The sequence below is a fragment of the Syngnathus typhle genome, linkage group LG17 (genome assembly GCF_033458585.1).
Source record: "Syngnathus typhle isolate RoL2023-S1 ecotype Sweden linkage group LG17, RoL_Styp_1.0, whole genome shotgun sequence".
NCBI lineage: Eukaryota > Metazoa > Chordata > Actinopteri > Syngnathiformes > Syngnathidae > Syngnathus > Syngnathus typhle.
In genome coordinates, this window is record NC_083754.1 from 10,255,577 (window position 1) to 10,325,539 (window position 69,963).

Here is a 69,963-nt window from a genome sequence, read left to right on the forward strand (position 1 = left end):
TTCAGGATCCTAACAGCCTGGAGTATGAAGCTGTTTGAGAGTCTGGTGGTGCGGGAGCGCAGGCTTCTGTACCTCTTCCCAGAGGGCAGAAGCTCGAACAAAGAGTGAGCGGGGTGACTCACATCACTCACAATCGTGGTCGCCTTGCGGGTGAGATGGGAGGTGTAAATGTCCTTCAAGGAGGGGAGCGAAGCACCAGCAATCTTCCCAGCCGTGTTCACTATGCGCTGCAGGGCCTTCAAGTTGTAGTCAGTGCAGCCGCCACCCCAAACAGCAATACAGCTGGAGAGGACGCTCTCAATGGTGCCGCGGTAAAATGCAGTCATGACGGCCGGAGGAGCGCTCGCTCGCCTGAGTTTCCGCAGGAAGTACAGGCGGCGCTGGGCTTTCTTTGCCAGTGATGCGGTGTTGGTGGACCAGGAGAGATCCTCACTGATGTGCACCCCCAGGAACTTGGCGCTGCTCACTCTCTCCACCACAGCACCGTCGATGGTCAGCGGCAGGTGTTGGGTGTGACCCTTCCGGAAGTCCACAACAATCTCCTTGGTCTTGTCGACGTTCAGCAGGAGGTTGTTGTCCCTGCACCACGTGGTCACAAGGTCAACCTCCAGCCTGTATTGAGTCTCGTCTCCCTTGGTGATGAGACCCACCAGAGTCGTGTCGTCAGCAAACTTCACGATACGGTTGTCGCTGTAGGTTGCAGTGCAGTCATGCGTCAGGAGGGTGAAGAGCAGCGGACTGAGCACGCAGCCTTGGGGGGCCCCCGTGCTCAGCGTGATGCTGGCGGAGATTTTGTCGCCAACACGTACTACCTGTGGCCTCTGACAGAGGAAGTCCAGTAGCCAGTTGCAGAGGTAGGTACTGAGGCCCAGCGCGTCAAGTTTGCTAATGAGGCGTTGTGGCACAATGGTGTTGAAGGGATTGGATTTGGCTACACGCTCACAGGACAGGTGTTTCCCAAATTTCAAGTACAATATTGTTGTCTGGTGCAAAAAGTGAAATACAAAAAAAATGTACCGTAATTTTCGGACTATAAGTCGCGTTTTTTCTACATAGTTTGGGTGGGGGGGGGGGGGGGCGACTTATACTCAGGAGCAACTTATACAAGTATAGTTGACCACTTCACATGTTATTTTTAGTATAGTTGATCACTTCACATGCTTTGATATCTTTATCTTAAACATATTCTAAACATGAAAAATAGAGAGAAAAAAACAAATAAAGTAATTAACACTTTAAAGCGCCATATCCTCTGGACACGTCCTCTGTCACCAGGATGACATAAAGGACGAGAAATTTGATCGATGGATTTAATGATTTAGAGTGACACAAATAGTTTGATAATATTGTTGTTTATGTGATAGTTATTTAAAATATAGTTTATATACCGTTGTATGGGCCTGGGGAATAATTTGAACTGCGGCGCGGCACACGGCATTGTTGACAAAGGACGATCGATGGATTTAATGAATTGGAGTGACAGATGGTTTTATAAACGAGTTATTTATGTAATCGTTTTTTTAAAATAACTGAATGTTACGTCAGGCCCGTTCTCAGCTCCTCGTTTGTGTTTGTCATGTTAGCATACCGTATCGTTTAGCCTGTTGTTGCTCGTTCATGTCTGTTCTTGGTGTTGGATTTTGTCGAATAAATTGCCCCCCCAAAATGCGATTTATACTCCGGAGCGACTTATATATGTTTTTTTTCACATTTTTGGGCATTTTATGGCTGGTGCGATTTATACTCCCGAGCGACTTGTAGTCCGAAAATTACGGTAATTTATTTGTTTCAATTTTTTCCTGAGCTGCAAAAGTGCATGGAAAAGGTGAGCTTGCGTCTTTATTTAAAAATTTGTATTGTTTCAACGAAAAACAAAAAACTCCCATACTTTTGAAAAAATATTGAATACATATCGCCAAATGATTCCCGAGTGCGGCACCGCTGCTCCTCACTGCTCCCCTCTCCCCCAGGGGATGGATCAAAATCACACGGGGATGGGTTAAATGCAGAGGACAAATTTCACTTCACCCAGATGTGTGTGTGACGATCGTTGGGACTTTATTTTTTTTTAAATTTAATTTAATATGAGGAAATCCAGTATTTTTACGGCAGCAATGGGGTTTACGTCCACGTGACTGGTACAGGTTTACGTAATGACGTCATATACCCCCTCCCCTTACAGTTTCGCTGGGAAGAAAAAAAAAACTTTTTGTAGCGTAGGAATCAACAGCCGCCGCCATCTTGACGCGGCTCCGAATCGGGTTTCTGGGGGAGAATTATATGTCCAGAAACCGAGCGCAGCCAGCCCCGGCGGACCACGCACGGCATTTTCCCGGGCCAAATGGAACCGCGAGCCCTTGCGACGAGGATTAATGCAAACATGTAAGGACGACTGGGCATTTTGTCGTGCCCAAAGATCGCCGTGTATTTGATTTCCCTTTTAGAGAGCGGCGCTTCTCGCCGTCCGTCCATCCCCAGACGCGGTATTTTCGAGCGCGACAGCCACCGGAAAAATAAACCGCCTCAAAGGAAATATTTTTAGATTTTTGCTCTTTTTATCGGAGCCTGAGGTGGATTTTAAGCCGGCTCGTTTGGACGGCAAAAAAGAGTGACTCCGCTTGGACGCGTCGCCGGCGAATGTCGCCGAAATGTCCTCGCGTTGGCTTGGTGTAATATTTCCTGATTGCTTTTTATTTATTGCTATGGAGTGGAAATAATTTTGCATGCGGTTTTTGGGGGGAAATTATGTGGGTGCTGGATGTTGGATTGTCATGGGGTGATCTCCGGCGACGAAGAGGGGCGCTGTTGCCTTTCTTTTGAAACCTCTCACCGGGAAGCATTTTGCCACTCAAGGAAAAAAAAAATCAAGCCGGTACCATTGATTCTTTTTTACTCGCTGCCATAAGAGAAGGTTTGCAATTACAATAAAAGAAGCCCGGGACCACCCCAGACTAAGCAGCCAGAATGGCTGACAATCTGCTGGATGTCGGACCTCCCACTGCAAAGCGACCCAAACTCAATTCATCGCTTTCGGCGTCGGACGGACCAGGTGAGTGCTGCTGCTTGTCTTTATTATTGATTTGTCGCCGCTGAGATGGGACGAAGAGGCCACAATCAAGTTGCTAGGCCACCCTAGTCTCTTTCATACTGAGGGCTCTCCAAGCTCTTAACTTGGGTCAGGTACTTTTGACACAGGGAAAGTGACAAGTATACATTCATGAGCATTGGTCATTTCAATCACACAACTGACGGTGCTTGCTTTGCCCACAGCGCGTATTCAAAAGTGATAACCCATGACTCACGTGATAGAAAACTATTTATGCGCTTTTAATTTGGAAATCCACCGATACGCTCTGCAGTTATTTGAAATTTATTCGGGATTGTGATTTTGTCAGCCACGATTGAATACACTGTTGGCGGTACAGTATTTACATTTTAAATGTGAGCTCTGCTGCCTATCCAATCACATTCTCGATTAGTCAGCCAACCACTAGGGAGCAGACACTTGGGTATTTCTTAGCAAGGCTCCCTAAATTACAAGTAGGTGTACGTGGACCCTGCAGCGGAAGCCAAAAGTCACTAGATGACGAGTGATAGTTGATGTGGACGATTTTGCTAGAGAAAATGTAAGCGTCTGCTCTAATTTGGGCTCTCTGCCGCTTCCAGCCAGCACTGGCGTTCGCCCTGTGTGAAAGTGGCCGTAATGGTACATGTGTGGGAAATCAATCCAGCATTTTAGCTCAAATCCAAAAGCAGAATCGTCTTTCCAAACAACTTTCCAACCCCCCACCCCCTTTGGAAAAAGTATGTAAAGATATCCTCGTTGTCCTCGCGCACCTACTACCTGAATGGTGTACAGAGTCTTAACCCCTTCTCCACTTTTCCTCCTTAGATCTCGTCTCCCTGTTTGACCTGGAAAATGACCTTCCGGACGAGCTCATCCCCAACGGAGACCTGTCTCAGATGGGAATGTCGTCGAATGGCGGTGGAGGAGGCCCTGTTCTCAACTCCATCATCCCGGACGCCGCCGCCAAACACAAGCAACTGTCGGAGCTCCTGCGGCCGGGTAGCTCGTCCATCTTGGCAAGTTCTCTCAATTCCACCAGTCCCCAACAGGGCGGCGCGGCGGGAGGCCAGCTCGGAGTCACGCTGGGGAAAGGTCAGCTCGGGCAGGGCTCCCCCAATTGTCGCTCTCCCCAGGGCCAAAAAGTAGCTGCCGCTATAGGGCAAGGCAACGGAGGTGTGGCCTTCAATCAGGCTCTGTTGAACAGCGGCCAAGGACATGGGTTCCCGGGCCCGGCCAGGCAGGTGATGAATGGAGCTCTGGGAGCAGTGGGTCGAGGAAGACCTGGCGTGCAGTACCAGAGCCAAGGTACGGCGGGGGCGCCGGGAGCTGGAGCGCTTGCCGAGACGCTCGCCCAAGGAGAGCCGCTGTTGGCCGGACACAACTCGTTGACTGCTCAGCAAGCGGGACGCGTCAATAAGGTGAGGGTGAAAAGGGCTTGGCCCTTTCCGACACTGAGTGCCGTGCCTTGAAACTTTTGATGCTCGCTCGTTCACACACACACACGCACACACACTTGCAGCCCTTTTTGGTGGTCGAAGATTTGCAGTTTGCTCACTTAAAAGGGAATTCAAGTGTGCCATTTTCTCGATAGTGATGTGAATTGGATGCATTATTGTCATGCTTATTATTGTTAATGATCACAATTGCATCACATTAAAATTGCGTTTGGGGAATATGAATGAAGGAGCATAATGCACTTTGAAAGGGGAAGTCAAGCGCGCCATTTTCTTGACAGTGATGTGAATTGGATGCATTATCGCCATCCTTATTGTTAATTATTGCAATTGCATCACATTAAAATTACTTTTGTGGAATATGAATGAAGTAGCAAAATGCACATTGATTGTACCGTAATTTTCGGACTATAAGTCACGTTTTTTTTTCATAGTTTGGGTGGGGGGGCGACTTATACTCAGGAGCGACTTACATATGTTTTTTTTTCTCTCAAAGATTTTCAAAAAAAAAAAAAAGTGAAACCGCAATGTAGCAAGGGATTACTGTAATTTGAATTTCAAGTGACGACAGCAGCGCAACGTCGCGTCAGCAGCAGCTCGTCGAGTCAATCTTTGTCCTTTATGTAAACAACCACTGTGCTGCTGACGCAGCGTCGCAACAACACGTGAGCAACAACAGGCTAAACTATAGGTATGCTAACGTGACATAAACACAAACTAAGAGCTGAGAACGGCCCCGACGTAAAATCCAGAGTTATTGAAAAAACTATTACCATATTTTCCGCCCTATTAGGCGCACCGGGGTATAAGGCGTACCTTCAATGAACGGCCCATTTTAAAACTTTGTCCATATATAAGGCGCACCGGCCTATAAGGCGCATAAAATAGAAGCTTTACCGCAACAAACTGAGGTTGACTAGGGTTGCGGTATGCACCCACTAGCCAATAACCAACGAGCCCTCTGTAAACAATCGCGTTTCTCAAACGATCTCCTATAAAATGATTGGAACTGACTAAAGTTCAATCTAACGCATTGGTACTACTTACCTATGTTTCCCTTCCATATCGATCCATAGATTTACTCGAAACATTAACAGAGCAGCCTATTTTGACATGAAATAGCCTCGCGCGTATAGCAGCTATCGTTATAGCATTAGCCATCCGCAATTTCCTATGAGCCTCAGCTTGCAATCTCCCATGAGCCTCAGCAAAGTGTAAACAATCGCGTTTCTCAAACGAGCTCCTATAAAATGATCAAAACTGACTAAAGTTCGATCTAACGCATTGGTACTACTTACCTATGTTTCCCTTCCATATCGATCCGTAGATTTACTCGAAACATGAACAGAGCAGCCTATTTTGACATGAAATAGCCTCGCGCGTATAGCAGCTATCGTTATAGCATTAGCCATCCGCAAAAACCCATGACCCTCAGCTCGCAATCTCCCATGAGCCTCAGCAAAGTGTAAACAATCGCGTTTCTCAAACGAGCTCCTATAAAATGATCAGAACTGACTAAAGTTCGATCTAACGCATTGGTACTACTTACCTATGTTTCCCTTCCATATCGATCCGTAGATTTACTCGAAACATGAACAGAGCAGCCTATTTTGACATGAAATAGCCTCGCGCGTATAGCAGCTATCGTTATAGCATTAGCCATCCGCAATTTCCTATGAGCCTCAGCTCGCAATCTCCCATGAGCCTCAGCAAAGTGTAAACAATCGCGTTTCTCAAACGATCTATAAAATGATCAGAACTGACTAAAGTTCGATCTAACGCATTGGTACTACTTACCTATGTTTCCCTTCCATATCGATCCGTAGATTTACTCGAAACATTAACAGAGCAGCCTATTTTGACATGAAATAGCTTTGCGCGTATAGCAGCTATCGTTATAGCATTAGCCATCCGCAATTTCCTATGAGCCTCAGCTCGCAATCTCCCATGAGCCTCAGCAAAGTGTAAACAATCGCGTTTCTCAAACGATCTCCTATAAAATGATCAGAACTGACTAAAGTTCGATCTAACACATGGGTACTACTTACCTATGTTTCCCTTCCATATCGATCCGTAGATTTACTCGAAACATGAACAGAGAAGCCTATTTTGACATGAAATAGCCTCGCGCGTATAGCAGCTATCGTTATAGCATTAGCCATCCGCAATTTCCCATGAGCCTCAGCAAAGTGTAAACAATCGCGTTTCTCAAACGATCTATAAAATGATCAGAACTGACTAAAGTTCGATCTAACGCATTGGTACTACTTACCTATGTTTCCCTTCCATATCGATCCGTAGATTTACTCGAAACATTAACGGAGCAGCCTATTTTGAAATGAAATAGCCTCGCTGGTACAACAGCTATTCGGTGAGGCCCCCTGACTACAGTTACCGTAATGTTGGGAAGCGATGCAACCTTGTAATTTACTAGTCGTACTAAAACATTTTGGCAGAGCACTGTGTACAACCAGTATGGATCAACAAATTCATCAATTGATCCATATATAAGGCGCACCGGACTATAAGGCGCACTGTCGACTTTTGATAAAAATTTAGGTTTTTAGGTGCGCCTTATAGGGCGGAAAATACGGTAACTTATATAAATAACATAAATGCTTTTACGCACGCCCGGTCCTACTCTACCGAGCTGTCTTTCACCACACGCCTGTAAGTTTGTTTTGTTAAATAAAGAGCCGTTTACCAAACCCACATCTTTCCTTGAACTTTGTTAATATAGTTATTTAGTAGATCTGTGGAATAACGACGAGGCTGACGTCAGGGCGCACGCGCGGCGATGTTGACAAAAAACGAGGAATTTGATCGATGGATTTAATGATTTAGAGTGCACAGATGGTTTGATAACATTATTGCTTATATAATAGTTATTTGATATATAATTTATATATCGTTATATGGGCCTGTGGAATATTTTGAAGTGCAAGAGCCGTCAGCGGCGCGCACGCATTGTTGACAAAGGACGATTGATGGATTTAATGAATTGGAGTGACGCAGATGGTTTTATTAACGTGTTATTTATGTAATAGTTTTTTTAATAACTCTGAATTTTACGTCAGGGCCGTTCTCAGCTCTTAGTTTGTGTTTGTCACGTTAGCATAGCTGTCGTTTAGCTTGTTGTTGCTCGTTCATGACTGTTCTTGGTGTTGGATTTTGTCGAATAAATTGCCCCCCAAAATGCGACTTACACTCCGGAGCGACTTATATATGTTTTTTTTTTCGCTTTTTTGGGCATTTTATGGCTTAAACTCCAGTGCGAGTTTTAGTCAGAAAATTACGGTAATCATATCAGGGATGGTCCTTTTGCTCACCTGTGTTCTGCCTTTGGGCAAGTGACGCAGGCCGGCATTTTGCATCAGCTCACGGAACATTCGTTGAGAGAATAAGAACCTTTCGACGGGCGGAGGCTTATGGTCACCCACGAAGCTGCGAGCATGTGGCGCATGGTCGCGTCATCAAATGCCATTAGGAAGTCAAGTGAATTTGAAAGCAAGAGCGGCGTACCGGGAACAATCGACACTCAGGCTTTTTCTTTTTTTTGCTTCTCTTCCATTTGTCTCCTTCCGGTATAAGCTTCTCTTGCGCCTTTTGGTCTTAAGATAATAGAGCTGTAAATCAAGTTTATTGGGTTTGGTTGGGCACTTGCTGAAGAGGGGAGATGTACTAGAAAACACAAGAGATTGGAAGAGAAATCCAAGTAGCAGCGTCTCCTTGCATATCAGTTTTGCCGCATCAACGTGGCTGGGTGACACCCTAGTAAACGAGGATCGTTAAACTGACAGCGAGATGGAGTGAAAGTTGTGCTACATGTGAATGGGAGCGAGGGATCAGGGTTCAGGGCGCAGCCCAAAGGTCTGCTCGGCTGTCTTGTGAGCCAGTCCTTGTCCGCTCCGGGTCTCCCCTTCCTCTTCTCTGTTCGAAATGGCACGGGCTTGCTTCTTCTGCGTCTGGCGGCTAGGTCGATGCATCGTAGCACACGGTGCCCGAAGGCTAGCAAAGATGTCGGCGCCGTCAAATGGGAGCGGTAATGATTGCCTTTTTACCTTGATCGCAAAATCTGTGTGTTGCTCTTCTGTATGAATGGCATCGGCACAGAGCGCTCGACGTTGGTGCCGTTCACGTTTGGACCCTATCAATGATGCACATCTAACAATCCGTAAACACCACAGGGGGACTTTGCAAGGCTCGGCGTCACTGGCTTGGAAGAGAGAACACGGCAGACCGATGTTCTGAGATGCGTTTTTTTGTACCATCTACCTCTTCCAGATGGGGATGTCCACAGCTCCGTTTGGCCAGCAGTACGCTCAGCAGATCGGGCCCGTGGCTGTCAATGCCCAACAACTCCAGCGCAAGACAGCCCTTCCCAACAGTCTACCCCAGTTTCCATCGGAGCTAAAAGGAGCCGGCGGTGTGGCCAACATGGTGAGACTGTCCCGTTCACCCGGTTACCCGACTGCTCTGGCCGTATTTGATGGATTGTGTCGCTCGTCCGGATTGTCCACGCTGACTGAGACGAGTGTCGCTCTGTCCTGATCTCAGATGCAGCAGCAAGTCACGTCAGCGGGGATCTTACCCGGCGGTGGCATGGGTGGCGGCATTAGTGGCGGCAGCAGCGGAGCGTCAGCTGGTCCGACAGCCGATCCCGAGAAGCGCAAACTTATTCAGCAACAGCTGGTTCTGCTGCTCCACGCGCACAAATGCCAGCGGTGGGAGCAGGCCAACGGCGAGGTGAGGGCCTGCACTCTGCCCCACTGCCGCACCATGAAGAACGTCCTCAACCACATGACCCACTGCCAGGCGGGCAAGTCTTGCCAGGGTGAGTCTTTTGCACGATGTTGTGCTGTTGCTTTTCAAAGCGTGGACAGGGAGCCAGTCTTGCCACCAGTTGCCAAACCTGCAAGTATCTTATGCCCACTCAAAAAGGCTCAGAATTGTCTCGAGATGCCAAAATGATAACGCTAAAGCATTTCTTTGTGCTCTGGTCATGAGGATGATGACAAGCAATTCAGTGATGTTCAAGTTGCTGTGTGTAGCCATTCATAAAGGCTCCTGTTTATATGCAACACGCACTTTGCGAAAGCCGGCAAAATCCCTACGTTTGGTCTTTGAGGCTTTGTTTACTGCTTGTCCTCGTCTTAACTGTCAAATTCAAATTGGGAGGAGGGCAAAAGTTTGTTGTCTGCTTGCCAGAGCCACGGGTCATCCGATCTCTCTTCCCGTAGTGACCCACTGCGCGTCGTCCAGACAGATCATCTCCCATTGGAAGAACTGCACGCGGCACGACTGTCCCGTCTGCCTGCCTCTGAAGAATGCAAGTGACAAGAGGAATCAGCAACGTGAGTGCTGGATTTTTGGACATTTAAATGTTGAAACAAACAACAAAAAGCTATCAACTGAAGGTGCTCTGTGCTTTCTTATTGAGGTACAAAATGCTCAGTGTCAGCTTCAAGTGAATGTGAAAATATGAGGTGGCGTCACCTGCAGGTGGCACAGTACTCAACGTGAGGGCCGCAACTCATTCCAGGTTTCCTCAGGAAAGGCAGGGCCTGTAATGGGATACGCAGGGGAGAGGCTTTGCTGTTTCTTTCTGGTGAGGGGGCGGGGCTTTGAAGGTGAACCGCTCTCTGATTGGTTCAAAAGAGCCAATGACGGATTTAAACCCCCCCATCGAGACTGCATGCTGCCGGGAGCGCTGCTGGGCCGAGCGCTCGTCAACAACTGTTATTCAACACAAATGGATGTTTTGGTTGACGAATCCAAAGTTTGACCTGGTGTTCTTTTGGAGAATGATTTTAACCTTAAAACCCTCCTCCCCTCACACTTAAGCCATGCTAGGTTCCCTTGGGGGCAGCCTGCAGACTGCTATCGGCACAACAGGGGCCGCCCAGCCAAACGCCCCGCCCATCAACAGCTCGGCAACACACATTGACCCCAGCTCCATGCAGAGGGCCTACGCCGCTCTGGGGCTCCCCTACGGCAACCAGTCTCCTGCTCAGAACCAGGGCCAGGTTCCTGCTCACCACAACCCCCAGGGGCACCAGCAGCTGCAAAATATCAACGTGCTCGGTAGATGAGGAAGACCAACGTTTCTTGTCATCAACAACAAGCACGTGCCTCATTTCTGTCTCCTGTTTATCAGGGTGTCATCACATGAAGCAAATGGCAGCAGGCACGGGGGTCCCCTCTTTGGACCAGACCGGCTTGCACGGCGACTCCTTGCCCTCCTCACTCAACAAGTGAGGCGGGGATCCACCATGTTTCCTCTTCTCTTCTGGGTTCTCTTTGTTTGAATCCTGCTGACTTTCTTCTGTTTGTCCTCCAGTCCACTGTTGCCAGACGGGTCGACGGCAGGGGGCGTGGAAAACTTGCCTGCCGCCGCCCCGCTCTCCGCTTCGGGAGTCAGGAAGGCCTGGCATGAGCACGTCACTCAGGACCTGCGCACCCACCTGGTGCACAAACTGTATGTCGTGCGTGCGTGTGTGTGTGAGAGACTGCGTCTACTGACACGAGGACATGTGATCAAAAAGAGTGTCTAAACACACACACCTTACCCCACCCCAGAGTACAAGCCATATTCCCAACCCCAGACCCTGCAGCACTGAAGGACCGCAGAATGGACAACCTGGTTGCGTACGCGCGCAAAGTTGAGGGCGACATGTACGAGTCAGCCAACAGTAGGGTAAATAATTTACTTGTCGTCTTGGTGACGGCCGTGGGAACCTACTTAAGGCTTAAGTCTCTTCTCTCCCTCTGACTAGGACGAGTATTACCACTTCCTGGCGGAGAAGATCTACAAGATCCAGAAGGAGCTGGAGGAGAAGCGGCGCCTGCGGATCCAGAGGCAGCCTGGCACGGTGCCTTCAGTGACTCAGGCCACGGGCCCGCTGGGACAGCCCGTCCGACTTCCCAGTCAGTCGTTGCATTCAGCACTTTTTCTTTCTGAGGTGCGGCAATCATTTTTGAGTGATTGATTGTGTTCCACTTCAGATGGACCTGCACCTATGCCAAATCAGATCATGAACCGTCTGCACGTGACTCAAGGTATTGGGATTTCTTTTTATGGAAATACACTCAGTTCAAATACCATGTCACGTCTTGAACTCGTGGCAATGTCATTGACCGACATATCCTTGTTTTCTTTCTTAAGCACTTAACGCGTACAACGCGATGCAAAACGCGCAGACGTCGCAGGCGGTCTTGGGGCCACGAGCTCCCTCGCACATGAATCATCCCTCGCAGCTGAACGTGAACTCCATCCCGGCAGTGAGTTTGAGCTCTTTCATATTCATTAAGACTTTAAAACCGACTGCTTGAAACAGCAAATGGTCCAAGTTTGAGTCAAAGCAACATTTGCTTAAAACTAAACCTCAGCCACTGAAATTTCTTTTTTTTTTTTAATAACTTCAAAAGTGTGGGCTGTTCGTTGGCTTTTTTCTTGTGACGCTGCCATAATATCAGTGGTGACCATGGAGAAAAGTCTGTCGATACTCGCGAACATCAACCCCAGCTCGGCTTTTTTCTTGTGACGCCGGCGTAATACCAGTGGTGACCAAGGAGAAATGTCTGTCGATACCTGCGAACATGAACCAGCTCAGTGCAGTATGCGGAATACAATGTCTTGGAAAACAATTATCATTCAGCACAGTATGCAAGTTGACGTGCTGGTAGTGAAACTGTGACGTACTGAAGCCAGAATAGGTCGGACCCGCACTGCAGTCTGTGGCATGCAAGTAACGCTGCTTCAAAGGGTGAACTCAAGACTGTCGTGTCATTGTACTTTATTATGCGGCGCTTTACATCTCTTTCTACTGAAATGTTAAAATTCTTCTGAAAACGTTGCCTGTTCAGTCACTTAGTTTTATGTTGGCAACAGTTTAAGCCCGCAGAGAATGACATACCAACAACAACAACTTGGAAGTCAGTCGGCATGGCATTCCACTCTAACCAAACTTGGAAGGAAATGAGATGCCTACCAGTACCGCAGTGATGCGTTCTCCTGCTTTCCTAGATGGCCATGTCCCCTTCCAGAACAGCACAGAATCCTGGAATGATAGCTAATCACGCAGGCAACATGCTTCCTCAGCCAGCCAACCAGACTCAGTTCTTGCCACAGGCACAGTTTGCCGCCGCCGGAGCCATGAATGTGAACGTTGGTGTGGGTCAGCCAGCAACACAACCGGGTACACAGGTGAGATGTCGTCTCTTCTTTGCAATTTCACTCAACGGCAATGCCAGGCTTCCATTGTTGTTCCATTGAGTCGATATCTGTGGCGGAAGCTCGCTTTACAAACCGTTGGGCGTACGGCCAAAATTTGGGAGCAAGAATCTTCAGGGCTCGAAGCTTATTTTTTGCCCAAGTTGCCCTCGGGCAAGTTGGAGAAAATTTTACTTGCCCGAAACAAAATTTTACTTGCCCGAATTTTTTTGGAGTGGATTTTTACTTGCCCGACACATTTTTGCAATAAAAAAGACAACACTATAAGTTTTGCCTTCATATGCCTTCGTATCCGCCAACCGGAAACAAGCTCTGCTGGTGCGCAGGCGCAGAAGAGCCAGGGACGGGTGAGAGAGCATGCATTTAATTACGAAGCGCTTTGCCGTTATCAATGTATTGCAGACTTACACGAGAAACTAACCGCTCCCTAGAAAACAAAATGTCGGACCAGAAGCGGAAGAAGTTGCGAGAAATTATGCACAAAATCGTCTTTTTAAAGCTTGAAAACATGGTATTATGGCAGGGCAAGTTCGGGCAAGTGAGGAAAAAATTCTACTTGCCCGTCTGCCATCGCTACTTGCCCCGGGCAATCGGGCAATCGTTAGTTTCGAGCCCTGAAGAATGACCATCGTCAGTCACTACTTTCTGTCTTGGGATTGCGGCAGAAGGCTCAGCTGTGCGTTTGCTGCCTTGGTTTGATTTCATTTAATATTTAGAACTTCCAAAGATCCCACCCAGCACGGACAGAGGTGAAAGTTACGCCTTTGAGCAAGCTATTAGAGTTCCCTGGTGATAGTGTCTGCGAAGCTTTTTATGCCACCATCAACGAATCGGCCTTGTTTGCATTTTGCATGGTTACCGTTCGCCCAAAATGGCTGCCACATCCCAAAATGCAATGCAATGTATAGAATGCAATGCAAAATAATGCTATGCAAAATATTATATAATATAATATACCGTAAATTCCGGACTATAAGCCGCACCGGACTATAAGCCGCACCAGCTAAAATTGGGGGATATTTTCGGTTTTTCTTATATAAGCCGCACCGGACTATAAGCCTCACGTGCACACGTGTTTTTTTACAAAGAAAGACCGTTCACACTTCACAGAAAGCCTTTTTAAAGTTTTTATAACATACTTTAACATGTCTTTCTAAACATTGCCTGTGATGAAGGGTTTAGAGCCCTTTGACGCAGGTCACCTAGCGTGCATTCCTACTAAAGCTCATAATAGTCACAAGCAACACAGCCAGAATAAGCAGCAGCCATAGTAGTGTTTCAAAATAGTATTTTTGTTGTTGTTTTTTTCTTCAAGATACAGCAGTGTATAAAAGTGATCAAGTCATCACAAAAATCACGAAATAAATCCTTATATAAGCCGCACCTGACTATAAACCGAAGGGTTCAAAATTTTGGAAAGAAGTCGCGGCTTATAGTCCGGAATTTACGGTATATAATATTTTCTAATTCTAAAGAATAGCGTCAATGGTCTCTGATACAAGCGGTGAATATTTGGATACAAAAGTCACAGTAACACACGTAGACAGAGAATATAACTACTCGTCAGTGAATTTTTCTCATCCTTTAGAAAAAATAACTGCAGTTTATTGCGTCATATTAATTGAAAGTCTTGCATTCATGAATGTGTCAGGTGTTATCACCCACATACCCTCCTCCAGTGGCCAAGTGACACATACCAGACTCAATGGGCATGAAATGTCTCATGTCCATTGTAATTTTGTTCATTTCGTCCCAAACAGCACCAGAACTCCAGCCTGCCTCTGAATGAGCCGGGCACGCTGGGCACCCAGGTGCCCCAGGTGCCGGGCACGCCTCCGCCCAACTCTTGCGCCAGCCTCCCAATGCAACAGCATCACCCGCCCTTTCAGGCCCCGCTGCCGCAGCAATCTTCCACTCCCGGCTCGACGGGGGGACCAGCCTCCAAGCCGGGCCACCTCACCGGCGGCCACCCGAGTCCACCGTCTGTCATCGGTACGCCGCCCGAGCCTTCCCGGCCACTCACGCCACTACGGCCGCAGCCCGAGCCCCCCAACCAAACGCACCAGCCAACATTGATGCGGGCGCAGTATCCTGGCACACCGGTGAGGCTTTTGACTGCGAATGAAAAAAGGCTTTGATGATCTGCCGTCACAATGTGCTCTTTCCTCCTTCAGATGTCACAGGCCGCTGCCAGCGCCAACAGCAGAGCGCCCATCCCGGCCTCTGTGGCCGAGGTCGACTCACAACAGAACCTGCCAGACGTGACCGCCAATTCGGAAGAGAAAGATGATGATGAAGATGATGAAGATGACAGTCATTCGGGGGGCAAGCAAACTGGAATCAAAGTGGAGGTATGTCCTTGAGTTGAAGGACTAAGACTGTGTTACATTGATCTCAGTTCCGTGCATGGTCAAGACTTCAAAAAAAAGAATCAAAGGCAAACTAGTTCAGTTCGTGACAAATTGCTGAAAATATTTTTAACCTGACTTATCTGGTTTTCTTGTGTTCTTGTAGCAAGCTGATGAAGCCAAGCCCTCTCTGGTGAAGAAGGAGCCGGATGCAGCTGAGCCAAAGCAGGAACCGATGGACACCGAAGAAAACAAGCCAGCGGGGAAGACGAAACCCATAGAAGAGGCGGAAAGTGGGGGCAATGCCGCCGCTATTCAGAGCCGCAAAAAAAGTGAGTTAGGGTGGGGGGGCTTGCGTTAGAAGCCGTCATATTGTCAAAGTATTTTTGTTTGCTTTTTGGTCAGAAACAGTTTGGTGTTTTGGGGAAAGCAACTCATGCTTTATAACAGATAAAGCTTGAAAGTTTTTTTTGTTTGTTTTTAAAGCAGCGCATCGACTCTTTCTTTCGCTCGGCTGGGTGTTTATTTTGCCGCAGAACGCAGTTGTTGAAAGATCCGTCGACATGCTCTCAAAACAGCAGCCTTTGAAATTGGCTGGCAGTGAATGAGTTCAAACGTAGGCAAAAAATATGGTTTGGGGCAGATGAATGGCATTTGACTCCATTTTAATCAGGAACTTTTTTCATTGGATTCAATTTGCGAGCTTGGCGGCAGTCTGTAGTGAACCGAGGTAGCATTGTGTTCCAGGGGTCTCTGTCACTGACGCAACCCAAATGTTTTCTTTTTTTGCGCGCTTACGCCTGCTGTCGCTGTCTGTGCAGTTTTCAGACCCGAAGAGCTCAGACAAGCTCTAATGCCGACGCTCGAGGCCCTCTACAGGCAAGACCCTGAGTCTCTGCCTTTCAGACAGCCCGTGGACCCCCTGCTGCTCGACATTCCGGTCAGTGTCCGGGCACACGTACTAAACGCCCGCGACTTGACCTTTCTTTTCTTAATTTGTCGCTGAATCTCTGCCTACTTTTCAGGACTATTTTGACATTGTGAAGAACCCCATCGACCTGTCTACTATCAAGCGCAAACTTGACACGGGCCAGTACCAGGAGCCGTGGCAGTACGTGGACGACGTGTGGCTCATGTTCAGCAACGCCTGGCTGTACAACCGCAAGACTTCACGCGTTTACAAAAACTGCAGCAAGCTGGCCGAGGTCTTTGAAATGGAGATCGAGCCCGTCATGAAGTCGCTAGGCTACTGCTGCAGCCGCAAGGTGAGAGCAAGTGACAGTACGTGAGCACTTGCTATAGGGCTGACTCTCTTCTCTTCTTGCGAGAGAGCGGGCTCTCAGCCGTTTCGGAATGTCCAATGGCTCCACGCCTATTGGGCCCTCGCACGGGCCACGTCTTAGCAGCCTCACATGAGCGCCACGCCCTTTGTCTTTGCTCGGCAGTACGAGTTCTCCCCGCAAACGCTGTGCTGCTACGGCAAACAACTGTGCACCATCTCAAGGGACGGCGTCTACTACAGCTATCAGAACAGGTGAAGCCGCATCCTGACTGACTGCACGTCACGGTGCCACTGCATTTCCAACCATTTCTTCCCACGCTTTCCCCAATTGTGGCCACCAGGTATCACTTCTGTGAGAAGTGCTTCAATGAGATCCAGGGCAACAGTGTGACGCTCGGGGACGACCCGGCCCAGTCGCAGACGTAAGTTTCACTTTCAAATTGCTGTTCGGATCAATCACTGAAGCAACTTGAGCACGCACCTCCTTTGGGTTTTAGCATGATATCCAAAGAGCAGTTTGAGAAGAAGAAAAATGACATGTTGGACTCTGAACCGTGAGTACGGGCCGCTCTTTGGCCACGCTGCATCTGAATGTGATTGGCGTCAAACGTCCGTCCGTCTGTCTTCTCAGGTTTGTAGAATGTCAAGATTGCGGACGCAAGATGCATCAGATCTGCGTACTGCATTACGAGGTCATTTGGCCGTCTGGGTGAGTCTGGGCCATTGGCGTCACGTCACCGTTGGAGAGTTTCTCTTGACGTGCTTGCTTTTGTCCCCTAGCTTCATCTGTGACCACTGTTTGAAGAGGTCTGGCAAAACAAAAAAGGAGAACAAGTTTTCAGCTAAAAGTAAGCCAAACGAATGTCAACATGAAACGTGCGCGGTGTTTTCCAAGGGAGTCTGTTTGTGCGCAAAGGGTTGCAGTCAACGAGGTTGGGGACGTACATCGAGGACCGGGTCAATAAGTACTTGAAAAGGCAGAACCACCCAGAGGCCGGCGAAGTGTTTGTACGAGTGGTGGCCAGCTCTGACAAAAGTGTGGAGGTGAAGCCCGGAATGAAATCCAGGTAAGTGTGGCTGCCGCTGCGGCTGCGACCGCTGTGACTGCGACCGCTTTGGGACGTCCAATGGCTCCACGCATCAGCTTTTGTGCTGCTCAGGTTTGTGGACTCGGGCGAGATGGTGGAGAACTTCCCTTACAGAACCAAAGCGCTTTTTGCATTTGAAGAAATTGACGGCGTGGACGTTTGTTTCTTTGGCATGCACGTCCAGGAATATGGCTCGGATTGCCCTTTTCCAAATACCAGGTGCGCAAAGCATCCGAGAAGTTTAAGCTTGTCCTGTTTCTGTTTGAGCGTGCAGCCAAGAGCTTTTCTTACTTCCCAGGCGGGTTTATATATCGTACCTGGACAGTATTCACTTCTTCAAACCACGCATGCTCAGGACTGCCGTTTACCACGAGATCCTCATCGGATACCTGGAGTATGTCAAGAAACTGGGGTACGTGACGTGAGCAAGAACTTGACACTGGAAGTTTTCTCTCATTTGTCGTGCTTGAAAGTAAAGCTAAGTAAAACAACAAAAACATGTGGACTTCGTGCAGGTATGTGATGGGTCACATCTGGGCCTGCCCACCCAGCGAAGGAGACGACTACATTTTCCACTGCCACCCTCCCGACCAAAAGATCCCCAAGCCCAAGCGGCTGCAAGAGTGGTACAAGAAGATGCTGGAGAAGGCTTTTGCCGAGAGAATCCTCCATGATTTCAAGGTGGCCGTCTTGTGCTTTTGCAGTCTTCAACCTCGATCGCAAAGACGACGTTTAATAGAAAGATACACATGAGTGGACTGAATGTTAGTTGACTCACAGATGCTCCCTTGCACTTTATTGCTTTTGCTTTTTTTTCATATTTGTGTTTGGCTTTCTCAAAGGCAACAATGACCATTTATAGAACGCATTTCAACTTCAGGCATTGATTGCTTCCTCCTTGACAAATGTGTCTCAAATTTCAGTTGGGTGAAAAAGTTGAATTTCACGAGTTCAGTTCAAAACTTGAAACGAGTAGATTTTCAATTCATTACGTGCAGGGAAATATTTCATTTGTCCTATTTTTCCCCATCCCTTACCGCAAAGACAAACCCAATCAAATGAAGTACAAACTTTAATCAATTTCCATTGTTAATGTTCTGATGTGAGTTTCTTTCCAAAGAGAAAAACTAAAGTAAAGGTGGAGCTTCTCGACCATATTGGAATTTATCGATACGCACCCGTGTGATCAGTTTAGTTCTTTGTGATATTTTTGCATGCATTTCGTATTGTCCTTGGGACATTTTTAAAACCAACATGGTTGGTCCCCGATTATGTAAGCTGCTTTGTTGTCGTTGCAGCTTACATCAGAATGATCAGGTGAAATGTTAGTTCACGCATTAAGATGACAATCAAGATGAAAAACAAAGTTTTGAGTTGCTATGTGGCGTCAGAACATAAGCATAAAAATAAGTCGCCCTCCTTGCATTTGATGTGTCTGGCCGCACAGTTGTAATGCTTTATTTCCTCGTTGATGTTTCTGTGAAGCGTTGTTCAACTTGCCAACGCTAAAAGGGAAGTCACTGTTTTGACTTGGTGTCTTCTTCATTCAGGACATTTTCAAGCAAGCTACAGAAGATAGGCTGACCAGCGCCAACGAGCTGCCGTACTTCGAGGGCGACTTTTGGCCCAACGTGCTGGAGGAGAGCATCAAAGAATTGGAGCAGGAGGAGGAGGAGAGGAAGAAGGAGAACACTGTCTCCTGTGGGACACCAGAGGTGAGCAAGTGAGATTGGAAGGTATTGTTTGAAAACCTCCACCAGCTAACGAGGCATCTTTCTTAATCGATTTGGGTCAATCCCCTCCGTGAGTCGTCACCTTATTGTGGTGGAGGGGTTTGCGTGCCCCTATAATCCTAGGCGCCATGTTGTCTGGGGCTTCATGCCCCTGGTAGGGTCACCCATGGCAAACAGGTCCTAGGTGAGGGGCCAGACAAAGCACGGCTCACACTAGCCCCTTATGACGAACAAAATAAACGGATTTCGTTTTCCCTCGCCCGGACGCGGGTCACCAGGGCCCCCCTCTGGAGCCAGGCCTGGAGGCGGGGCTCGAAGGCGAGCGCCTGGTGGACGGGCCTTCGCCCATGGGGCCCGGCCGGGCCCAGCCCGAAAAGGAAACGTGGGTCCCCCTTCCCATGGGCTCACCACCTGTGGGAGAGGCCAAAGGGGTCGGGTGCACTGTAAGTTGGGCGGCGGCCAAAGGCATTCTGACTTTGGCGGTCTGATCCTCGGCTGCAGAAGCTGGCTGTTGGGACATGGAATGTCACCTCTCTGGCTGGAAAGGAGCCCAAGCTGGTGTGCGAGGCAGAAAAGTTCCGACTAGACATAGTCGGACTTGCCTCCATGCACAGTTTGGGTTCCGGTACAAGCCCTCTCAAGAGGGGCTTGACTCTCTTCCACTCTGGAGTTGCCCACGGTGAGAGACGTCGAGCAGGTGAGGGTATACTTATTGCCCTCCGGCTGGGCGCCTGCACATTAGGGTTCACCCCGATGAACGAGAAGGTAGCCTCCCTCCGTCTTCGGGTGGGGGGACGGGTCCTGATTGTTGTCTGTGTCTATGCACCAAACGGTAGCTCAGAGTACCCACCCCTCTTGGAGTCCCTGGAGGAAGTGCTGGAGAGCGCTCCTTCTGGGGACTCCATCGTTCTACTGGGTGACTTATATGCTTACGTGGGCAATGACAGTGAGACCTGGAAGGGCGTGATTGGGAGGAACGGACCCCCCGATCTGAACCCGAGCGGTGTTCTATTATTGGACTTCTGTGCTCGACACGGATTTTCTATAATGAACACCATGTTCAAACATAAGGGTGTCCATGTGTGCACTTGGCACCAGGACACCCTAGGCCGCAGTTTGATGATCGACTTATTAGTCGTGTCATCGGATTTGCGGCCGCATGTTTTGGACACTCGGGCGAAGAGAGGGGCGGAGCTGTCAACTGATCACCACCTGGTGGTGGGTTGGCTCCAGGGCTGTGGACTCTATTTTTGCTCCGAGTCCGAGTCCGGCCTCTTGGCCATGAGTCCGAGTCCGGCTGTCCATCTTTTCTGTTAATTCATGCGACTGCTTAGTCTTTATTCAAGGCTAATTTAGATCAAAATCTAAATAATTACAATAGTTTTGTGATGGCTTTGTCTTTATTAAACATATAAACAAATACAATAAACAGATACTTACAAGTTTTAATCATTAATTACACCATTATAGCTCAGACATTTATCTAAACACAAATAATTAGTGACAACCCCTTATTTGGAAAGCGAAAAACCCATGTCGTACGGCGTCAGCACTATGTTGTTTTCAATAAAACCATGAAGAACTCACGTTTGCGTCAGGCAATTTTAATTTTTATAAAGGATTATTCTCATTTGATGCCATCCGCGTTCTGCCATTGAAGCGGGGTGCATTCAAAGACCAGTCGTACAGACGGAACACTCATTCACTTCACCAAAACGCAACAATATAATTACGTGAGCTCTTTGCATAAACCTCGATGCAAAGAAACTCCTCTTTTTGGGTACAGGCTACAAGGAGTATATATTACAAAGGAGACTTTATACTTAATTGTGATCATCATTCATTCATCCATCCATCCATTTTATTTTATTACTCAGGATAATTTCAAAGCAAATTAATATTGTTGCATTTATTAATTTGCTTTAACATGAATATAATATATAAATATAATTAAAAGCTGACACGATAGCAATGTCAAACGTGTTCATTTAAGAAAAAGCCACACACGTTTTGTGATCAAATCTTTCATAACGAGAATGATTTGAGTGAATTGATTTTACAATTTTTATCCCCCCTCCCCACCATCTGTCACTTTGCTTGGGACAAAAGGAGAATAATAATAATAATAATTCATTAAATTTGTATAGCGCTTTTCAAGAACCCAAAGACGCTTACAGGGAACAAGGCAAAGACATACATGATCGGGGAGGAAACAATCGGATAAACTTAAGAAGAGGAAACCAGTTATGGATAGGGGAGGTCATAAGCTTGAGAGAAGAGCTAAGTTTTTAGACGGGACTTAAATATGGGGAGTGTGGGTGAGTCACAGACAGACTGGGGGAGAGAGTTCCAGAGTCGGGGTGATGTGCAGGAGAAGGCTCTGTCACCGAAGGATTTGAGTTTGGATTTTGGGACTGTCAGACGTGAAGTATTGGAGGATCGGAGGGGACGGTTGGGACAGTAGGGGACAAGCAGGTCGGATAGGTAAGTGGGAGCCAGGTGGTGAAGGGCTTTGAAGGTGAGGAGGAGTATCTTGAAGATGATACGCTCCTTCATGGGGAGCCAGTGAAGAGAGTGGAGAACAGGAGTGATGTGTTCACGGGACCGGGTGTGGGTAAGGAGGTGGGCAGCAGAGTTTTGGACTAGTTGAAGTCTATGGAGTGAGTGAGCAGTGATTCCAGTGAGAAGGGAGTTGCAGTAGTCAAGCCGGGATGAGATGAAGGCGTGGATGAGAGATTCAGCGGCAGGGAGAGAAAGGCAGTGCCTTCAGAACTGAAATTTCGTCTCAATTATTCATTCAAATCAATTCACTCAAATCATTCTCGTTATGAAAGATTTGATCCCAAAACGTTTCCGTCTGTACGACTGGTTTTTGAATGCACCCCGCTTCAATGGCAGAACGCGGATGAATTTAAAGACATCAAATGAGAATAATCCTTTATAAAAATTAAAATTGACTGACGCAAACGTGAGTTCTTCATGTTTTTATTGAAAACAACACAGTGCTGACGCCGTACGACATCAGTTTTTCGCTATAATTCGGTATAATTCGACGTAGTCCACACTCACCCAAAGTTAAGGTTTCATGGGAATATTATTGTCATAATTGTCTGGACCATATATGATAATTGTTTAATGGTAGTTATTGATAGATCTTGAAGATGTCAAGTGATAGGTGCATATAGCACGTTCATTGTAAGAGGGGAAGAGATGTTGTGTATTTTGGGCTAACTCAAATTCCGTAGTAGAAAAACCCCGGAAGTGGGATGGGCGCGTTCTGTGTTGTTGTGGTACGCCCTGTGAACGCACTTTGAGTAAGGAATAAAGCAGTTATCATTCACGTCGTTGTCCGACCTATTCTTGGTATCTAAGAACTTGGAAAATAGTAAGGATATAGCATATATCACGGGTAATTACGACGAGTTTGGTGGAGTTTTTACTGCTTCTTCCAACTCCTACCGCGCTGACTGTAACCTGACACTCTCTGGCTGCGTCTTGCCTCTTTTTTTTTTTTATTGTCGGACTCGGTGGACTCGGTCAAAATCAGCACTGAGTCAGAGTCCGGCAAAAATGACCGAGTCCGACCGAGTCCCCGAGTCCGAACCGAGTCCACAGCCCTGGTTGGCTCCGATGGTGGGGGAAGATGCCCGTCCGACCTAGCAGACCCTAACGCTCTGTGAGGGTCTGCTGGGAATGTCTGGCAGAATCCCCTGTCAGGAAGAGCTTCAACTCCCACCTCCGGCAGAGCTTTTCCCACGTCCCGGGGGAGGCGGGTGACATTGAGTCTGAATGGACCTTGTTCCGCGCCTCCATTGTTGAGGCGGCCGACCGGAGCTGTGGCCGTAAGGTTATTGGTGCCTGTCATGGCGGCAATCCCCGAACCCGCTGGTGGACACCGGCGGTAAGGGATGCCGTCAAGCTGAAGAAGGAGTCTTATCGGGCCGTTTTGGCCTGCGGGACTCCGGAGGCAGCTGACAGGTACCGGATGGCCAAGCGGAACGCGGCTTCGGCGGTTGCTGAGGTAAAAACCCGGGCATGGGAGGAGTTTGGCGAGGCCATGGAAAATGACTTCCGGACGGCTTCGAGGAAATTCTGATCCACCATCCGGCGTCGCAGGAGGGGGAAGCAGTGCAACGCCAACACTGTTTACAGTGGGGATGGCGTGCTGCTGACCTCGACTTGGGACGTCGTGGGTCGGTGGGGGGAATACTTCGAAGACCTCCTCCATTCCACCTACACGCCTTCCATTGTGGAAGCAGGGCCTGGGAACTCTGAGGCGGACTCTCCAATCTCTGGAGTCGAAGTCACTGAGGTAGTTAAAAAAACTCCTCGGTGGCAAGGCCGATGAAGAGATCCGCCCAGAGTTCTTAAGGGCTCTGGATGTTGTGGGGCTGTCATGGCTGACACGCCTCTACAACATTGCGTGGACATCGGGGACAGTGCCTATGGATTGGCAGACTGGGGTGGTGGTTCCCCTCTTTAAGAAGGGGGACCGGAGGGTGTGTTCCAATTACAGGGGAATTACACTCCTCAGCCTCCCTGGTAAGGTCTATTCAGGGGTGCTGGAGAGGAGGGTTCGTCGGGAGGTGGAACCTCGGATTCAGGAGGAGCAGTGTGGCTTTCGTCCTGGCCGTGGAACAGTGGACCAGCTCTTCACCCTCAGCAGGATCCGCGAGGGTGCATGGGAGTTCGCCCAACCAGTCCACATGTGTTTTGTGGACTTGGAGAAGGCGTTCGACCGTGTCCCTCGGGAGGTTCTGTGGGGGGTGTTTCGGGAGTACGGGGTACCGAGCCAACTGATAAGGGCGGTTCGGTCCCTGTATCACCGATGCCAGAGTTTGGTCCGCGTTTCCGGCAGTAAGTCGGATTCGTTCCCAGTGAGGGTTGGACTCTGCCAAGGCTGCCCTTTGTCACCGATTCTGTTCATAATTTTTATGGACAGAATTTCTAGGCGCAGCCGAGGCGTTGAGGGGGTCCGGTTTGGGGACCTCAGCATTGCGTCTCTGCTTTTTGCAGACGACGTGGTGCTGTTGGCTTCTTCAGGCCGTGATCTCCAGCTCTCACTGGAGCGGTTCGCAGCCGAGTGTGAAGCGGTCGGGATGACGGTCAGCACCTCCAAATCAGAGTCCATGGTCCTCGATCGGAAAAGGGTGCAATGCCCTCTCCGGATCGGGGATGAGATCCTGCTCCAAGTGGAGGAGTTTAAGTATCTTGGGGTCTTGTTCACGAGTGAGGGGAGGGTGGAGCGTGAGATCGACAGACGGATTGGTGCAGCGTCGGCAGTAATGCCAACTCTGTACCGATCTGTCGTGGTGAAGAGAGAGCTGAGCCAAAAGGCAAAGCTCTCAATTTACCGGTCGATTTACGCTCCTACCCTCACCTATGGTCACGAGCTATAGGTCGTGACCGAAAGAACAAGATCCTGGATACAAGCGACCGAAAAGAGTTTTCTCCGCAGGATGTCCGGGCTCTCCCTTAGAGATAGGGTGAGAAGCTCGGTCATCCGGAGACTCGGAGTCGAGTCGCTACTCCTCCACGTTGAGAGGAGACAGATGAGGTGGATCGGGCATCTCATCAGGATGCCTCCTGAATGTCCCACTGGTAGGAGACCCCGGGGACGACCCAGGACGCGCTGGAGAGACTATGTCTCTCAGCTGGCCTGGGAACGCCTTGGGATCCCCCGGGATGAGCTGGATGAAGTGGCTGGGGAGAGGGAAGTCTGGGAGTCCCTCCTGAAGCTGCTGCCCCCGCGACCCGACCCCGGATAAGCGGAAGAAGATGGATGGATGGATGGAGTTGGGTCAATTGTCACATTCTCATTTGCCTTTTAATCCAAAGGGATCCCACGCCGACAGTAAGAATGCTAAGAAGAAGAACAACAAGAAAACCAACAAAAATAAGAGCAGCGTCAGCCGAGCCAACAAGAAGAAGCCCGGGATGCCAAATGTGGCCAACGATCTGTCCCAAAAGCTCTATGCCACCATGGAGAAGCACAAAGAGGTAAGTCGTCTCACTCTCATCTGCCTCTTCACTCAAAAGCTTGGCACTTGGCACATTTTAGCCGGCTCTCCATTTCTCATTTGCGCTTCACAATTTTTGTTCATTTTGGACTGTATGTTGTTGAGATTGAATGACTCATTTTTCTTGGGCAGCTGATCAGCTGTTTTGCCTTTCTTTTCTTTGCAGGTGTTTTTTGTCATCCACCTTCACTCTGGGCCTGTCATCAACACATTGCCTCCCATCATGGACCCCGACCCTCTGTTGGCATGCGACCTGATGGACGGCCGCGATTCCTTCCTGACCTTGGCCCGAGACAAGCACTGGGAGTTCAGCTCTTTGCGGCGGTGCAAGTGGAGCACCATGTGCATGCTGGTAGAGCTGCACAACCAGGGCCAGGACCGCTTTGTGTACACCTGCAACGAATGCAAGCGCCACGTGGAGACTCGCTGGCACTGCACCGTCTGTGAGGTAGGCCACAAAAAAGATGCACATTTGAATTCGTATCGGGTTGAACGCTTATATTTTTTTTGGTTGCGGTGTGTCTGTCCCGATCGGCCGTGGATGACCATCAAAGTCTGCTTTATTGTCAATCTCTTCACGTGCCAAGACACACAAATACACCATATGACCACAACGTCTTTTTTTCCCTTTTCTGTCGCAGGACTACGACCTATGTGCTAACTGCTACAAGACAAAGGGCCATGAACACCAGATGGTGAAGTGGGGATTGGACTTGGATGACGACAGCAACTCCCAGGGCACAGAGTCCTCCAAGAGCCCCCAGGAAAGCCGACGTCTCAGCATCCAGCGCTGCATTCAGTCCCTGGTCCACGCCTGCCAGTGCCGCAACGCCAACTGCTCCCTGCCGTCCTGTCAGAAGATGAAGCGGGTGGTTCAGCACACCAAAGGCTGCAAGCGCAAGACCAACGGTGGCTGCCCCGTCTGCAAGCAGCTCATCGCCCTGTGCTGCTACCACGCCAAACACTGTCAGGAGAACAAGTGCCCCGTGCCCTTCTGCCTCAACATCAAGCATAAACTCTGTCAGCAGCAAATCCAGCACCGCCTCCAGCAGGCTCAGCTGATGCGCCGCCGAATGGCCACCATGGCCGGAAGGGGCGCACCAGTGCCGTCCCCGCCTCCCTCCGCTCCTGGCACGCCCAACTCTGTGCAGCAGCCTCACACGCCGCAGACCCCGCAGCAGCCGCTGCAGCCACCCCCCAACACGGTTCAAGGCTTCCCCAACAACGGCCGCGGCAGCAGCCAACCCCTGATGCCTGTCCCACAGGGCAAACAGGGCCCCCAGTCGTCCCCACTCCACCAGCAGCAGTCACCTCTGCCCACCTTGCCGCAGCAACCTCAGCCACAGATGCTGCCGCAGCTGCAACAGCAGCAGCAACAGCAGCTGACGGCCTTAAAAGTGGCCCAACAGATGGAGATGGCCGAGATGGCCACCAAGGCAAAGCAACAGCAGCAACAAAGTTACGCCATGAACGGGATGCCCATGAACCACCCACGCATGATGGGACCCATGCAGGGGATGCAGATGATGCGAGGCCCGCCCCAACGGATGCAGACTATGCAGCAGAGCCAGTGGGGTCCCGGAATGCAGAAAGCCCCTGGCCAGCTGCAACAAGGCATTGTGGCCCCCCAGCAAGCTCAGGGAGCCACCATGGTGCAGCAAGGTCAGCTCATGCATAGAGCCATGATGACCCAGCCGCAGGGGCTTCAAATGCAGCAGGGCATGACAACTACGCTGCAGCAGCAGCCGCAGCAGAACGTACCACGAGGGATGCCCAGTAACATTGCGCCCAACGCTTTGCAGGAGCTACTGCGAACTCTCAAGTCTCCTAGCTCGCCGCAGCAGCAGCAGCAGGTCCTGAACATCCTCAAGTCCAACCCGCAGCTCATGGCCGCCTTCATCAAGCAGCGGACAGCCAAGTACCAAGCCAGCCAGCCATCGCAGCCACAGCAGCAGCAGAACCCCCAAAGCATGGCGGCCATGCAGGCCATGATGCAGGTGCAGAGGCCCGGGACCCTGCCTCAGCAGCAGCAGCAGCCTACACAACAGGTGGCTCTGGCCCCCATGGGACCCCAAGGCCAGATAATCAATGTGGCTCAGAATGGGAACCCTCAGCTTTACCACAGACAGCAATTGTTGAGGATGCAACAGCATCAGGCAGGCATGCCTCAGACGCACGCTCAGTACCAGCAGCAGCAGCCACCGCCGGCGGCAAGTTACTCGCACCTCTGCTTGCAGCAGCATCAAATGGCTATGCAAGGAGGTGTCAAGCCGATGGGCCAGCTCCCTCCCTCGTCCCAAATGTCCATGGACGGAGCCCAGAAACTCCTACAGCAGCGCATGCTCCAGCAGCAGCAGATGTTGAAGCAGCAGATGGGATCGCCGGCCCAGGCCATGAGCCCCCAGCCACACATGCTTCAAGGCCAGGCGATAGCGGCGGCAGCTCACCTGCCCGGTGCCCCAGTTATGGGCAACCCTTTGAGCAGCCAGGTGCGCTCGCCAGCCCCAGTCCAGTCTCCTCGGCCGCCCTCGCAGCAGCCCCAGCATTCCAGTCCTTCCCCGCGGATACATCCGCAGCCTTCGCCCCAGCATGGCGCCCTTCTCTCCAGCTCCCCTCATCCCATCATCGGGGTCTCCATGGAGCAGGGACATATGGGGACTCAGGAACAGAGCGCCATGCTGCCGCAGCTTAACGCACCCAACCGAGGGGGCTTGAGTACTGACATGGGCATGGTGGGGGACACCACGGGAGACACGCTGGAAAGATTTGTTGAAGGATTGTAGCAGAAAGTTGGGAAACTCAAGTTACATGTTTTGTGACCTTTCGGCGTTTTGTTCCAACCCCGGGCCATTTTCTCCGTCACTGCTGCAAAGGACATATTTTGGGTTCAGAGCAGCCATGCAAGAATCAATGCTGTGGTCTTTGTGTTGTTAAAAGTATATTTTCATTTGTTTATGCTCTTCTATTTTTTTTAACAAAGCCTCTCAAAACAAAAATCCCCTCCCTTTTATTTTTCATTTCAATCCATTTTGTACCTTTGCAAATAATTATTGTGTTTGTGTTGAGTAAGGCTGCAAAGTTAATGTGGGATTTTTTTTCCCTTTTTTTTTTGTTGCCAGGTTTCACTTCTCAGTTCCAGACTAATTTATTCTAAGATGCCATTTTTCAAAAAGGACTGCCTTTTGGGAAAGCCTTAATTTTCTTCCTGCTTGCAGATCCAATGGAGGATTACCATGTTTGTATAGATTTAGGAACTATTGCACAGCAACAAACACAACAGGCAGGTGTTCGAAAGCCAGAAATTTTTTTTCTACTCTCCTTGGCTCAGTATTTGTCTTGCATATGTGCAAATAATCACTTTGTCTCTTTTTCAGTCCTAATGGTTTCTCTGAGTCCTGCTCTTCTTTTGCCTGTGGTGAGAAATGAACATGTTGAAACTGCTGATTTGTGTTCGGAGTTCTGTGCATCATTTTCTATCTTCCATTAAACTTGAATCCACGATGACCTGTCTAATGTAAATCAGGCAGCTCGACAGCACTGTAAATATGCAGATAATAAGAAGATATCACTGTACAAACCAGTTCAGGATGGTTCATTTCCTACTTATATACCATATTGTTTAATAAACCTGTGAGCCACAGACTCTTGGTCACTTCTCTTTAGACTGACAGTTTTCCTCTAGAATTTATCTGACCATTTCTTGATCTGTCTTTCTGACAGTTTTTTCTGTTCTTTTTTTTTTTTAATTTCCTGAGATGATTGAACTTTCCCCTCAAAAGCTGAATAATTCATACGAACTTAAATGTTGACACGTTAGCACAGTTTTTGTAACCCTAACCCAGTCTTCAAACCATGATTTCAAACCTTAACCAAAGTGCTAAACTTGGTCTTGAAATCCTTCGACTTAATTTTTTTTTCAATCTTGTTTAAGAAATTAAATCCATACATTTAAATGTAATAGTACCGTAATTTTCGGACTATAAGTCGCTCCGGAGTAGAAGTCGCATCAGCCATAAAATGCCCAAAAATGTGAAAAAAACCATGTCGCTCCGGAGTATAAATCGCATTTTGGGGGGCAATTTATTCGACAAAATCCAACACCAAGAACAGACATGAACGAGCAATAACAGGCTAAACGATACGGTATGCTAACGTGACGAACACAAACGAGGAGCTGAGAACGGGCCTGACGTAACATTCAGTTATTTAAAAAAAACTATTACATAAATAACACGTTTATAAAACCATCTGTGTCACTCCAATTCATTAAATCCATCTGTCGTCCTTTGTCAACAATGCCGTATGCCGCGCCGCAGTTCAAATTATTCCACAGGCCCATACAACGATATATAAACTACCGTTTTTTTCCATGTATAATGCGCCCCCATGTATAATACGCACCCTAAAAATGGCATGTTGATGCTGGAAAAAAGCCTGTACCCATGTATAATACGCACCCAAATTTGGACTCCTACATAAGTCTGTGAACGTAAAATTATTTCAGAAAAAAGATCATCTTTGGGAACAACCGGATGTTATTCTGCCGGTCAGTATCACTGCGCATTAGGGGTGTAACGATTCATCGATACACATCGATTAATCGATATAATGCTCTACGACAGTGGTCCCCAACCTTTGAAATATTTCCGCGGACCGGCATTTATATAAATAAATAATACATTTATATAAATAAATAAATAATACATTTATAATAAATATATAGTAAATACGATGAAATAAAATGATACGACTGATACGCTAGCATACTCAATAGCGAAGAAATGTTTCGGGTTTGTGTAGGGTACATTGTGACAGCAAACGAGCAGGTGATCTAGCAAGCGTCTGATACGAGAGCATTGTGTTCGTATGGAGTGTGTTTGAAGTGAACAGCAAAGAAGAAAGCGCATCTGTAATGGCGGCATCCGTATGATATCCGGATTAAAAAAAAAAATATATATATATATATATATATTATTTTTTTGTACCCATGTATAATGCGCACCCCAGATTTTAGGACAATAAATTAGTTAAATTTTGCGCATTATACATGGAAAAAAACGGTATATCTTAAATAACTATCACATAAACAACAATATTATCAAACTATTTGTGTCACTCTAAAGCATTAAATCCATTGATCAAATTTCTCGTCCTTTATGTCATCCTGGTGACAGAGGACATGTCCAGAGGATATGGCGCTTTAAAGTGTTAATTACTTTATTTGATTTTTCTCTCTCTATTTTTCATGTTTTGAATATGTTCAAGATAAAGATATCAAAGCATGTGAAGTGATCAACTATACTAAAAATAACATGTGAAGTGGTCAACTATACTTGTATGTGATGTGTTAATGATCAAGTAAAGATTTGTGAAAAAAAAACATATATAGGTCGCTCCTGAGTATAAATCGCCCCCCACCCACCCAAACTATGAAAAAAAAAAACGCGATTCATAGTCCGAAATTTACGGTAATTTAAAAGTTTACATGGTCACATTGACCACTTTGACCTTGAGATGAATGAGGTTAGTCTTTATAATGCGTTTCAAATGCTGTATAAGAATGTGTGAATGAATCGGTACAGCTAATAGAATTATCAACATTTGAGTAACAAAAAAGAACGGCTTAATGTTTTCATATTACAATTTTTGGATTGTTTTGCATTTTGTGATCAGGCGGTTTGGTGGACACCTCCCATTAGGACCCGAGGGTCTTTCCGCTGCTGTTGCACGTCAGAGTCCCCCGGTGTTTTGACAGCTGTTATACAGTTTCGTCCTCGCCGTCACCATGTCCCACTTCCTCACTTTAACCCGGTTCGGTATCACATCTTTGTCCGCTCGAACCATTCGGAGGTTTCCACCCTGCCAACGAGCCCTGAGCAGTTGTGTCTCGCGCTCTTTGACGCGGGGTAAGCGTGTGCTAACCTAGCCTAGTCCAGTCGTACTATCGTCTCAGATCCACATGCCATTTCATAACCTTGACATATTTGACAGCCAGATTATGCACACATCAATGTACTGTTAAGAGTAAGCCCCCATGAGTTCATTTTTTTTTTTGGAAGAAGAATTGTTTGTTGAGCTTCACTCTGTCCATCCTGTGCTTGATAGACTCCCAGGTTGAACCGAAGCAGAGGTGGAGCAGTCGGCCCAATCTGTGGCGTCCTCAGCAGGCGTTCCCTCGGCTCAAGCAGCAGTCTTACTACAGTACGCATGAGGCTGAGAAGGAGCCCGAGGAGGAGCCTTTGCACACCATCATCAGCGATGCAGAGACTGTGCAAGGTGCTGAAACGTCATTGGATTGTTCGAATTTATTCAACACTTTTTAAAAAATCAACAAAATAACATCTTCTGATCTATCTAGGCAGCTTCTCCAAACATGAATTTAAAGCTGAGACCAAGAAGCTTCTGGACATTGTTGCCAGGTCTCTGTACTCAGAGAAGGAGGTAAAGATAACTTTTCGCAATGAACACCCCCAAAGTAAAATGGTTTACCTGCCCACACAAAATGTCTGCATGTGTCTCTTTACTCCTTTCTAGGTGTTCATCAGGGAGCTTATCTCCAACAGCAGCGATGCTCTGGAAAAGCTGCGCCACCAACTGATGACCTCGGGCAACCAGATGGCTCCCATGGAGATCCACCTGCAGACGGACGCTGCCAAAGGCACCTTCACCATACAGGTGTCAGCACGACGAATATTTAGCCAACTAACAAATGCCACGTCCAACAAATAACAATGGAGTTTAGCAGGGAAATGTTGCATAAATGTTCCAAAAAAACTTAAGATGGAGGGAAAAGCCTTAAGATGGAAAGATGGAGTGGGTTCTTTGCTGGGCAGTACTGCCACTTAATGGATGAACGTCATACAACGTTTTTAGAATTTGATTTTTTCAATTTTCCACAGGACACAGGAGTGGGGATGAACCAAGCAGAGCTTGTTGCAAACTTGGGAACCATTGCTCGCTCTGGTTCAAAGGTCGGGAGCTGCTCTTTCTGTTTTCTTTTAGTAAGAGAGTTGCACCCGTAGCATTTGACACATCTTAAAGAATTGGCATGTGTTCTCGCTCGCTGCTCTTAATACTGCGGTATGCTTGAGATGATGAAAATGCAAAGAAGAGGACAGAAGTTAGACTGACGCATGCTAATCACTCGGGATCGATCATCTGTTTGAGACTTGAGATTGATGAGAAGGGAAAGATTTTTCTGATTTGGCCCGCTTTATGTGTGCGTCAGCCGAGTCATCTGTGCTCTCTGCAGGCCTTCTTGGACGTGCTGCAGAACCGGGTGGAGGCCAGCAGCACCATCATTGGGCAGTTTGGCGTCGGCTTCTACTCGGCCTTCATGGTGGCCGACCGTGTGGATGTGTACTCGCACTCCGCCGACCCCGACTCACCCGGATACAAGTGGTCCTCAGACGGGTGAGGACCGCACCCTGTGGACAGTACCGACCGGTCAGCCTTGGCGTCCGACCCGGGGCCACACGGCTTGCCAAGTCATTCAAGTTTTGAGCTACTAATGGATTTGCTCTTTTTGTTTCATTTACAAAATCACCTGAACCGCCAAATTAGAACGTATCCCCTTTTGCCCATGTACTCTGGGATTCTTTCTGATGTTTTGATTTCGGACGAAGCGCATTGCCACTCATCCAACATTTCTCCTGATGACACGGCACTTTAGCTCGGGGGTCTTCGAGGTGGCCGAAGCCAGCGGCGTCCAGCCAGGAACGAAAATTGTACTGCGCCTCAAAGACGACTGCAAGGAGTTTGCCTCCGAGGACAGGGTGAAAGGTGCACGCCTCCTCCGTTTATGCGTCTCTACCGCCGTCTGTTTGCATGGCAAACCAAGAAGTCTCTCCTTCCAGATGTGGTGACCAAGTACAGCAACTTTGTCAGTTTCCCCATCTTCCTCAACGGTCGCCGGCTCAACACTTTGCAGGTGGGTTGTTGGCTCATAAGCTGCAAAAATGGAAGACGGCGTTTGTACAAGCGCTCACATACCGCCTTTTTGATTTTGGCCTTCAAAACATCACGACGAGTCAATGAATCGGATTCTACCTGTTGTTGAACCAAACCCTTCATTACAAAGTCAAAGTCAGCTTTATTGACTCATTTACTCAATGTATATTAGAATTATGTTTATTACATCATGGTTCTTATGATGATGATAACTTCTCTGTTAGAGCAAAAACAAGCGCAAATCCTGAATCGGTGCCAACCCTCCAGAAAAGGTTACTTGCATCTCTGATGAAACAAAATGTCGTACACGCGCTTTCGCTTGATCCAAAAGACCCCAATTGGACTTGCATGATGAACCAATGTTCTGTACTCAGGCCCTGTGGATGATTGAGCCCAAAGAGATCAGCGAGTGGCAGCATGAGGAGTTTTACCGCTACGTGGCGCAGGCGTACGACAAGCCGCGCTACATGCTGCACTACCGCGCCGACGCCCCGCTCAACATTCGCAGCATCTTCTACGTCCCAGAAACGGTGAGGGCTTTCGCTTCAGATCTCGGTGCCGGCACGGCTCACCCACGTGGCTCGCTTGCGCTTTGTCCCAACGGCCTCTTGATGCCAACAGAAGCCGTCCATGTTTGACGTAAGTAGGGAGATGGGCTCCAGCGTGGCGCTCTACAGCAGGAAGGTCCTTATCCAGACCAAAGCTGCCGACATCCTGCCCAAGTGGCTGCGCTTCCTCCGCGGTGCGTCACCGCCACCTGGAGCTACCCGCTCCTCCCGTCCTAATTCGGAATCTCATCTCATTTTACCGTTGCACAGGCGTGGTGGACAGCGAAGACATCCCGCTCAATCTGAGCAGAGAGCTGCTGCAGGAGAGTGTCCTCATCAGGTACCAGACAGTCTTTGCGCTCACGCACATCGCTATCCGGGCGCGGAGCTACGCCAGCAGCCCGCTGACACGCTCACGTCAGCTTTTCATTGGCAATGTTTATATTTGGAATGAATGTGAGTTGACTGTAAATTTCTCCACGTTTGTGCCCCACTTGCACGTCGCCTTCCATATGTATCTTCCAGGAAGCTACGTGATGTCCTGCAGCAGAGGGTGATACGCTTCCTGCTGGAGCAGAGCAGGAAGGAGCCGGAGAAGTACAGCAGATTCTTTGAGGACTTCGGGCTCTTTGTGCGCGAGGGCATCGTCACCGCGCCTGAGCAGGATGTCAAGGTGACTTGGACGTTGCATTAGCGAGCGTCTGCCTAGCGCTCACCGCCCCCTCCGCGCTTGTGCTCACTTGCGCAGGAGAACATCGGCGAGTTACTTCGCTACGAGTCGTCGGCGCTGCCCGCTGGTCAACACACCAACCTGAGCGAGTACGCCTCCCGCATGAAGGCGGGCACGCGCAACATCTACTACCTGTGCGCCCCCAACCGCCATCTGGCAGAGTGTTCGCCCTACTTTGAGGCCATGAAGCGGAAAGACATGGAGGTCACTCGCCGGTCGCCATGCTGAAATCACTTTTTCAATGTGTACTCTTATCTTCACACAAGAACACTCCAGTGGGAGTGGGAAACACTCCAGGGCAAAAAGCGACGTATTAATAACCCACACTGATTCAGGCCCAAAATGAATAAGTCACATTCGTCAGGCCAGACGTGTGGGTATTACTTTAGCAAATGATTGACCGTCCAGCGTAGCGTGTTGAAAATTGGCTCTTTTTTCCCCAATGCAATGATAACCCCTCCTCCCCCACCGTCTGTTGTCTTCCGGGTTAGAGCAACGCTGGCGTCAGATCTGTTGACTGCCGGTTCTGTCCCGGACCGTGTCCGTTACTTGTTTTTTGTTTTCCCGTTCTCAGTGCACCCGTCTCTTCTTTTATTTTTTCTGTGTTGTCTTCCGTCCACCTCGCATTCCCACAGCTCCGCTCTCACCTATCTGTTTCCTCTCCCTCGGACTACCAGCTACGTTAGCCAACAGCCAACTGGCCAAAACCACCACCGGACCCTCCTGCCTCCCGACTCTGAGCATGCGTGGACTCGACGGCAGCTCTGGCCCGGCTCTCTGGCCTTCCGTCCGGCGTCCTCGGGCGACGGGCTCCACTCCCTGCGGGCTCGCCAACCGTGGCTCTGCTGTGTGCTGCCGTGGTGCGTTGGGGCCTGCCGTTTGAGCGGGTGCAGTCGAGGTCGACCGGCATCACCACCTGGTCCACTGCTGCTTCCACACGAGGCTGAGATCCTTCGCCGTCGCCGCTACACCTGGACCGGCACTTCCCCGATGGCTCACCCATCTCCTCTTTTTGGACTACCAACCCCCGTAACCCCCACCTCCCGTACAGCCAACCTCAATAACCCCCGCTCCCGCCCCTCCTGCTCTTCCATCCATCTCCTTCGCACTGCTGACCGGTGTCCTGTTATTAACTACATCCTATTGTACACCCCCCCCGCCCCCCAATACGTCCAGACCCTTTTTGTTCCCTGTACAGCGTCTTTGGGTCATTGAAAAGCGCTACATAAATGGAATGAATTATTATTAATTATTATTATTATAATGGTTGAGCAAAGCTGCCATTTTGAACAGCGATGATTTTGGAGATGCGAGGCTTCCGCCCAACGCCGGCGACATGGAGGTTTTAGATGAGCTCCTCATGATGGCAATTCCTTTGTCAAGGAGCTTTTATCAAAGCTTCACAGTAAGCGTCCTTGTGACATTTGCCTTGAAAATGTCTGCGTATCCACCTCAGGTGCTGTTCTGCTACGAGCAGTTTGACGAGCTGACCTTGCTCCACCTGAGAGAGTTTGACAAGAAGAAGCTGATCTCGGTGGAGACGGACATTGTGGTGGACCACTACAAGGAGGAGATGTTTGAGGACGGCAAATCTGGTGCGCTACGCTTCGTTTTCTGTTTGTTGTCTGGCATTCCATGGGATGCCCACCTTGACAGTCATTCTCTTTTTTTTTCTAATCCCCCTTTATCGGCCAGCATCGGAGCGCCTGACTCAGGAGCATGCCGACAACCTGATGGCGTGGATGAAGAATGTCCTGGGCCCTCGTGTCACCAATGTCAAGGTAAACAAAAAAAAATTGTGGTTTTCAGGACTACGCCACCTCCATTAAAGAAATATGTGATTCAGTTGACTCCCCGCCTGGACACGCACCCCGCCATGATCACGGTGCTGGAAATGGGAGCCGCGCGCCACTTCCTGCGTACGCAGCAGCTGGCGCGCAGTGCTGAAGAAAGAGCCCAGATACTGCAGCCCACTCTGGAGATCAACTCAGGGTAAGACAAAAAAGCAATTTCACCACTAAACATTTGGTTTTCATTCTATCAAGATGGCTGCTGTGAAATGTTTCTAGTTTGGATGCTCCAAAGTCATGTTTCATGTTACAAATCTCAGTTTGGCGCCATCTGGTGGCCAAGCGCGTCTATTGAGCTGAGCAGAGGAGCTCCATTTACTTGCATTGATTTTAAACCGCTCCAGGAGGATGTAGTCCATAGCACACTTTTTGGTCCGGTATTGATGGTCTCTTGAATTTTGACATATAGTAAGACCCAGATCAGAGAACTCCCCCTCTAACAGTGCGCAACTTTGGTGTCTTTGTGTAGACACAATCTCATCCAGAAGTTACATGCGCTTAAGGACTCTGACGCGGAACTGGCCGCACTGCTGCTTGAACAGGTAACACTCCCTGCACAATATTCAACAGGAAATGCTCAATGCCGGATGCCTCAAAGATGACACGCTGAGCTATTTGATCTTTACATACAGTCAAACCTTCGGTTTTCGACCACAATCTTTTCCAGAAGGCGGTTTGAGAAATGAATCGTTCGAATTCCGAATCTATTTTTCCCATTACAAATAATGGAAAAATGTTAATCCGTTCCAAGACAAAAATAACCCCCGCCTTTTTTAAGCATTTTTTCCTTTGTGCATTTTTGTCCGATCGCGCAATTGCAGCGCACCGCCGAACGCGCAACTGTAGCACGCCGCCGGCCGCGCAACTGCACCGCGCTGGTTGCATTATTGTGACAGATTTTGAAAATATTTTTAAAGTCCTGATGTACTTTCCAAAATTTAAGTGGACCTCAGAGTGCAGGGAGCTTAATTTGGTCCGATCGCGCAACCGCTGGGCGCTCACTGTCCCATTTCTTTAAGAGCGTCTTTGTGTTTTAGGATGGCTTTACTGCTCCCACTTGCTTTCTTTGGAGGCATGATTAGGGGTTAATACAATCCTGAAAGTAACGAAAATACAATAACAACGGTCAGTCAGCATCCGGGCCGCGCAATCGGGTTTTCTCGGGTCCTCCCGGCTCGTCTCGCGAGGTTCGACCTCCGAATTTTGTTCGACAACCGAAGCAAAAAAATCTCGAATTTTTTATTTGAATTCCGATTACTTCGAGAACCGGGACGTTCAAAAACCGAGGTTTGACTGTATATGTGTTTGTTTGTGTGTGTGTGTGTGTGTGTGTGTGTGTGTGTGTGTGTGTGTGTGTGTGTGTGTGTGTGTGTGTGTGTGTGTGTGTGTGTGTGTGGGTGTGGGTGTGGGTGTGGGTGTGGGTGGGTGTGTGTGTGTGTGTGTCTATATATACACAGTGCCTTGCGAAAGTATTCGGCCCCCTTGAACCTTTCAAAATTTTGTCACATTTCAGGCTTCAAACAAAGATATAAAAGTTTAATTTTTTTTCAAGAATCAACAACAAGTGGGACACACTCGTAAAGTGGAACAAAATTTATTGAACAATTTAAACTTTTTTAACAAATAAAAAAACTGAAAAATGGGGCGTGCAATATTATTCGGCCCCCTTGCGCTAATACTTTGTAGCGCCACCTTTTGCTGCAATTACAGCTGCAAGTCGCTTGGGGTATGTCTCTATCAGTTTTGCACATCGAGAGACTGGAATTCTTGCCCATTCTTCCTTGCAAAACAGCTCGAGCTCAGTGAGGTTGGATGGAGAACGTTTGTGAACAGCAGTCCAGCTCTTTTCACAGATTCTTGATTGGATTCAGGTCTGGACTTTGACTTGGCCATTCTAACACCTAGATACGTTTATTTGTGAACCATTGCATTGTAGATTTGGCTTCATGTTTTGGATCATTGTCCTGTTGGAAGATAAATCTCTGTCCCAGTCTCAGGTCTTTTGCAGACTCCAACATGTTTTCTTCCAGAATGGTCCTGTATTTGGCTTTATCCATCATACCATCAATCTTAGCCATCTTCCCTGTCCCTGCTGAAGAAAAGCAGGCCCAAACCATGATGCTGCCACCACCATGTTTGACAGTGCTTTTACGCCAAACATATCGTTTTGGATTGTGGCCAAAAAGTTCGATTTTGGTTTCATCTGATTAGAGCACCTTCTTCCACATGTTTGGTGTCTCCCAGGTGGTTTGTGGCAAACTTTAAATTAGTTTTTTATGGATATCTTTGAGAAATGGCTTTCTTTTTGCCACTCTTCCATAAAGGCCAGATTTGTGTAGTGCACGACTAATTGTTGTCCTATGGACAGACTCTCCCACCTCAGCTGTAGTTATCTGCAGTTCATCCAGAGTGATCATGGGCCTCTTGGCTGCATCTCTGATCAGTCTTCTCCTTGTTTGAGATGAAAGTTTGGAGGGACGGCCGGGTCTTGGTAGATTTGCAGTGGTCTGATACTCCTTCCATTTCAATATAATTGCTTGCACAGTGCTCCTTGAGATGTTTAAAGCTTGGGAAATCTTTTTGTACAACAGTATCTCGGACCTGCCTGGTGTGTTCCTTTGTCTTCATGGTTCTCTCTGCGCTTTAAATAGAACCCTGAGACTATCAAAGAGCAGGTGCATTTATACGGAGACTTGATTACACACAGGTGCATTCTATTTATCATCAGTCATTTAGGAAAACATTGGATCATTCAAAGATCCTCACTGAACTTCTGGAGTGAGTTTGCTGCACTGAAAGTAAAGGGGCCGAATAATATTGCACGCCCCACTTTTCAGTTTTTTATTTGTTAAAAAAGTTTAAATAATGCAATAAATTTCGTTCCACTTCAAGATTGTGTCCACTTGTTGATTCTTGACAAAAAATTAAAATTTTAAATCTTTATGTTTGAAGCCTGAAATGTGTCGAAATGTTGAAAGGTTCAAGGGGGCCGAATACTTTCGCAAGGCACTGTGTATATATATATATATATATATATATATATATATACACACACACACACACACACACACACACACACACACACACACACACACACACACACACACACACACACACACAGCCTGAAATCACATCCAAAAACCTCTGAAAAGGTTATTTTAAAAAAATAGTACAGACAACAAATGTGGAACAATTAGACAGTCTACACCAGGAGTCTCAAACTCCAGTCCTTGGGGGCCGTATTCCTACATGTTTTCCAAGTTTCCCTCGTTAAACACACCTGATTCAATTATCAGGCTCCTGCAGAACGTGAGGATGAACTGATCGTTTGAATCAGGTGTGTTTAACGAGGGAAACTTGGAAAACATGTAGGAATGCGGCCCCCGAGGACTGGAGTTCGAGACCCCTGGCAAAAATTTCAAGGACTGTATGGTCCTAAAGTAGAAAAAGTCTAAATTTGACTTGACGTTTGAAAGCAAGATTGACCACTTTGATCTGACTTCTGTTTAGATTTACGACAACGCCATGATCACGGCAGGCTTGAATGACGATCCCCGGCCGATGATTTCCCGCCTCAACGACCTGCTGACAAAAGCACTGCAGAAGCATTGAGGGTCCAAGTATACTTTACGTTACTTTTACCCTTTGAGGCTCTAAAATGCAAGTGGGACATTCACGCTTTTCCATAAGCCCTTTTTGTATTTTGTTTTTTTATTAACTAATTTGGAAACTCCCATCGCATTTTCGAGGATGCCAAACTGAAGACGAATGGAAAATAAGCTGGCAGTTTCTGGAGAACATGACATATCCTGTATGTTAGACTTCATGTCTAAAGATCGAGTCAAAATGGCCACGGGAAAGTGAGCCTCTGTACTTTAGGGCTCCAGCGTCCCGACTTCCCCTTTCTGTCGCATTTCTGACCTCGTCCCAAATGACTCTTCCTGCGTTTCGAGGATCCGGAAACTCTCTCCGAACCCTCGGGAGAAACGTCAGGAAAGTTTGTCTATGTTGGCGAGGAAGCGCTGCGCCCACCACTCGTCCAGATCTATAGGCACAAAGTCTGAGGAAAAGACAGGAAGCACCAGCATCATCGCAAACAGTTTATATATGAACTTCAGGAAAGAAATTCAAAGTCTCCAAGTTGAGTTTGTGATTGAATAGTTTTCATTGTCGGGCTTGACTGTCATTTTGTCTGCTGCAAACGAGCGTACTGACCATTCATATGAGTGCTTGGAGTGTCGTCTATATAGTGGACTGCTGCCGTAGCCGGCACGCTTCTTGTCGTCCGGCTGTTTCCTTGCTCGTGCCGAATTGCCTCCTGCCAGGCTGTATATAAGACTACGTCACAAATCCCATCAACCATAATAATAAAGTATACCTTTGATCTTGCTAAATTAGTAGGAGTAGTATTCTTCTTCACCACCAACCCCACTAATCATCTTCTTGCATAAATGCTGTCAATATGGCCATCGTATGATGCAATGATCAAAAACCATTGTTTAAAAATGTCCCCAAAACATAAGTTTGCAAATTAAATGTGCAGCAAAACAGAGTCACACCTCACGCCGATGAGGGTGTGCGTTGTTACAGTCAGGTTGGTTACATAATAACCAAAATGTCTTTTTGTTTTCAAATGTCACCCACATATTTCAAAAATCAATGTGTGACGCATCATACCTCCAAGCCATGCTCTTGATGAGGACTTTGCAGTCATTTCGTCAGAACACCCAAAAATAAGGAAATAATCACTCCAGATTCGCAAATGATAATGAACGAAGATAAAGACGTGGTTTTCCTCCAAATATACATGATTGGTTTTCTATCGCATCGGTTTGGTCAAACAATTTTCATGGTCCAAACAAGTAGAAGGTGCCTGATGAAATACGACCGTGTGTTTTGTCCAAAGTTTATTATTTTGAAAGAGGTAGAACACATAAGTGTTTGAGGGGGTTGCCTATCAGAGTAGGAGCAGCTGTGAGGGTGTCGCCCTGTAGTGAGGCAAAGTTGTGCTGATACAAAACATGAGCGTGTGTGTGTAGATACCGTGTAGCTCTTGTTACGAGGTCTGACTTGAAAGATGAGTGCGTGCGTGTGGCCGGCCGCCTGCCTTACCCTCATACACAAACTTTACGTTGTCCTCGTGGGCCGCCGGTGACTCCCACTCCTTCCGGGGGTCCATGGGCAGACTCAGGGAGGGCTGGTGGTATTTTTTGCCATTAGGCCGGTTAAAAACAATCTTGGGTGCCGGAAGACTGAAAGAAAGAGCCATGATGGCAAATATGTTGATTTGGTAGGGAGAAAAAGTCAAAGCAACTTGGTCAACAACAGCAGAGTGGAGGACCATGTGTCACCTTTGCTTTTGCACAAGGTCACACACGTTTAAGGCAGGGTGTCAAAGGTTGTGCAACACGCACATACACAAATATAAATATAATTAATAATCAGAAGACGCCCCCTCTCCCCAAAAAATGCAATATACCTTAATACTGGATACTGACCATTTTTTTTCTCTGCTGATAAAAGTTTTTTTTTTTTTTTGTATTTGGGAGTTATGTTGTCTGTAGTTTGTAAGATGAAACAAATGTTGTTTTTGCTGTAAGATAGTATATACCACCAAAAGCATGGATAATTTATTTAGCAGTGGTTTCTTATGTTTTTGTTTGTATGAGATGAGTGAATAAGCTGCCAAAGGTTCGTCCAGTGCGAACACCACTTGTTAGTGATTCATTGATAGCCCCAGAAGCACACCAAAAACATTGTGGTGTTATTGGCTTTGTTTGTTCCCTAATGTCCAGGAACGCAACACTCACTCGGGCAAACTCCAGGTCGTCTGCTTGTGCTTGAAGTCGTTTGTTTTGCTTTCGAGCGGCTGCGTGGGCCCTAAAAGACCAAAAATTATTGGTATTTATTATTATTTAAATAATATGTTTGTTGCGCTAACCTGTGCGCCGCTGGGTCACCAATTTGCTTGGACCTCTGGTGATAGTGTACATCATTCAAAAAGTCACACGATTTTCTAACGGGGTTAAAACTCACGCTTTGGTGCTCACGCTAGAGCTCCGTCGGGTGAAAAAGTTGCTTAACAAACCAACATAAAAAAACATTACAACACTGGAGAGTTGAAAATGTGTCTCTTCGAGACGCACAATGTCATGCATGTTGCATTCGTAAGAGTTGAGGCGCATGAGTCGTCAAACGCAACATTGACCCATGTGCCTCTCACGCCCCTTCGCGCTTCTTAAAGGCACAGTGCTTCTGAAATTGGAAGTCCAATGTACAGTAAAGTCGTTTATTGTCATGGCTTTTTAAATCTGTTCGACTCAAGATTTGTAACTTATAACAACGTCGTTGTTTTAATCAGCGAACCCGCAGAAAGCACTTGTGGTGAATTCTCTCCGATGGTCAGCTGGTCTTCCAAACAAAATGGTGAAAAAGTGGCTGGCTTGGGGAAGGAAAACTTCAGTCACACACGGCTGATTGGGGAAAGATTTTATTCAACCGATGTCAGAGAGAAGTGTCTCGCGCCCTAGCCAAGATGTCGAGTCCCTTTGTCTACTCTCGCCCTAAACCTTATACTCTTGCGCTTCCCTCCACGCGGGAGCGCGCACATGGGGCTGTTGACTGACCCATGACCGCGCAGCCTGCCTCCCTACCTCTACATGGTGGTATCTTAGCAGTTGTTAATGGAAGCCAGATGTGTCTGGCGCCAATGAGTCTACCTTCCTGGACCAAGCCCCAAACAAGCCCACACGAACCTGACCCGAACATGACCCGGTCACACTTAGGCTTACTAGTGAGATAAACATTGCATGATACCAGAATAAAAATTCACCACATTCCCCCCTGACGGGGCACAACAAGTGCCCTGGCAACAACTCGACACGAAATGACATCGGTACATCCAAAAACCTTCCCCCAACCATTTTATGGTTTTCGTCTACAAATTGGACCTATTTGTCTCATCCTAAATCATGCTCAAGGCATGCTACTTACGGTTACATTAACTAGGAAAGCTCAACCTAATTTAATAGCAAATTCCTCCCCTACAGCAATCTGAGGCCTCTCAGGAACCACATTTGACCAAGATCGAATCCGCCAACCCCATTAACTGATTGACGCCGTCCGCACACCCCCCTTCGGTAATATATCACCAACGCCATCAATTTGGAGAGGAAAAGTTTGCTGTGGCCCGTTAGAAGCCCCAAAAAGTTGCCGGACCGCCGTCGAAAAAACCTCGCCAATCTAATGACGAGGAAAAAGAGGGAGGCCCATTCTACACCCCCGGAGGCGCCTCTCACCTGGCGAGAGTCAGGTGAAGGGAGCTCCGGCACACACCACATTTCACAAAGCGTAGCATGAGCCCCAAACACAGCAACGAACAGAACCATGACCCTCAAATACAAATCGCTCAACATGCAATGTTGTGTCGTAAACATGCCACGGGGTAAGCAAATGAGGTCACATCACAAAGTAAATAACATGGCAAAAAACAACGAGGTAACACAGTGAGGTATATAAAAACGAATCGTCAAAGCATGCAAGAACATTAAACCCCTTGTTGCGCTGCCCCCCTTGCATGCACAAGTGCGTGCAGATATGAAATCCAGTCCACTGAGCCGTCAGTGGGGAATAGCACTAGTAGTAGACGGCACTGTCCCGGGCCGGCTGTCCGCACAATGTCCTCCTGTTGCTTATGGCCGTTGAATCCCGTGCAAGGCCCCGGTCAGCAGCCAGGCAACCTATGACAAGCTAAAGCTACTGTCTGAGCAGCTCCTTCAGTCAGAGACTCAGACTCCCCCCGTGTAAGAAGGAACGCTACCGCTGCTCCTTCATCCCCACCGCAATCAGGCTGTACAATGACAACCTGTAAACACATCCTTCCGTGCAATACTTTCCCCATAACGTGCAATTCTTAATCCCAATGTGCAATTTAAGCCCAATGTGCAATATCCTCTGCCACATAATGCCTAGATCTATTTCACTTCCATAACCCGTGCACTATTTCTTTCATTTCTTTTATTAGCATTACTAAACTCATACACTTCATACACTTTACGACACTTTACCACTACTTTTTTATCTTCTTCTTTTTGTAAATATTCATAGCTTATATTTTTAGTTTTACTACAATTGTTGTTATTTATTTTTTTCTTTTTATATTGTATTCTATTTTTTATGCCGGCGGACTACGGTCCAGAAGTCTCTTTTTGCACCTTTATCCCCCTACTTGTACCTTCCTGTAAATCGGGCTGTTGTTACATGCAGTTTCTCACACGTGAGATTAATAAAGTTCCTCTCTTATCTCTTATCTCTTATCAAGTGACGTCAACAGTGCAAACATGTGAAGTCATAATGGCAAAGGCTGCAGCCCAGGCCGGACGGTGATGGGGCAACGAGGAAAAAGTTGTGTCAATCGTCATCATCAGAACGCCCGAGGGCTCCCGACACCTACCCCTCGTTTCCAGAGGCCCACGCGGTCCCTGAAACAAACAAACAAACAAACAAACAAACAAACAAGCAAACACTCCAGGACTCATTCCCCTCATTTCTCGTCGTGCCGACAGCGTTGCTAGATCCCCCAGTCACCATGTAAATTCTACCTGTTCCTGGTAGCCTTTCCTGCCGCAGGTGTCACTGTCTCAATCACACTGTCATCTTTCTGAAGTCCCGTCAGTCATGTCACTTCAACCGCTCTTTCTTTTCCCGTCCAAATACTATTTTCACCCCCAAATTCCTTCTTCGGTTTAAAGATGCGTAGCATTCTCAAACCGGTACCCCTCACAACACTGTAGTTCCCTAGATCTGTACATTTATGTATCCGTGCCTTATGTTTGAGCCACCTCACTGTTCAAACCAGTCATCATTCTCAAACGCCGCTCACGTAATCTTTCCAAAACGGTACAGCCACTCAAATCCTTTCCTTATTCGTTATGCAAACTACAGCTTTAATGCAGTTACGCGTTCAGAAATGTCCCCATTCCTTGTCTCTGGCCCCGTCTTCCTCCGACATTCAATGACCTTCCAAACTTTCGTTGTGTATTGTGCCACTGTCCATTCCCAAATCACTGTATGATTTGTCCTTCGCACTTTGTCATTGAAAAACCTTAAACCTTATTGTCACTAAATTGTTACCACGCTTCGCATCCATTCCAGGTTGTCTCCCGTTAACTCCCTTTCTTTCAAGATGCTTCTTCTGCTCCTTCCATCACTGCTAGTTGAATTCTGGCGTGTCCTGTTAAAGCTTAAAAACAAGTGAATTTGGAAAGAAACTTTGTATATCACAATTACAAATTGCAACCTACTCACCCATTTCTGTTTTATCACTCCCCCTTTTGACACATTCACCCAATGTGTCATTACGTATCAAAAGGAACCTGCAAAGCGTCCCCTCTCATCACCACACTCATTGTAGCCAGGTCCGCGGAACCTCTAGTTCCAATCTGGGCCCCGGGACCGTCACCCCAAGTCCTTGAAACTTGACTGTCCACCACACACTCGGCAACACAAACAAAAATCAGCGCACTCCTGTCAGTGAGCTTATAGCCCTGCTGACAGCGGACATTTGTACACACAAAAACAGACATCAAGTATCAAAACAAAAAGTCATAAAATGAATCCTGGCGCTCGGGGATCCTGTCCTGAAAACCATGTAATCAACAAGTTCATTATAAAAACCAAAAGGGCAAGGGTTAACATATTCTTGTAAATTCAACACAAACGTTCCACGAACGCAATCGACAACCTGCAAGAACGAAAACAAGTTACGCAAGCAACGCGCAATCCGCTCCTTGGCTGGTGGCCGTTGCTGCTGCTGCAAAAAAGTCAAGTCACACAGAAAAACAAAGCAGAGCTCGCTCATGTCGCAAGCAAGCTCAAGCGTCAAACTTTTGGTCACTGTTCACCTATTCCGTCACCCCGTCGGGTGAGCTCAAAGTCGTCACACGTCAAATCGTCCAAAGTCTTGATGTTCAATACTAGTTCTGTCTTGTCTGACCATATCACTGAAACGCGCCTTCTCCATCGAACCGTTTTGTTGTCGATGGTGCCCCTGATTGATCATTGAACACTGGTTCCGGTCAGAACTCATCACTTACCAGTTCCAGTCCCTCCGATCTGTACCACCCCTTCAGGTGAGAGGAATTTTATCCTCGATTGCAAACACATCACCCCAAATTCAGACCTCTCTGGCCAATCATACTGCGCACACACAGTCATAGACGATCACACGCGCACTCATCCATCCACACACTCACAGACACACTTGTCCATCTCTATCACTCAGCTCTCTCTCCAAACCAAGCAAAGTTAGTATGTTAGTGTGCAGGCAAACATTGACTCCTAATAGTGACTCTTCACTATCTGACATACTTGCCAACATGACCTATTGTAAAATCTCCAATTAAATTTTCCATAAACTCGCCCATCAGATTCATCGCAAATTGTCATATATGTCTATCTGAGGGGTTAACTGTGGGACCCGCATTTTGAGGGAGCCTCCATTCCCTCATATTGCTCCTACAATCTCGATCTCTATCACTTATCCTAATTAAATTCAATAAAGATGGGTCAGACTATTCTCTCTGGTTTTTTACGTCATCATTTGGCTCTCCCCCTTTTTTTCCCCGTTGTCTTGTTCAAAACTGTTTCTCAGGCTGCTTCTCTTTATTGCCCCTCTTGGCGAGTCTCACTCCCCCCCCTTTTTTTTTATTTTTTTTTCTTCTTCCTAAAACTCCTGCCTGTCACACCATCCAGCACCTCTCCCTACTTCCTTAAGTCGTCGCCTATTTCCACTCCTTTCATCCACTCACTCACGCGGTCTGCCCCCCTTCTACAAAGCTGCAGCTCCACACAGGGAGCGCCAAGCCTTCTCCCTCGAATGAGCAGTTTGTAATGTAATTTACGTCATTGCTGTCCAGATCTTCTATCCTCAATCTCCCTTGCTGTCAATCCCTGTTAAAATGCCAAAATACCCCCGTTCCTACTTGCTCTAATTCGATCTTTGACAATGGAGTTTGCCCTTATCAAACCTTCGAATATCTATGTCCTCCTGTTATCTTCGCCTCCACCTCTTAGTAGTTCTTTTGACAGAATCTCCTATTGGTAACCCTACAGCGGACTGTTTAGCATATAATCCCTTACTCCGCTCTCTTGCTTCTACTTTGCCATGTCGTGCAGTTGAAATTGAGCCCTATCTCAGTCATTATCTTTTTGCCTGTGGCCTTGTCAAAGTCAAAGTCAAAGTCAGCTTTATTGTCAATCTCTCCACATGTCACAACACACAAAGAGACCGAAATTACGTTTTTCTCTATCCCACGGTGACGAGACACATAACACGATAGACATACATGTACGCGACACAATATAAAAACAAGAAGGCAAAAATTCTAACAATCAATAGTAAGAGTGATGAATAAATAATAAATAAACAGATAACACAATAAATAACGGAGCCAGCAAGCATAGCGCAAAAGTAAAAAACATCATAAACAAAAAGGCACAAACAATAAATAAGAGTAATAACAAATAATAAATAATAAGAGCCAGTGTGCATTCAGACAGTTCAGACAGTGAAAGTACAGGACGCTACGCAGAACGGGGGAGCGAGTTCAGGATCCTAACAGCCTGGAGTATGAAGCTGTTTGAGAGTCTGGAGGTGCGGGAGCGCAGGCTTCTGTACCTCTTCCCAGAGGGCAGAAGCTCGAACAAAGAGTGAGCGGGGTGACTCGCATCACTCACAATCGTGGTCGCCTTGCGGGTGAGATGGGAGGTGTAAATGTCCTTCAAGGAGGGGAGCGAAGCACCAGCAATCTTACCAGCCGTGTTCACTATGCGCTGCAGGGCCTTCAAGTTGTAGTCAGTGCAGCCGCCACCCCAAACAGCAATACAGCTGGAGAGGACGCTCTCAATGGTGCCGCGGTAAAATGCAGTCATGACGGCCGGAGGAGCGCTCGCTCGCCTAAGTTTCCGCAGGAAGTACAGGCGGCGCTGGGCTTTCTTTGCCAGTGATGCGGTGTTGGTGGACCAGGAGAGATCCTCACTGATGTGCACCCCCAGGAACTTGGCGCTGCTCACTCGCTCCACCACAGCACCGTCGATGGTCAGCGGCAGGTGTTGGGTGTGACCCTTCCGGAAGTCCACAACAATCTCCTTGGTCTTGTCGACGTTCAGCAGGAGGTTGTTGTCCCTGCACCACGTGGTCAGAAGGTCAACCTCCAGCCTGTATTGAGTCTCGTCTCCCTTGGTGATGAGACCCACCAGAGTCGTGTCGTCAGCAAACTTCACGATACGGTTGTCGCTGTAGGTTGCAGTGCAGTCATGCGTCAGGAGGGTGAAGAGCAGCGGACTGAGCACGCAGCCTTGGGGGGCCCCCGTGCTCAGCGTGATGCTGGCGGAGATTTTGTCGCCAACACGTACTACCTGTTGCCTCTGACAGAGGAAGTCCAGTAGCCAGTTGCAGAGGTAGGTACTGAGGCCCAGCGCGTCAAGTTTGCTGATGAGGCGTTGTGGCACAATGGTGTTGAAGGCAGAACTGAAGTCCACAAACAGCAATCTCACATACGAGTCCCTCCTCTCCAGGTGGGTGAGGGCCGAGTGGAGGGCAGAGCAGATGGCATCCTCCGAAGACCGCTTGGCTCGGTACGCAAACTGGAAGGGGTCAATGGTGGGCGGGAGAACGGATCGGATGTGCTCCATGACAAGCCGCTCAAAGCACTTCATGATGATGGGCGTAAGTGCCACGGGGCGGTAGTCATTGAAGCAGGACGGAGCGGGTTTCTTCGGCACAGGTACGATGGTGGCAGCTTTGAAACACGACGGGACGATGGCCTGCTGCAGGGAAGTGTTAAAGATGTCCGTGAAGACATCCGTCAGCTCACCAGCGCAGTCCTTCAGCGCCCGACCCGGGATGTTGTCAGGGCCCGCCGCCTTACGGATGTTGATGGCGGCAAGCGCCCTCCTCACGCTGTCGGCGGAGAGGCACAGGGGGAGCTCGTGTGAAGGGGGAGTGGCCTTCAGCGGGCAAGTGCTGTTCTGAGCGTCGAAGCGAGCAAAGAAGCGGTTGAGGTCATTGAGCAGACGGACGTCGCCTTCACAGCTCTGCGGCGCGGGCTTGTAATCCGTGATGGTCTGAATGCCCTGCCAAAGGCTCCGTGCGTCCCTGCTGTCCTTGAAGTGGGCGGTAATTTTGCACGAGAACGCCCTCTTTGCTTCTTTGATGCCCCGGGACAGGTCGGCCCTCGCAGTCCTCAAGCCAGCCTCATCCCCTGCTCTAAAGGCTTTGTCCCTGACCCTCAGCAGCCTGAAGACAGCCCCTGTCAGCCATGGCTTCCGATTAGCCCGAGTGACGATGGATTTTGAGAGAGTCACATCATCAATACACTTCCTGATGTAGGAGGAAACAGAGTCAGTATACTCCTCAATGTCTGTCCGATCGTCGCAAGTGGCAGCCCTCCTAAACATGTTGCAGTCAGTACAGCCAAAGCAGTCACGCAGTGCATCAGAGGCACCCTCAGGCCACACCCGTACCTGCTTGCGAACCGGCCTGGACGCTCTCACCATTTGTCTGTATGCGGGCAAAAGCATAACAGTGATATGGTCAGAAAGTCCAAGATGGGGGAGGGGGGTGGCTTTGAAAGCTCCTTTATGCGAAGAGTAGACCCGGTCCAGGAAGCTGTCGCCACGCGTAGGAAAATTAACATGCTGGTGAAGCCTCGGAAAAACAGACTTCAGGTTAGCATGATTAAAATCCCCAGCGAAGATGGTGAAACCGTCAGGGTGCGCTGTCTCTTGTTCACTGACAGCCTGGTACAGTTCACTAAGAGCCGCGACCCTGTCGCCTTCGATGTTGGAAGGCGGGATGTAAACCGCGACTAGCAGAATCGCGGTAAATTCCCTTGGCAGGTAAAAAGGACGGCACTTAATGATCACGAACTCCGCCAGTGGCGAGCAGTGCTTGCATACCACTACAGAGTCCCGGCACCATTCGTCACGGATGTAGACGCATATTCCACCTCCACGAGATTTCCCCCCTTGTACAATGGCCCGATCCGCCCGATAGCACGCTAGCCGCTCCAGATGTACGGCAGAGTCCGGAATGTTGACAGTCAACCAAGTCTCAGTGAACACGAGCACACAGCAGTCCCGCACTGTCCGGTTTGTAGATTGCAGCAGGCGAATGTAATCCATTTTGTTGTCCAGCGATCGAACATTCGCCAGAAGAATGGAAGGCACGGCCGGGCGAGCAGGGCTGGCCGCCAGCCTGGCCCGGACGCCCCCGCGTTTGCCCCTCTTCAGCCTCCTCGCACACCGCTTTCGACGCTTCCCAACCGGGGGAGGAATAGCAGACGAGCCCGGCGACGCTTCAGGACGTAGCAGTCCGAGCTCCTTTGATGTTCCCGCATCAAAGTCCAAAAACCGACAAAACTCGCTTTTGCCGATGTCAAGCAGAACCTGCCTGCCGTACTTGTAGCACGACTCAGTACGACGAGACGAACAAAAAAAACTGCCGGACAAACACTCATTAGACGGACAAAACACCGTTTGGGCGGGACAGAGAGAGGTCGCTGCGTATGCACGCGCCGCCATCTTGATTATTGTGCGACTCCTATCCATGATCGTGTGAAAGTCAAAAATTTAACGGATCCAACTTTCTGACTACCCAACCTCCACTATGGCGCAACAAACTTCTATCGTATTGAGTAGGTACATCGAGCGTCCTAGCTTCCTCTTGACTGAATCCACTTTAGTCCAGATGTCCTATTCTAAAATTGATCTAACTCGACTACTACTTCTTATGCCTGATGAGCCAAAACATCAGATCTCGCTCTTGTTTCTCACCGTTTTGGCCTATTTGTTTTATTCAAATCTGTTCAGTCTCTGACCATGATGCTTCTCTCTGCAGCTCTACGCATTATTCAATTTCTTATCAAATCTCCTCAGTTCTGTCAAACCCAGTGCACAATGAAGATCCTGTCCACTTTAACCCAAGCCCCACGAAGTTTAGCACCGCCACAGCAAGGAGTGCGATTTGGCCGTCGAACATTTCAAGTCCATATCTTTTGCCGCACCTCACCCTCTCAAGATGGTGTTCTTTTGTTGTTGCTTCAGAGCCAACCCATCCATTACTCTCGAATGAGTCCATTGTTCAAATGTCCTTTTTTTTTCAACATCCTTTTAGCCTGCAATTGTTCAAATCAAAAATGTTATTTTCTTTTAACTGTCTTTCTGTTGAACCTCTAAATCTCTCGTGTTGCTAACCTATCTACTCCAGGAAATGATTTAAAGGGTCTTAAAGAAAGGACCAACAGATTACTCCAAATATCTTCTCATTATTTACGAGTTAGCCCCCCTTTCTTCTCTCACTCCCTCTTTCTATCTGTCTCTGGCCGCATTTGTGGCGTCCTGACGTAAATTAGTGAAGAATTTGAGGGCAGCGCTCCACGAAGCTTTTCCTCAGACGACCTGGGAGTTCTGTCCGTGTCTCTTTGTCCTCTGGGAGGAGACGTGCGCGTCCACCGTCTCATATTTGTTATGCAAACAGGAGAAATAGCAATCTTGTTCAAGTTAACGTAATCACTCACTTTCTCATTAGTTGTCAGATGGACTAGGGGCGCTGGCCGCCCTCAACAGGCTCCCTCTTAATTTACGAGCGAACCCCCACTTTCTCCCCCCACCCATCGGTCTTGGGCCGAATGTGTGGCATCCTGCCATAAATCACTGCTGCCACGGCCCAACTCTTTTCTTAAGACGCACAGGTACACAAACATTAGTATTGTAGTGAGTATTGCAAGCACGTCTCTCTCTCGCCTATTTGCAAACTGTTAAACATTAGTGCCAGTGATTTTTCAATTTCAATCATGCACGTTCGCTGTTGGTCATGCAACCTTTGCTCATCAACATTTGATCTCCCCTCGTCTTGTCTCGGTTCTCATCGACATTGACCTCTACCGGGGGGACCCAGCCCCGCCTTTGCGGGCTCCTCGGCACAGCGCCCCCGGACAAGGGGGGGGTCAGCGTATCAATGTTGACGCCACGGTCTGGCCAGGCCCGCGCGTCTCGCCGGCCCCCACCTTTGCCGATATAGCACCATTCCGCGCCTCGGAGCACACAGGGCCCCCTCCTTTCTTGAACATTCTCTGATGCATGCCGTCCTCCTTCCCCCATGCGTGTGCACATAAACGCACACACACCGAGCGTGCACACAACCGCACGTGCACACACCCATCCGCGCGCACGCACGCCCGCTCAATACACAAAGCGCGCACGCAGAGCTCACACACTCACATGCAAACGCACGCGCGCGCACCCCATACAGTGTATGGCATACACCAAGCACGCACACAGCGTAGACGAACGACGACGACTGACAGAAACTTTACAGACATCACGCACAAACATAGAACACAGACAAAGGGATTCGAATCCATCTCTCATGTAGCTTCTCACTAACCGCTTCCATGCGGTTTGGTAATTCTTTGGCTTCTTACCGTGCGCAGGTGCACTAACAAACATGCCCTTTGCACTTCTTGTCTTCGTTTCCCCTAAGAGCGCTTTGCATTTCCCCTTATACTGCAGATTTTTAACTTCAGTGTGCACACCAATTACTTTGCTTACATGGTATACCTAAATTAAACCTCCTGAGGCCTCCTGAGGGGAATTGTGCCTCCGGTGGCTTGGTGGTGCACGTCTCTTGTCGCACACAGTGTTCAATCGTACCTGTGTTTGGGCCTCAATCACACAGCTAAAATTTCCATCCTCCATCGGATCTGTCGCCAAAATAAAGTCCACGTTTTATGGGACTTTCTATTATTCTCTCGTGACAGCCGATCAGTAATGTCTAAGACATCCTGTCCTGTTTCACGTGCCCTCTCTCAGGGCATTTTCTTTCTCATTCATCATTCATACCAGACATGTCACTCACACTGTTGTGCACATTCCCCATTAAGTTTTATGCTATTTTTTCCATTTTTATTTGCCTTTTTTCCTTTTTTCTATTTTTATTTAACATTTTCATTTTTCCATTGGGGCTACTCCCCCCTTTCAAAATCCACATCTCGTCAACATTCAGCTAGGGGAGACAAATCCCCCCCCTTTTTGCCAGCCACTGGCACACCAGGCCCGTTAACTGTCCCGCTTAGGAGCCACTATATCCCCCCCCCCCCCAAACCAGGCACTAGCACATTGCGATACTGTGAGTGAAAGCTTCTCACCTCAAACTCAGCCTGCCGGCCGGACGCTCAATGCTCGCACCCAGGCGGGCGAGGGCTCCCCGAAGGACAAGAGAACTGTTCGTGACGCCAAAAATTGTGGTGAATTCTCTTCGATGGTCAGCTGGTCTTCCAAACAAAATGGTGAAAAAGTGTCTGGCTTGGGGAAGGAAAACTTCAGTCACACACGGCTGATTGGGGAAAGATTTTATTCAACCGATGTCAGAGAGAAGTGTCTCGCGCCCTAGCCAAGATGTCGAGTCCCTTTGTCTACTCTCGCCCTAAACCTTATACTCTTGCGCTTCCCTCCACGCGGGAGCGCGCACATGGGGCTGTTGACTGACCTATGACCGCGCAGCCTGCCTCCCTACCTCTACATGGTGGTATCTTAGCAGTTGTTAATGGAAGCCAGATGTGTCTGGCGCCAATGAGTCTACCTTCCTGGACCAAGCCCCAAACAATCCCACACGAACCTGACCCGAACATGACCCGGTCACACTTAGGCTTACTAGTGAGATAAACATTGCATGATACCAGAATAAAAATTCACCACACACTGTAACATAACGAGTGAGATGGCAGCAATGGCACCAGTGCCTGCGTCACTTCTAGTTATGTGCATTCCAGTTCTTTTAGTTGAACCGAATCTTTAGAATCAGTTCACTCAAAAGATTCGTTCAAACAAATCGTTCAATGATACCCCCCCCCCCACACACACACACACTTTTTTTTTTACAACATCCAGTGGAAACAACCCATACACATCAAACAATACAACTACACAACCCCCACCAAATTATTATATATAATAATAATTGGCTCGGGTAATTAACACATTTCTTTCTTTCGACACACTGATCCGTTGGCAACAGTCTCTCAACCGGTCGTGAACTGGAAGGTGCGTCGCTGACTCGTTCGTCAACGGGAAATACGTCACTGACCCGTAAAGTCCCTCTTCCATCTAACGCTCGCTGGCGCTGCTGATTGGTCGTTCGCGAAGATTCACAAGTGAGTGACAGACAGCATTGCCGCTATGCCATTGCCAGCCGACACACTTTATGCCAACATTGATGTTTTAATTTTGTATTTGTTGGCTTGTAGTTGATGGTGTTATTATATCGAATGTTTGTGTTCGAATAAAAGGTTGGAAAAAAAAACGCCATGCCGACATTTGTTAATTTTGGGGACACCAACTCGTATAACAACGTAAACCACATATACATATTTTCTTATGAAGCAGTTAACTAAATGCCTGATTTTTATGTTTTGATTGGCGAATATAAAAACAAGGAATAAAACACCAGACAAGTTATAACATAAATGTTTATTATAATAATAATAATAATAATAACTAGAATTTGCAATTCCTGAAGGAATTGCGTGTGAAGGTGAAGAAGTTGAATAAATATTTAAGGAATGTTGCGGAATGATGTTGAAACGAGTTGAATCGGTTGAAAAATGTAGAAATGAGAAGGGAAAAAGGAACTGGGTGTGAATTTCAAAATAAAAGATGTGAAGTTTTTGGTAAGTTGTGGCATAGGTAGAAAAATAATGAACATTTGAAAGTTGGAATGGGTTGAATCGATTGAAAAATGTAGAAATGAGAAAGGAAAAAGGAATTGGGTGTGAATTTCAAAATAAAAGACGTGAAGTTTTTGGTAAGTGGGAAGTTGTGGAATAGGTAGAAAAATGATGAACAGTTGAAAGTTGGAATGGGTTGAATCGGTTGAAAAATGTAGAAATGAGAAGGGAATAGGGAATTGTGTGAATTTCAAAATAAAAGATGTGAAGTTTTTGGGAAGTTGTGGAATAGGTAGAAAAATGATGAACAGTTGAAAGTTGGAATGGGTTGAATCGGTTGAAAAATGTAGAAATTAGAAGGGAAAAAGGAATTGGGTGTGAATTTCAAAATAAAAGAAGTGAAGTTTTTGGGAAGTTGTGGAATAGGTAGAAAAATGATGAACAGTTGAAAGTTGGAATGGGTTGAATCGGTTGAAAAATGTAGAAATGAGAAGGGAAAAAGGAATTGGGTGTGAATTTCAAAATAAAAGATGTGAAGTTTTTGGTAAGTGGGAAAAAATGGCCGTAAATTTGTGAATTTTGCGAAAACGGAAAATTTTTGGAACGAGAAAAATGTGACCACCCATGCCATGAATATTTGGAATAAGTGAAAAGTGGAACGGAGTGAATCGGTTGAAGTATGTGGAACTAGTTAATGGACAAAAAAGTGAGCGGAAGATGTTGAATAATATAGAGAGAACAATCAGTTTACTTTTTTTAAATAAATGATGCCTAAGGGGACTTGACCCACGCGACATCACCATCCTCATGGGGCGGATCTAAAAAAGAAAGACAGATTAAACATCACTACTTCATGAAAGAGAGGGAGCGGAAAGAGAGAGATTGATCTTACAGCAGAGACAATGCCGTCTGTCGTGAAAAGGACACCCTCCTCATGGCGGATGTCCTTCAACTCTCTGGCAATGCTTGGAGGGTACAGCAGAGCTGTGCCCTTCACCTCCAAATCTGGTGTCACCTCTATCGCCCCAGCCACATAAATAGCAGTGTTGTGCCGGGAGAGGAGGACCCCTTTTTCTTTTCCCCGGCCAAAATTAATAAATCGGAACGTGCCTCCAACGGAGACATCGGTGGCTAAATTTTGAAAAAGAATAAATTTGCTCAAATGGTGCCCATCACAGAGGGCCACCACTGTATTACAGTAGGAGGCCCCAGCCGCCACCGTGCCATCCTCTTTCAGGGCCCATTGTGAATATTTTGTGGTGGTTTTTAGGGCCACCACTTTGGCCGTGACCGCTGCTGGCAGTTGGTGGAGCGTCCACAGGTTTTCCATTCTGAAAAAAAAAATGAAAATAATAACTGATCATCAGAGACATAATTACTACAGCACTTATATATGGTTTAATTAGTCTACATGATGACAGAAATTGGTTATAAAATAGCAGCCCTACCCTTTTAGAAGGACTATGGTTAATGTCCCAAATGGCTATTGTTTAATGTTTTTTTTGTTGGTTTTATCTATCTATCTATCTATCTATCTATCTATCTATCTATCTATCTATCTATCTATCTATCTATCTATCTATCTATCTATCTATCTATCTATCTATCTATCTATCTATCTATCTATCTATCTATCTATCTATCTATCATATATCTGTTTATTTATTTATTATTTCCAATGAACTACTTCCAGTTTTGTGTATTTTGGAAGATGTTAAGAGTTGACTCCTTTGATCTACCATTTCATCCCCTACATAATTTTGGAAACTCATATGTTGGCACTTGATTTTCTATTTGTTATAGTGAAATAAACATCTGCATACTACTGCCAGAAACGGTGCTGAGAGTTGACTGATCTAGCCGCGCAACTCGCATGATTGACAGCGCCACGGTTTTTTTTTCTGACCGCGCACTAGTTCCCAGGCTTTTTTCACACATGCGGCATGGATCAAAAGAGGTGTCCATGCAGCCTTGTTAAGGCGGCATCACAATGTTAGAACACGGATACAACAATATTGCCCATTTATAATTGTACAAATAAGTTTATACAATATGACTCGGATTATTTGCTCATTTCGTTTTAGAGTATGCACTACTGAATGATATTTAGTCAAGACAAGATGTACATTCACTGTCTGTCTCAAAAACTAAACCATATGAAGAAATATATTGTTCGAGAGATGCTTACTAATGGATACATTTTTTTGAGGACATAGGTATAATAGATATAAAATTATACATTTTTAAGGTCATAGGACTCATTTAATAGTTTTACATCCCCGTGTGATTTTAATCCATCCCCTGGGGGAGAGGGGAGCAGTGAGCAGCAGCGGTGCCGCGCTCGGGAATCAGTTGGTGATCTAACCCCCCAATTCCAACCCTTAATGCTGAGTGCCAAGCAGGGAGGCAATGGGTCCCATTTTTATAGTCTTTGGTATGACCCGGCCGGGGTTTGAACCCACAACCTTCCAGTCTCAGGGCGGACACTCTACCACTAGGCCACTGAGCTGTTTAAATATTGGAAACAAAATATAATAAATCACACACAAGAGAAGGGAAAAAATTGTGCTTTTTGGGACAAAATACAGGTTTTTTAATTGAATCAAAGAATTAATGCAAGAAATAATATAAATAACTTTCAAAAACGCTAAAACATAACAAATAAAAACATATCAAGTATTTTACTGATTCAATAGATAATAATCTCTGTGTGCCCTGCGGTTGGCTGGCAACCGGTTCAGGGCGTCCCCCGCCTACTGCCCGATGACGGCTGGGATAGGATCCAGCACACCCGCGGCCCGCGTGGGGACTAAGCGGTTCAGAGAATGAATGGATGGATGGATGTTATGTTAATTTCAGTGTTATTTTTTAAGAGTTTAAGTGCAACATGATTGTAGACGCTGTTATACAAAAGATAATGCAAACATAATTTGAGGCAAAAAATATAATAAATAAATAAATAAATAAATAAATAAATCGATAAATGAATGACTGAATGAGAACAGAAAACAGACTGTATCTGAGGCTTAGTAGAGTAAAATCAGAGGCTTCCGACTGTTAAAGGCGAAGCTGTTCTTTGTCTGCATTTCTGGATGCGTGTAGAACCACAGGCAAGACCCAAGAACATACTAAAAAAAAAACATGAAAGATGTGTTGAGGAAAAGGAGCAAAATGCTTCATGAAAATGTTCCTTGATGGTTACTCACAGAAGAATCAGAAGAAGTCCTGTGTGTTACCATGCTGGTTTCGGAGTTTGTGTTTCATGATGCTGGCCTCCGTTGTACAGGTCTTTTGGAAAGTCTTGGCTCTCCCTGTGCTATAATATAACATCATAATTGTTTCATTTTGAAAAATCACATTACAATACAGTCATACATCAAGCATATGTACAACTTGTGTCCATCTTGAGTGAATGATATGAACACATTCAATTTGGAATCACAATTACTTACGTGTTGCTTGGAGTCAATAGAAAAGGAGAATAACACTGGTCCCATGGATCTTCTTAAAACTTCGGTCATTTTTTTGGCGAGACAGGCCAGGTCTCATCAAGGCTGAGTACCAAGGTGGCCAAACAAATGGTCTAGACAAATGGAGCATGTGGAGCCACACGCAACATAAAAAACTGAAGAAGAAAAAACATAGAGGTGGTTGAGGACATGAGCTGAAAAAGACATTCAAAATTAAAGAGAGTGTTTTGTGACAATAGTCAATAATAATTGGCTACTTACAGAGGAATGAGAAGTCCTGCTTCTTGCCACCCTGGTTTGGGAGTCTCTCTCGCTCGCTCTCTCTCTCTCTCTCTCTCTCTCTCTCTCTCTCTCTCTCTCTCTCTCTCTCTCTCTCTCTCTCTCTCTCTCTCTCTCTCTCTCTCTCTCTCTCTCTCTCGTGTAACGTCAGCGCTCCAACTTGGTGTCGTGGAGCCACGGCAGCATCTCTGGTCCCAGGTCGAAGAGGCCGGCCTCTGAAGGTGGTCTATATAGGGGGCAGGTGTTGATGGTGTGGTCGGCTGTCTGCTCGGGGGCTCCGCACTCGCATGCCGCACTGTCCGCCAGACCCCACTAGACATGTTGAAGCGCCCAACACCAGTTCTTAAGCGGTTCAGTGTGGTCCACTGCTGGCGAGGTAGTTCGTCTCCTCCTATGGCGCCGTCTCCTGGTTCCCAGACATAACTGTGCATGAGGGAGGGGCCAGCTGCCTCCCACTCCTGCTTCCAAGCTGCTGCCAGCCAGGCATCTCTGGAGATGTCTTCAGGGATGGAATTGAGCATCTCTTGTGCTGCCATGTTGTAGGGGTGGCGTGCCTTGAGTCTGCCTGGGAGTCATTCGTCCATGATGAATGTTTTTGCATGCTCAAGGTCTTTGTGGAGAAAAAAGGACAATCCAGCAAAGTTGATTGAAAATGTATGATTGTACAGAGGGCTTACACAAGCTTAACTATAAATTACAACATGTTACAATTTTATAATTACATTACAATAAGGTGATATGTCATGCCTACCTCTGGCCTCCATTCTGGGATGAACTGCTTTCGCCAGATAAAAACTGTTAAAATACAAAAGAGTGAAATAGCAGCATTTACTCTCTTTAGAAAGAAAGGAAAAAACATGTTTCATGACGAGCAACTTACCTCATCTGTTTTCTGTTCTCGCCTGGTGATTATGACATTCAAAAAAATTAAAAATAAAAGTTCAAAACAATTAAAAAGTTAAAATGTAAAAGGCCTTCCCTTAACTCATCTTTAAAATTTGATTGTAAAATAAAGGTTTAAAAGGTTAAAATTTGATTGTAAAATAAAGGTTTAAAAGGTTAAAATTTGATTGTAAAGTAAAGTTTTAAAAGGTTAAAATCTGATTGTAAAATAAAGGTTTAAAAGATTAAAATTTGATTGTAAAATAAAGGTTTAAAAAGTTAAAAAGTCTCCTCTCAACCATAAGTTAATTTAAAAATGTAAAAAGTTAAAAAGTTAAAAGTTTTAAAAGTTACAATTTTAAAAAGTAAAAGTAACATTTTTAAAAATTAAAACGTTGAGTTAAGGGAAGGCTTTTTAAAAATAAAAAGTTGAGTTAAGGGAAGGCTTTTTAAAAATTAAAAAGTTGAGTTAAGGGAAGGCTTTTTGAAATTTTAAAAAGCCTTTGCCCTCCCTTAACTCAACGTGATTCCTCACCGACCCCCAACCACTATTCCATCTCAACCTACAGGACTATCTTCCCACCATAGACATGAGGTCCTATCTGCAGAAAACAAAGTATGTCATACATAGGTCTGTAGTTATTTTGAGTTTTCAGGTTTCTTTCATTTGTCATTTTGAGCAACCTTCGCCCCAGATCCCATCTCACCTAAAGGCAACAACTCACCCACCACATCCCACCACTAATATTATACACTTACGACAACGTTCACGTTCTGATTTCCATCCTTTTTGCAAATGCTGAACCACATGATTTAGCTGTGACTTACCTTTCAGTGGCCAAAACACAGAAAACAAGATTGTGATAGCTGTAGTACGTTTGCAAGACACCTGAATGAAGAGCACACTGAGGTCGAGAGACAAAAATTAGGTCAAGCAATGTGTTTTTGTCAGTGGTAGCAGTGGTTATGAGTTGCGTGTAACCTGTTGAGCGAAACAAATCGAGAATGGGCTTGAATGAGGCTGATAGCATATCTTCATTTAAAATCTCCACATACCAAGATCTGATGATGGTCCATTACTTCAAGGTACCGCAAGAGATTTCCCAAGCTTGGCAGAAAAGTGCGCGGACTGTTGCCTGGAGGCCTGTAAACGGCAGCAATCAACACATTGAGAGGAGCTTCAAGTTTCACCACAACAAATTCAATGTCGGTCACACCCTGTATGTATTTCTTTTCCTGGGCTGCAATGTGACTTTTGACACAAATACCTACGCCGCCACCAAGTTTCGTCGCCAAGTCAAGACAGTTTGTGTAAGAATCTCTTCGGTTCCTGTGAAACATTGTGAACCCTTCCAAGCAGGCACGTCCATCAGCCACAGATCCTTGAAGGTGTGTCTCCGTGAAGCACAAAACATCAGCAAAGTGCAGCTCGTGGTGGCACCTGATGTCCTGCACATGACAAGACAGCCCTTCGGTGTTATGATGGATGACAACCAGGTGATTTGCCCGATCTACCGACGGCATCACGTGAAGGAGGGGCATCACGCTCTCCAAAGAATCCTCTGCCATCTCAGCAAGAGCAGCAGTGATTTCTGAATTTGCATGAAGTCTTCTCTCGTCCATATGCAGAATATGCAGACCGCTGAGTGAAGTCACTCTACTCAGAGCTACGTACCCCATGCCGTGTTCGAAAACGCCTTTCAGCGAAACAGCAGCCTCTGATGTTGTCATGCCTTGTACCTTGTGGATCGTGCAGGCAAAAGCAAGCTTGATGGGAAACTGTCGGCGTGTCACTCCAGGCTTTTTCAGCTTTTCCTCCTGTCTGTCAATGTACTCACGGTTAGCGGCACGCGCTGTGTTACTCACATGATCAAGTTCCAACCCAACTTTCTGGACACGGGCTTCATTCGGATAGTTGACAATTTCCACAATTTTTGCAAACGTCCCGTTGCACAGACCTGCTTGAACATCAAAATTACGCGTGAGCATAACACGAGCACCGAGGGCAACTCTGATCGAGTCCGGGAGCTCGCTCTTAGCGCCTTGCACAGGGAAAGTTTGCCTCGCCATTCTGCCAGTTCGTTTGTCCTTCTTGTAGTCATCTGCATCAATTTGTACAATGTCCTTATGAAGCAGATTCAGCATCGCAGAGTTATGGCCATCTACCTGTTTATTGGTGGCAAAACCATGCAGAATATGACTTGGACACATTTCTGGAGAAGTGTACCTCGTAGCAAGCAGAGCTCTGTCCAGTTCCGAAAGCTCATCAGACTTTTCTTTCACCCGGAGTCGGTTCAGCAGTTCAGCAAAGGCAACATCGTCTTTCTGCCTCATGATGGCGGTGAGCGTGATCTTTTTGAAGTTGTCACGCCAGTGGTCCAGCCGAGTGGGATCGTACACGCACAGAGGTTTGGACTGTCTCACGGGAGGGAGCTGAAAGAAATCTCCAACAGCAAGAACAGACATGCCACCAAAAGGTAAATTGATGCCTTTGATTTGTATCAACCTGGCATTCACGTAGGCAAAGAGGTCTTTGGACACCATGGAAATCTCGTCGATGATGAGTATTTGGGCGATCGACAGCTCGGCTCTGACTTCGTCCAGTTTATTGCCCAGGCCGTGGTACGGGGGTTTGAGACTTCTCGGCAGTTTGAGCAGACAATGCAAAGTTGTCCCAGAAATGTTGAATGCCGCCGTGCCAGTGAAGGCTGCGAGAAAATGATGAGCGGGAAGAATAGAAAGGGAAAATAAATGGGAAAATGTTACAAAAAGGTACAAATGATAAACGTTAAAAATGAAATGTTACAAATGTTACAAAAAAGGTACAAATGATACGCGTTGAAAATGATAAGGGGGAAGAATAAAGAGTAAATAATTTATGACGCCCAATGTGGGAATCGAACCCACTACAGGAAACTGGCGCGGGTTGACATTGCCATTGTGTTTCCGACTGAGCTAATCAGGTTCCTTCCTTAGTGGTGGTTGAATTTGGTTAATGTAATGAATGTGTTTGTTGAATGCGAATGCGTAATCAAAGTGGTGGAAATTGCTTAATGTAATGAATGTTGAATGCGAATGACAAAAGTTACAAATGATAACCGTTGAAAATGATAACCGGGAAGGATAAAGAGTAAAATAAATAATGACGCCCAATGTGGGAATCGAACCGACGCGGGTTTTGATACCACTCGGGAAAGCCGCTTGTGTTCTGGAATCACTTGTGTTTCCCACGAGCTAATCGGGTCCCTTAATTTAAGTGGTTGAATTTGGTTAATGTAATGAATGTGTTTGTTGAATGCGAATACGTAATCAAAGTGGTGGAAATTGCTTAATGTAATGAATGTTGAATGCAAATGTTAGTTACAAATGATAACCGGGAAGGATAAAGAGTAAAATAAACAATGACGCCCAATGTGGGAATCGAACCGACGCGGGTTTTGATACCACTCGGGAAAGCCGCTCGTGTACTGGAATCACTTGTGTGTCCCGCGAGCTAATCGGGTCCCTTACTTTAGATGGTTGCACATTGGTTAATGTAATGAATGTGTTTGTTGAATGCGAATACGTAATCAAAGTGGTGGAAATTGCTTAATGTAATGAATGTTGAATGCGAATTTTAGTTACAAATGATAAGCGTTGAAAATGATAAGCCGTCGGATCATTGCATGTGTTACTGTCATGATGTCTGTTTGCTTTCTGTTCCTGTCTTTGGTAATGTCACCCTGTCTTTTTGTTCCACGACTTTGTCGGTCAGTCCTGTTGTTGGTTTTGTTTTCTAAAAAAAATAAAAAAAAATAAAAAAATTAAAAAAATAAAAAAATTAAAAAAATTTTGTACCCATGCGCACCCCAGATTTTAGGACAATAAATTCGTTAAATTTTGCGCACTATACACGGAAAAAAACGGTAAGTCATTTTCTTCTTCGTTTTGTTGTACGGCGAAGTGGCACCAGCTTCAATGGGCATTACCGACACTTACTGGTTGAAGTTATATGAACGGAAAAAAGAACAAATCACTTTAGGAAGTGGTTCGTTCCTTTTGAACGAATTCTTCACTCACGAGCCAAAACTAGTCACTTCCGCGTATGGGGCGGCAAGTTGTGACCGTAGACCAGCTCCTGACAGCTATTGTTTTTCCACGGTTTCGTCCGTGTTCACAAACGGGTTTTTGTTGGTACTCTTGGCCTTTCTCAAGCGCTTGTAGAGTGAATCTACTCTTTTTTGGGGGACGTTTTACCTTTTTGAGCTACATTTTCCTCTGAAACACGGTCTACTTTGTGACAGTAAATTGCGTTGTCAACTAGGCAGGTGTGCTTGATTTGGTTTCCCCGTGAGATTTTGTTCCCCCTACCGCGGGAGCGCGCACGCCTTATTTGGAAAGCGAAAAACCGATGTTGTACGGCGTCGTACGGCGTCAGCACTATGTTGTTTTCAATAAAAACATGAACTCACGTTTGCGTCAGTCAATTTTGATTTTTATAAAGGATTATTTGATGTCATTTGATGTCTTTAAATTCATCCGCGTTCTGCCATTGAAGCGGGGTGCATTCAAAGACCAGTCGTACAGACGGAACACTCATTCACTTCACCAAAACGCAACAATATAATTACGTGAGCTCTTTGCATAAACCTCAATGCAAAAAAACTCCTCTTTTTGGGTACAGGCTACAGGGAGTACATATTACAAAGGAGACTTTATACTTAATTGTGATCATCATTCATCCATCCATCCATCCATTTTAAAACAAATTTATATTGTTGCATTTATTCATTTGCTTTAAAATGACAGCGCAATATAATTAAAAGCTGACACTATACCAATGTCAAACGTGTTCATTTAAGAAAACGCCACGCACGTTTTGCGATCAAATCTTTCATAACGAGAATGATTTGAGTGAATTGATTTGAATAAATAATTGAAAGGAAATTTCAGTTCTGAAGGCTCCTTTTGTTCTAAGCAAAGTGACATGATGGTGGAGAGGGGGGATAAAAATTGTAACAGGAACTCTATAAAAAATGACAGGCCGTGAGAATTTGTGCCCCCCTCCCATTTTGAGAATGGTGAGTCCTGGACATCGACTGGCTTTTTTTTCTATCTTCCTGGGGGTCTGCTCAGGTTGTGTGGCAAATTTGCACGTGGGGAGTCGCTGATGGTGTAGGGCATGGGTCCCCAAACATTTTCCAGTGAGGGCCACATAACTTTTCCCTTCTCTGATGGGGGACCAGAGTCAGTTTCTGACAGAAAAAGTGTGACAATCGCAGGGGTCCCTAAATGTTTTGCCCGCATACAGACAAGTGGTGAAAGCCTCCAGGCCGGTTCGCAAGCGGGTTAGAGTGTGGCCTGAGGGTGCCTCTGATGCGCTTCGTGACTGCTTTGGCACTACTGACTGGGACATGTTTAGGCGGGCAGCCACTTGCGAGGATCGCACGAACATAGAGGAGTATACTGACTCTGTTTCCTCTTACATCACAAAGTGCATTGATGATGTGACTCACTCAAAATCCATCGTCACTCGGGCTAACCAGAAGCCATGGCTGACATGGCTCTAATCAAAAACTGGCGTCTAGCATTAGTCAAAACATAAGATACAATCAAGTACTGAACATTTCTAGATGACTTTGGCAGTGTCCGTAATTTAGAGAATCATCAGGCATGCATTAAACAGTTTCTTAAGGGTCATTAAGCTATTCAGGCAATATATCAAAAAACATTTATTTCAAAGTGCTCAGAAATATATATCAGATCATAAAGTTATAAAAACCTTTGTCATTACCACCTATCAAAAATGTCTAGTTATGTCTTCTTTATTGATTTGGTGTCTAGGTATAATTATGTGCTTAAAATATTTCTTTTATTGCTTTAATAAGTGAATATGCTTGTCTGCTTATGTACTTTATTCAATGAGGTTTGAGCATATCTGTTTTTGTAGCTAAGCAGGACTTTTTGTATTTCGACCCCATTCCTTCACACGCTCTCTCTTCCCTTTAGTTTAACGTACTTACTCCCGTATTTAGTGCACCTTCGTCGTCATCCCCAAAAAGAACGGCAGGAAAAAAAAAAAGGAGAATTCGCATTTTTGGTCACATGGGTCTTTTCATTACGTCATCATGTCTCCTTCAAAATAAATGTGAATGTTCACACTTTTATCATTTTAACAAATACAAAACAATAAAATAATGAATTTGTATTGTTTGACTAATTTACATGCTTTTAATCTGTGTTGGTCTGTTTAGAAGATATTTACAATGTACCGTAATTTTCCATGTATAATACGCCCCCATGTATAATACGCACCCTAAAAATGGCATCCTCCGCCCGACACCCCGTCGCATGTCCAACACGTCATCAGACACCTGGCGCACTTGGATCTTATTGTAGCAACCATGCGGGGCGGCAGTACTCCAGGTGGCCTGGAAAACATGGTGTGGACTTCACTCCTACACGGAGCGAACTCCGACCCAAGACGGACACCGGGTTGCCGGGAAAACACGGAGTGTTAATTTCTCCAGCACGGAACGGACACCAACATGGAGCGGCCCCCGGGTGGCCAGGACAAAACGAATTGGATTTCACTCCAACACAGAGTGGACTGCACTGCATGTGGCACAGAAAACGTGGAGTGGATTTCTCTCTACTTTGCCCCCCCTACCTAAACACAGCCCCACAGCCACAATCAAAATGGATCTCCTCAACATCCAAGCAGTCATCCGTAAATCATCATTTATTCACAACCTCATCCTGGACAAAGGCTTAGACATAATGTGCCTGACTGAGACCTGGCAACCACCGGATGTCTATCAATCCCTCAATGAAGCCTGGCCCTCTGGTTATAAATACATAGCTAAACCTCGCAGCACTGGCCGTGGCGGTGGCCTGGCTGTACTCCACCGTCTTGATCTAGAGCTGTCCCCCCTCCCTCTACCTGATCACTCCTCATTCGAATTTCGAATTCCTTGCATTCAAATGTAAACCTCCATATCCTATCACAGTTTTACTTATTTACCGCCCTCCTAAACCAAACTCCTCTTTCATTCCAGAACTACACGATCTACTCACTACCCTCTGTACCTCCACTTCCTCTAATCTAACTATACTAGGTGATGTTAACATCCATGTCGACACCCCCTCCCGCCCCCCTGCCTCTGACCTGTTGCAACTATTGGACTGTTTACACCTCACCCAACATGTAAATGTCCCCACACATGACAACGGGCATACACTTGACCTTGTCATCTCCTCATCGGCCATAAGCAACCTACAAGTTAACGAGGTCGGTGTGTCTGACCACAAACTTATTCAAATGCCTTTCCCACGCCCCCACTCCAAACCCAAGCGGCAAATCTCATTCAGAAATTTCAAAAACATCAACCAAGACACTATAGCACAGGACCTCCAGCTTCTCTCCTCCTCCTCTGCAACCTTTCCATCAGTCAGCAAGGCAGTGGACCATTACAATAACTCTTTGGCCAAACTTCTAGGTATCCACGCCCCCCCAAAAAACTAAACAGTCACTTTTTCACGCTCAGCCTCCTGGTACACCAGTGAGCTGCGTCTGATGAAGTCAACTGGACGCATCCTGGAGCGTCGTCTCAAAGCCTCAGGACTGACCGTGCACAAACAGGCCTACAAAGAACATCAGAAGGCCTACTCAAAAGCCCTTGGGATTGCACATGCCCAGTTCTACTCCAATATCATAAACAATACCCCTGGAAATTCAAAACAGCTCTTTTCAACCATCAACCACTTTCTCAAACCCCAACCCACCACTCCTTCCACCCGGGACAGTCCAGCCTCTCCGCTGCTTCTCCCCTATCTTGCAGTCGGAGGTAGAGGACATCATCAAAAAGATGAAACCCTCCACATGTGCCCTGGACCCTTTCCCCACAGCCCTCATTAAACAACAAACCTCAGCCATTAGTCCCCTAATAACCAATGTCATCAACCTCTCACTCCAGTCTGGCTCTGTACCCCCTGCATTGAAGACTGTCATCATCACCCCCCTGCTCAAAAAACCCTCACTTGACCCGGACAACCTTGCCAACTACAGACCGATATCTAACCTCCCGTTCCTCTCCAAGGTTCTGGAAAAAGTGGTAGCTGCCCAACTTCACACTCATCTCACCCGCAATAACATGGCTGAGAAATTTCAATCCGGTTTTCGCTCTGGCCACAGCACTGAAACAGCACTTGTTAGGGTCACCAACACCCTTCTCATGACTGCCGATGCTGGCTCCCAGTCACTTCTCATTCTGTTGGATCTGTCCGCTGCATTTGACACTGTCCACCACAATATCCTCCTTAACCAACTTCACTCCACTGGATTCTCTGGCACTGCTCTAACCTGGCTTCAGTCCTACCTCTCGAACCGGACCGAGTACGTTTCCCTGGGAGGGAAAAAATCAGACACTCACACTGTCACCTCCGGTGTCCCCCAGGAATCTGTACTCGGTCCTACCCTCTTTACTCTCTACATCGGGGGTCTCAAACTCGCGGCCCGCGGGCCAATTGCGGCCCTCAGGACAATGTTTTGCGGCCTCCTGCCTGAAATAAAATCTTTGTGTTAATGCGGCCCGCGCATTTTTTCTCACATGGATCTGGGTTTTTTATATTTTTAACACCTGTGGGCTCCCGTAGCTCAGGCTCGTGACAACAGAATTAGCGATTGGTCATCTGACCAAGATGGCGGCCGCATTTCTCGCCGCGCAGCACCCCCAGCGGGGTCTACCCTTTTATTATGTCTATGATTGCGAACGCGCGACAATGTGACCGGATGCGGAAGCGCCGAAAAACACAGAAACTGAAACGCGACAGTGACATCAAGTAGAACTAAATAATATTACAAAAGCCCCAAACATGTCTTGTTCAAAGCCTGCAGTGAAGAGAAAGGTTGGTGATGAGCACAGACAATTTCAGGAGAAGTGGGAAGTGCAATATTTCTTTGTTGAGCACAGGGGCATCCCGACGTGTCTTATTTGCACAGAGAAAGTTGCAGTGCACAAAGAATACAACTTGAGACGTCATTACACAACTAGACATGCTGAGGAGTATGAGAAATACCTCCCTTAAGCCAAATGTGGCTCGGCTATGCAAGAGGAAGCGCTGCCAGGTCTCTAGCAGTAAGAAGTAGGCAGAAGAAGCCATGTTCATAACAGTTTATGTTCAATGTTCCATTCATGTTCAGAAGGTTACAGGTTAAAGAGCTGTTAATACAGACATTTGAATCTGAATAATAATTACATTTCTCTAGTCAGCAACTATATTTGGTTTATTCAGTCTTCTTTATCTGCTGAATTATTATTGTTATCATTTTATTTCTTACTGATTTATTTTTTTCTTATGAGTTGTTAATTTATTTAAATTTTCTAAGACAAAAAAGGATGAATAAACAAAGACATTTGATAACACTGGAATGTTTTGTAAGAGCTTTTCTTGTGAAAAACCTGCTGCGGCCCAGCCTCACCCAGAATCTACGTCCAGCGGCCCCCGGGTAAATTGAGTTTGAGACCCCTGCTCTACATGCTACCCCTCGGCAAGATAATCAGGAAGTTCGGCATCTCATATCATTGTTATGCGGATGACACCCAGCTATACCTCAAACTTGACCCCCCCACCCTCCATAACCCAGCCTTCTCCATCTCCCTCATCCATCCTCTCCCTGTGTCTGGAGGAGATAAAGGCGTGGATGAATCTCAGCTTCCTGCAAGTCAACCGTGACAAAACCCAAGCCATGTTAATTGGCACTCCCCATCATTTCCATACCTGCCCAATAACAAGCATCTCATTCGCCGGTCTCACTATTCCCCTCTCAGCCACTGTCACCAACCTGGGTGTGAAACTGGACCCTCAACTCAACCTAGAGTCACACATAAAACACATCTGCAAAACCTCCTTCTTCCACCTCAGGAATATTTCCTAACTCCGCCCCACACTTAGCCTGACAGGTGCCGAGAAACTTGTCCACGCCTTTATCTCCTCAAGGCTAGACTATTGCAACGCACTCCTCATCGAGATCTCTAGCAAGAGCCTCCAGAGGCTTCAGTACATCCAAAACAGCGCTGCTAGGATCCTGATGAGGGTGCGGAAAAGCGACCACATCACACCCATCCTCCGTTCTCTGCACTGGCTCCCCATCAAATTCCGAATTGATTATAAGATCGCCCTCCTCACTCACCATTGTGTCCTCGGACATGCTCCACCATACCTAAAGAACTCCTTGCCCCAAAACCTGCCACCCAAAGCCTCCGCTCATCCAATTCACACCTTCTCCACGTTCCGAAAACCAAGCTGCGCACCATGGGTGACCG

The 69,963-nt window shown here is 46.9% G+C and overlaps 3 protein-coding genes and 2 long non-coding RNA genes across 8 annotated transcripts; 2 read left to right on the forward strand and 3 right to left on the reverse strand.

Annotated features, from left to right (window-relative positions):
* Positions 1–2,197: 2,197 nt before the first annotated feature.
* On the forward strand, positions 2,198–28,865 carry LOC133170238 (histone lysine acetyltransferase CREBBP-like). Its single transcript, XM_061302989.1, has 31 exons — positions 2,198–3,049; positions 3,893–4,485; positions 8,806–8,961; positions 9,079–9,355; positions 9,762–9,875; positions 10,366–10,605; positions 10,679–10,775; positions 10,862–10,999; positions 11,101–11,218; positions 11,298–11,448; positions 11,527–11,580; positions 11,687–11,802; positions 12,548–12,727; positions 14,515–14,856; positions 14,929–15,105; positions 15,269–15,434; positions 15,924–16,042; positions 16,128–16,367; positions 16,548–16,636; positions 16,726–16,806; positions 16,882–16,938; positions 17,016–17,093; positions 17,165–17,232; positions 17,301–17,451; positions 17,545–17,691; positions 17,771–17,884; positions 17,988–18,153; positions 19,023–19,187; positions 25,044–25,205; positions 25,392–25,673; positions 25,867–28,865. Exons 1-31 carry the CDS (start codon positions 2,965–2,967, stop codon positions 28,006–28,008), a joined length of 7,065 nt encoding a protein of 2,354 aa, XP_061158973.1. The 5' UTR covers positions 2,198–2,964; the 3' UTR covers positions 28,009–28,865.
* On the reverse strand, positions 9,564–12,645 carry LOC133170239 (uncharacterized). The gene is made up of 2 exons (XR_009718535.1): positions 12,513–12,645; positions 9,564–12,112 (listed from the first exon to the last, which is right to left on the reverse strand). It is a non-coding gene; the product is annotated as an uncharacterized LOC133170239 (long non-coding RNA).
* Positions 28,866–30,919: 2,054 nt separating the features above from the next.
* On the forward strand, positions 30,920–40,697 carry trap1 (TNF receptor-associated protein 1). Of its 2 annotated transcripts, none has more exons than XM_061303090.1 (18): positions 30,920–31,131; positions 31,331–31,501; positions 31,584–31,666; positions 31,760–31,900; positions 32,125–32,196; positions 32,478–32,638; positions 32,898–33,007; positions 33,082–33,155; positions 33,550–33,705; positions 33,797–33,917; positions 33,994–34,063; positions 34,249–34,396; positions 34,472–34,657; positions 35,910–36,048; positions 36,149–36,234; positions 36,285–36,445; positions 36,773–36,845; positions 39,814–40,697. In XM_061303090.1, the coding sequence occupies exons 1-18, from the start codon at positions 31,011–31,013 to the stop codon at positions 39,913–39,915; spliced, it is 2,175 nt and encodes a 724-aa protein (XP_061159074.1). In that variant the 5' UTR covers positions 30,920–31,010; the 3' UTR covers positions 39,916–40,697. The 2 variants fall into 2 exon arrangements, with proteins under 2 accessions (XP_061159074.1, XP_061159075.1); XM_061303091.1 differs by having other exon boundaries at positions 36,300–36,445.
* Positions 40,059–42,498, reverse strand: LOC133170296 (MAPK regulated corepressor interacting protein 2-like). 3 transcript variants are annotated; one of them, XM_061303093.1, is made up of 5 exons: positions 42,245–42,495; positions 42,114–42,183; positions 41,416–41,555; positions 40,519–40,629; positions 40,059–40,363 (listed from the first exon to the last, which is right to left on the reverse strand). In XM_061303093.1, the coding sequence occupies exons 1-5, from the start codon at positions 42,297–42,299 to the stop codon at positions 40,293–40,295; spliced, it is 447 nt and encodes a 148-aa protein (XP_061159077.1). In that variant the 5' UTR covers positions 42,300–42,495; the 3' UTR covers positions 40,059–40,292. The 3 variants fall into 3 exon arrangements, with proteins under 3 accessions (XP_061159077.1, XP_061159076.1, XP_061159078.1); XM_061303092.1 differs by lacking the exon at positions 42,114–42,183 and having other exon boundaries at positions 42,340–42,490; XM_061303094.1 differs by lacking the exons at positions 40,519–40,629; positions 42,114–42,183 and having other exon boundaries at positions 42,340–42,498.
* A 14,791-nt stretch (positions 42,499–57,289) lies between these two features.
* On the reverse strand, positions 57,290–61,264 carry LOC133170749 (uncharacterized). The gene is made up of 4 exons (XR_009718621.1): positions 58,760–61,264; positions 58,481–58,653; positions 58,235–58,344; positions 57,290–58,156 (listed from the first exon to the last, which is right to left on the reverse strand). It is a non-coding gene; the product is annotated as an uncharacterized LOC133170749 (long non-coding RNA).
* Between the last annotated feature and the right edge of the window lie 8,699 nt (positions 61,265–69,963).

Bases quoted from the DNA above. Each gene is read 5' to 3' on its own strand.
- LOC133170238 (XM_061302989.1), top strand. From the start codon at position 2,965: ATGGCTGACAATCTGCTGGATGTCGGACCTCCCACTGCAAAGCGACCC. The intron at 16,637-16,725 runs GTGAAGCCGCAT...TGTGGCCACCAG, and splicing joins TACTACAGCTATCAGAACAG to GTATCACTTCTGTGAGAAGT. The intron at 16,939-17,015 runs GTGAGTACGGGC...CTGTCTTCTCAG, and splicing joins GACATGTTGGACTCTGAACC to GTTTGTAGAATGTCAAGATT.
- trap1 (XM_061303090.1), top strand. From the start codon at position 31,011: ATGTCCCACTTCCTCACTTTAACCCGGTTCGGTATCACATCTTTGTCC. The intron at 31,132-31,330 runs GTAAGCGTGTGC...TGTGCTTGATAG, and splicing joins CTCGCGCTCTTTGACGCGGG to ACTCCCAGGTTGAACCGAAG. The intron at 33,008-33,081 runs GTGCACGCCTCC...CTCTCCTTCCAG, and splicing joins CTCCGAGGACAGGGTGAAAG to ATGTGGTGACCAAGTACAGC.
- LOC133170296 (XM_061303092.1), bottom strand. From the start codon at position 42,488: ATGCGCCTCAACTCTTACGAATGCAACATGCATGACATTGTGCGTCTC. The intron at 41,556-42,339 runs GTGAGTTTTAAC...TCTTTCTTTCAG, and splicing joins TCTAGCGTGAGCACCAAAGC to TCTTCCGGCACCCAAGATTG. The intron at 40,630-41,415 runs GTAAGGCAGGCG...TCTTATATACAG, and splicing joins CGTAAAGTTTGTGTATGAGG to CCTGGCAGGAGGCAATTCGG.